Below are 72,089 nucleotides of genomic sequence, written 5' to 3'. Positions count from 1 at the left end.
GAGATAGACTTTATTTTATGTTTGCAAAAAACAGACCATCTGATAGGTCAGACCTATACAACCCTAGTTCTCACAGCTAATAGATTTTAGAATCCATAACCTGGATTTTCTGATTCCAAGAGTCTATCTCCTTCACTACACCAAGCTTCAAGCATTCAGCAATGTGTACCTGGCCACTTTCTATCTTATTTTAAATATTTCTTCCTTGCATGTCTTCATACCTTCAATGATCATTGATCATTTCCTTGTGTTTCCTTTTCTGTCTGCATCTCCATTTCTCCTCATTCTCTGCTTGTGTTATATGTGTAATGTGCATAGGTCCATGATTAAAAGTTCTTTATACAGGATCTGGAGCTCTTCAAAGTTAAAGACATCCTACAACAAGGCCATTTCATTCCAGGCCTTATTTTCCCTTTCAGTGCTTTTGCTCAAATATCAGACACAATTTGCATTTTGCTTGTGAGATAGAAACAGTTGTGTGGCTATAGCTATTATTGTGCCATTACCATTCTGAAGTGTTGATTTTGTGCTTAACATTCTCCTGTGTTCTTAACTTGATGTCCTAACTTGAATTTTTATTTTGCTCTAATCATTTTTTAAACTTGAAATCTTCCTTTTTACTTTGGCACTTTCAGTTGGAACACTACATTTGAAAAAAAAAAAACATTCACAGAAAAACTGAAGGTTAAATCAGTTTTATTCTGTAAACAGTGCCTAAATTATCATCTCCTTCCCATAAGAACCCAATTATATATTAGAGCAAAGCTGAAAAGCCAAAATATGTGTAGAAAACATAGAGCTAGGGCGACACCTTCTGGTGAAGAACAAACTGTATTTTTGTCAACAGTAGCAAAAACTAATTCAGACGATGGTCCTCCCAGATAGATTTTATTGAAACAAACCAATCTTTTGTGAAGACCTGATATGTCTCAGGCTCTGTGACAGGCACTGGGATTACTGATAGGGCAAGGTATGATCCTTACATTCAAGAATCCAATCGCCTCCTGGTGTGTGTGTGTTGGGGGCGGGGGGGGGGGGGTGGGGAGGCAGGGTGGGATCTCCCATCTACAGAGGGATTACAATCAAGTATGTCAGCACTGTAATTGTGTTGGTTCGGGGAAGATGTTACAGAAGCAACTTACTCTCATGAATCAGGGAGGGTCTTGTGGAGGAGGTGATGCTGAAGTCATGGAAGGATGAATAGGTGTTGCCAGGCAACAAGGTAGGACGAAGGGTATGCAGAGGGGACAGTGCAATACACTGGAAACTAAAGGAACAGCAGATGCACTAGGCTGAGAGCAGAAGATATTTCAGTCTACCTGGAGATCAGAGAGCATGAAGAGACATGTGGAAAGGGCCCCAATCCAAAAAGGCTCAACTAAGAAGTGTGGGTTTTATGATCTGGACTTCAGAGACCCATTGAAAGATATAAGCATGGTAGAGCTATGATCAGATTTTCCCACTGGAAAAATCGCCCTGGCTCAGTGTAGAGCAGTGGTTCCCAACATGGGGCAATTTGATTTTTAAGGGGGGGCATTTCGAGAATGAGTTATTAACAGTGAATTTTTTGCATTTCTTATGGTTCTAGGGGCCTCATATACAGTATATAAATATATACTAGAAGCCCGTTGAACAAAGATTCGCGCAATAGTCCTTCCTTCCACTGGCTGCTGGCACTGGTTTTCCTCCGGCACCCAGGACCCAGGTCTTTGGTCCAGCCGCAGCAGAGAAGCCACGCCTCTTCAGTCTCTAGTCTTCAGTGTTCAGTCTTCAGTCTTCACTTCGCACCTATGTATGCAAATTAACCGCCACCTTTGTTGGGTTAATTTGCATAGTCACTCTGATTGGCTGGTGGGTGTAGTGGAGTGACACCAATTTGCATGTTTCTCTTTTATTAGTGTAGATTGTGACGTATTTATGCATTTCGGTGCTCTATTATATGTTTTGAAACTTTATTTGCTATTTTTCATATCACTTCATATTATTATTTTTTAACAATATCTTAGTGATTTCTTCTTCAGTACTTCAACTGTCCTTTCGTTCTTTTATTTTTCTCTTTCATGGATGCCATGTTCTTTGGAAGCTTGTTTAGACCAAGTTAATGACCTTTTAGCCTTCTTCCACATGAATAGGAGTTCACTTTTTGAATAATAAGAATTATATGTCATGGGGGATGGTGGCATCAAGATTTTAGAGATGCTTAGGTGGGGCATGGCCAAAAAATGGTTAGGAGCCACTGGTGTAGAGGGAGGGAGGGAGGAAGACTAGTTAAGGTCAGGAAGGTAAAGTAAGAAGCTGCTAAAAGAGCTCTAGAGAGATGAGTCTGAATGGGGCAAGGATTGTGGGGATGGGCAGAGGGGAGTATTTCAGGAATAGCATCAGCCAATATTAGAGCATGTTTAGATATGGACTCTGAGGAAGAAGAAGGATTTTAAGGACATTTTACGCTTACATAGATTTAATGTAAAAATCAAAGGAATGCCTGGCCAGCGTGGCTCAGAGGTAGAGTGTTAACCTATGAACTAGAAGGTCACAATTCGATTCCCGGTCAGGTCACATGCACAGATTGCAGGCTCAGTTCCCAGTGTAATGTGTACAGGAAGCAGCTGATCAATGATTCTCTCTCATCATTGATGTTTCTATCTCTCTCTCTCTCCCTCTCCCTTCCTCTCTGAAATCAATAAAACTTATTTTAAAAAATAAAAGGAACATTTATTTTCCTTAAATAAAGAGAGAGAGCCTCACCTTTGAATGTAGATATCTTCTTTTTGTACATAGCCTTAGGAAAGAGTTAAAATATCTCTCAGCATATGAAAGCATAATTGCTCCACAATCGAAGCATGCATTTTTACAAATGAAATTTGGAGACTTGCAAAAAATATTGATCACACCTGAAAACATTTAATGGTTGCAATTTGGAAACAAGGGCCCAGAGACAATTTGTTTCAATAGCACTGAAGTGCTCCCATAAAAACACATCCAAAGTCCTTGGGAAATTTGGATCACCGTAATGTTTCTCAAAGGAAGATTTAAAATTTTAAATGAACTGCTATAATTAAAAATTGAGAAATTAAATATAATGTGAAAGAGGCTATGATTTCCCTTTATATAAAAATAAATCTAAGGAATACAGTGTCCATTGAGTATCACACAAAGGCATTGAGTATCACACACTTATATTTGCTCATGCAACAAATATTTACTGTGTGTTTATGTATATGAGCTACAAGAAAGATACAAATATGAAAAAGAATATAAGTCCCTTGCATTCCATGAATAGTTTAGTTTATTAAAAATATACATGTACAGCCCTAGCTGGTTTGGCTCAGTGGCTAGAGCGTCGACCTGCGGACAGAAGGGTCCCAGGTTCGATTCCGGCCAAGGGCATGTACCTTGGTTGCAGGCACATCCCCAGTAAGGAATGTGCAGGAGGCAGCTGATCGATGCTTCTCTCTCATCGATGTTTCTAACTTTCTATCCCTCTCCCTTGCTCTCTGTAAAAAATTAATAAAATATTTTAAAAATATATATATACATGTACATACACATATGCATATATGCACACACATCAATTTATATGTATGTGTACATCCATTTAAACAATAGTCTCAAGTGTGAGAAAATATTTTAGAAATAAACTACTAAATATCTCTCCTTTATTAAACATATTTGACCTGTGACAGCTAAAGAGTGATTATTTAATTCATATTTTCTATATAAAAACATAACTTTATGCTTTAAAGCATAACTTAACCATCTATATCATACTACATAAAAATCAATGTATTATCCCTTCCTTAACAGGTATACTAAAATGAAAGTTACAGAATCTGAAAAAAAAAAAAAAGATATTTGGTAACATAGTATATACAGAAGACAAGCATTTTGAAATTGTTTCACTTCATATATTGTGTAGCTTCACAAGAATAATTATTATAGACAGCATTCTTTTCAAAAACAAAATATATATTAAATAGACTAAAAGCACCACAAAAGAGAATAAAAATTCAAACATAAAATGACATAAGGTTGCCAGGTAATATGGTTACAACCATCATCTGCGAATAGGTAGCCCACAGTAATTAAACAGGCAAGCTACATTATTTTTGCCTTTAAAAAATTTGAACAGAAAATAAGTTATGTTTATTATTAAGCCTATTTTAATCATCTGCTTAATATCTACAACATATATTTCAGATGCTAATTTAAATGTCATCAGGTGGCATTTATTCATATTTTGAAAATTTATGCCAAAGTGAATTTAAAAAATGGAAGAAAAAAAAATATATCTATATATATATATTTAGTGGCCAAATTATTATGACCACCTGACGTTTGTAGGCAAATTAGCTGTACACTGCATTGTATGAGATATGGAAGCCGAAAGCCTGTTCTAACACCTTTGCTGTCTGCAGTTACCAAGATAAAACGTCTCCAATTCGTACAGGAACACAAGGATTGGACAGTCAAGCATTGGAAAAAAGTCATGTGGTCTGATGAATCATGTTTCCAGTTGCATCATGCAGATGGCAGAGTGAGAATTTGGCAGAAACAGCATGAAAGCACGCACCCCACATGCGTGAGTACAACCCTTCAAGCTGGTGGGGGCAGTGTTATGGTTTGGGGCATGTTTTCCTGGCATGATTTGGGCCCTTTAATTCCTGTGGAACAACGTCTGAATAGCACAACATTCCTAAGTATCATTGCTGATCAGGTTCATCCTATCATGTTGATGGCGTATCCCAATGGAGATGGCTTCTTCCAACAAGACAATGCTCCATGCCACGGTGCTCATATTGTGCAGGAGTGGTTTCAAGAACATGAGGGAGACTTTACCTTGCTTAGGTGGCCCCCACAATCACCAGATCTCAATCCAATTGAGCATTTGTGGGACGAAGTTAAAAGAGCCATCAGGCAGCTGGTTCCACAACCATCAAATCTCACAGAACTGGACAGTGCTATTCATCAGGCATGGTGTCAGATTCCTTGCATCACTTTTCAACATCTCATGGAGTCAATGCCAAGAAGAATCACCGCAGTATTGAAGGCAAAAGGTGGCCCAACGAACTACTGATCGGGTGGTCATAATAATCTGGCCAGTCATAATAATATATATCCCACGTTCAAAGGCTGTTAAATCACATTGTTTACTCATATCGTCTGAAAAAAATCACTTCTACTGTCGTGGTAAACAACCTGCTTCCCTATTTATAATGGTCTGGCCCTCTAGCAATTTCAGCGTGAAATTATAGCTAATTTGCCTACAAACGTCAGGTGGTCATAATAACCTGGCCACTCAGTATATATATATTTTTTATAAAACCACCTTTCTCTATATCATCTTGATCTCTTTATCAGAATGTTTGTCACATCCTTCTCTATAAAATAATGAGCCTCCATCATGGTCAGGTAAATAAACAATATTGCCAAATGTGTAAGGAGTTCTGGTCCTCTATCGTGCCTGTGAGGGAGTAATTGCCTGTAACTGGCTCTCCCACAGGCTTTGACATGTTTTCAATGCAGCCAAGTGAATTCAAAATAAGGCATAAATGAATTTCTCTCCTGGTATTAATGAATGAAATAAAACTTTTAAAAATCTATTGAAATCTTTGGATGTACATGTATGCAGCCACACAGAGAAGATGATTTTAAATTAGGTTTTGAGTCATATGGCCATATACATATCACTAATGGTTTTACAGAAATGTTTAGCCGGTTTCAATAAGATCACACAGGTATATTTCCTCAATATTTAGAGACATAGTCTATTTTATCATAAAATACACAGACTATTGAATGAATAAATGAATGAATGACTATGAATGACATCAGCTCAGTGAGTTGGACTAAATTATAATATTTCTTCTAACACAAGATTACACAACACACTATCATCTCTTACTGGTTTATTGCAATGGCCTTCTTAATGGTTTTTCCTTGTCTATTCTCTACATAGTGGCTGGAGTGGTTTTTTTAAAACTCAGTGTGGATCATGTATTTCCTCAGTTTCCTCCTGTGGCTGCCAGTGGTGAGTAATGAGCGAATAGCCAGTGATTGGATCTCAGCATCTATTGGGATCTCCTTGTAGTCTGCTTCCCTGCATTATAAACACCAGAAAGCCAAGTTCTGTGATAGAATTAATTTCTCACAAGTACAGGCACCCAGCCAGGTTTAAAGGACAGGAGTTAATGGGGCCATCTTCCTGCCATTTGGCCGTTGCTCTGGTGAGCAGCATTATGGAGACCTTGGATTTTTCTGCATGTGCTCTGATGCTAGTCATCAACTCTTTGGATGGAGAAAAGTAGATGTGGTATTGTTGGTGGTTTGCTAATCCCTGAATTGTAGCCAAGTGGTGCTCTTAACCCCTCACCTTTTTTTTAATATATTTCTTCATTAATTTCAGAGAGGAAGGGAGAGGGAGAGAGAGAGAGAAACATCAATGATGAGAGAGAATCATTGATTGGCTGCCTCCTGCACGCCTTCTACTGGGGATCAAGCCCACAACCCAGGCATATGCCCTTGGCTGGAATCGAACCTGAGGCCCTTCAGTCCGCAGGCTGATGAACCCCTCACCTTCTTGATAGGAGCAGAGATAGCAACTCCCCTTGGCAGTTCTAGCTTGTTCTAGGAGTCACTCCTGGAGGTCCCGCCTAGACCCCATCCCTCCATCCCTTCCAGTGATGTTTGAGCACTTATTCTCTGTATAAACCACTCTCTGCTTTATTTCTTGTCTCTAAACCCTAATGGATATACTTTCCATCTAACTCTGATTTAAAATCTAAATAATTCTGCTCATCTACAAGGCTCTCCGCTGCCTCTCTGAGGTCATCTTCTTTCACTCTCCCCCGCTTCCACCCCCATCGGAGCTTGATCCTCCTGAAACACACAAGTCGTGTTCCTTCCTCGGGGCTGGAAGCTCTATGTCCAGGTATCTATCTGTATAACCGACTCCCGCATTTCCTTTAGGGCTCTTGTTCATATACCACCTTTCCCAAGAGGCTTCCCTCACCACGCTGCATACAATAGCCACGCCCCCAACACTCTTGCCCCTTACTCTGCTTTATTTCTCTGTATAGCGCTTACTAACGCTCAGCACACTATACACCTACCTGTTTGTGTTGTCTTTTCCACTAAAATGAAAACACTATGAGACCAGAGACTATCACTGATGTATATCACCTGGCTCAAAATAGGTGCTTAACAAATATTTGTTAAGTGAATGATGTGTATCTGAAGTGTTTATGGAAGTTTTTAGTCAGATAGGCAAGATAGAGGTTTTCACAATTTACCAACCACTTACAATATGGCCGATACTACTCTCTACCTTACATGAGACAAAAGATCACTGACCCATCCCTGGATAAACAAACAGAGCATTGGGAGTCAGACAACGCTCTAGAGATAATTATAGTTAATTATACCTCAATAAAGCTGGGGGGAAGATAGGTGATCGTAATCCATCCATTCATTCAACATATAATTATTGAGCACATAACAGAAGAGAGCTAAAATTTCCACAGGCTTTCTATAAGCCAAGCGTTGTGCAAAGGCAGAAAAGGACTTATCTAATATACTTTTTATAGCAACCCAATAAAGTAAATATTGTCCCTGATTTACAACCAAGAAACTGAAGGCCTACGAAGGTCCAAGGTTGGCACACTAGTGAAAGATAAAGCGTAGACCCTAGTTGTGTCTGGTTCAACATTATTATTTTGCTTAAAGGAAGATGAGGAAAAGCCACCTCACCTGCTAGTGAGTCAGAACAGCCTCCCATGTAGAAGTAACAGCTAAGGCAAATCTTCAAAAGTACTGTGCCGAAGTAGGCAAACAATGGAGGACGGGACATGCTGGGCTAAATGAACAGCATGTGTGAGGAGAGCGGTGCTGTACTTTCCATAAAGAAAGAAACACTGGCCTTCTGAATTTTTGTTTTCATCAATAAGATAGGTTATGGAGGAAACTAAACTAAAAAATAAATAAATAGAAATAAATAAATAAAATAGGTTACATTTTGGCTCTCTGAATTAGTTACTAAAATACAATAAAAACACACACCTACACCATACATACACACACACCTATCCCATTATAAACAATGGCAAGATCAATTTAATATATAACTCGCTTATGCAATGCAAATAATCCGCATGAAGGAATTACATGGAAACACAAGATGGAGGAAGATCTAGGGTCCAGATTTGAACAAAAGAGATGTGATTGCCTATAAACAACATTTTCCATGTATAGCATATAGTTGAATGACTCATGTGGCTATTAAATTACATGCCAATTAAATAGAATTGCAAGCTTTAATAAAACAAGTTTAAAATAAGTGGGAATTATTACTGAAGTACATAAATTGCTTTTTTTTACTAAGTTGAATTGGCACATTAAAAATTAATAATGCTGTGCATTTTCTGTATTTAGAATATAAGTTTAAGAGCCAGGATGTTAAAAGTTTTCAAGGTAAAAATTAAGTAAGATTAAGAAGATTCAATGCTTTTTTAAATCCAAACAAAATAATAAAGAAAAATAAATATGGTAATGGATTAGTTTTTCTTTTATGGTTTTAGGAATTTCTTTTTTCCCCCTCTTAACCATCCAAAGTGAGTTTTTTAAAAAACAAGATGACAGGTATTTAGAATTAAGTTTCAAAAGCACAGAAATCCAACTTTCTCATGTTTGATACGCATGTCAAACTTCCAATATACAGTTAGTGTGCACACGTGCATATACTTCTGTGTTATTCTGTGATACCATTTAAACTTTAAATTATATATGCATAGACTATATATAATTTATATGTATATATCTATATGTATATATGTATATATGTACATATCTATATGTATATTATATGTACATATATTATATGTACATATAATATACATATATTATATGTATATGTCTATATGTATATATGTATTTATATGTATATATCTATATGTATATATGTATATATATGTATATATCTATATATAAAATACATTGTGTTTACCTGTAAATCTTGAGATAGAAAACAGGTAGGAAAACCAAACCAACCATTATAATTCTTTACTCCTCAAACACTTGAGTGTCTGCCCTCTGCCAGCATTGTGCTAGGAGCTTAAATTCTAGGACAAAAAAAAAGTTAAATCAAGAGAGGAAAATATTTACTCCTGAATACCAACTGCTTATAATACTGCTTATAAGCGTCAGCCATTCTCTCTTCTTCCCCATTATGTGATGTATAGCCATTTGCTTTCACAAATGGTTTGAGTGACATCTGGTGAATAGCTGCTCCCACATTCCACCCACCTTCCAGAGGGGAAATCCATGCTCATCTTCTAAATTCTGCGCACAGAGATATATACTTATCTTAGAATTAATGGATGATTCATTTCTCCAGATATGACTCTTCCATATCTGGAGAAAGGGGACTAAATGGGGAATAAATGGCATGGACAGGAGTACAGGCAGGAAAGTTCTGAATCTGAAGGGCAAATTAGAGGATAAAGCTGAGCAGCATCCACTACCTTCGATTGGCTAGAGCAGTGGTTCTCAACCTTTCTAATGCCACGACTCTTTAATACAGTTCCTCATGTTGTGGTGACCCCCAACCATAAAATTATTTTCGTTGCTACTGCATAACTGTAATTTTGCTACTGTTATGAATTGTAATGTAAATATCTGATATGCAGGATGAATTTTCATTGTTACAAATTGAACATAATTAAAGCATAGTGATTAATCACAAAAACAATATGTAATTATATATATGTTTTCTGATGGGCTTAGGCGACCCACAGGTTGGCGTCCCACAGGTTAAGAACCACTGGGCTAGAGCTTGGGTAGATCAAGTAAAGTGATGAAAATAAAGCTGGAAATTGGAGGTTAATTATGGGTTTGATACAGGGTTAGGTTTCACTTTGTGGAAGGATGACAGTTCAAGGTAATTGAGGGTTTTCTAGTGACTGCAGAGGCTTGGTGGGATGTGGGGGCTGGTCAAGGCTGGTGGACTGAGAAGCAACAAGGCATCCAATGAATGGGAGAACTAAATCAAGTCAAAGAGCAGGTATAATTAAAATAAGGGAAAAGGAGTTTAAACTACCTCTGTTCTGGAAGCTGACTTCTTCCCTCTCCAGTCACTTTAGAAAGATGCTGTAATGCATATTTTCCAGTCCTCACCACCTGGGGGCTGGAAGGGAGGCAGATGAGGTCACTGCAATGCAGTGGTAATAACACAAATTGTATGATTTCAGAGAGCACAGTGTCTGGGCCAGAGCATCCGGCTCCCTGAGAAATCTTCCCCCAGGCTGTCTAGACCAAGTCCACTTTCCATGGTCCTGCGGTCTAGCAGTGGAAGTGCTACTGCTTTCCTAGTGTGAACTCCGTCCCCCGTCTGCCTCCGACACTCCCCAAGCTGTACTAGGACCCACCGGATTGCAAAGTCCCCATTCATAGTGCTCTGAAATTTTAATGCTAACATGCATTATGAGTACATTTTCATGCAACAATTAAGGGGCATTCCATAAATCAGTGCATAATAAATATTATTTAATGTATGCGATAAACATTTCCTAAGTCACTTCTATGTGTGAGGCACAGAAATGGGTTTAGGAAATGGAAGATACAGTCCCTGCACGTAAGAAATTTATAGCATTCTAGTCAGGAAAACAGGCAAATAAATAGCAAATTGCAATAGTGTAAAGTATGTATATTTGTTTCTGTTTGGAGAGTATGTGTGTGTGCAGAACCATGGTCCTCCAAAAAGAATTGAATGCCATTGGCAGGAGGGCCCGTGTTCAGACTTACTCTGGGAGCAGAGAGGAAGGCTGCCTAACTCTGGCTGGTGGTGGTTAAGGAGGGTTTTCTCCAGGAGGTCATCGTATTGCCTTATCATGTCATAAGGCCTGACTCCATTGCTGTCTTACAGGCTTAGCTCCTCCTAGAGGAGCAGCAGAAGCGGGAGGAGGAGGAGGACAAGGAGCAGCAACGGTAGTAGGGTAGGAGCCAACACTAGTCCAAGGCTTTGCACAGTGTTCTTTTGACCTCCAAGGATATTTGTTAAAGTTTGCAAATTCCTAGGCCCCCTCTGATCCCAGAATGAGAGGAGGGATGCTGAGGAGTTTGCATTTTGAACAAGCACCCCAGGTGAGTTTTATGCATAATAAACCATTTGAAAACTATTGGCCTACAATGTGCTGGGTGCTAATCCCAGGGATGCTGTCCAACTTAATGCAATTATTTTTCAAGCTCCCAGTTTTACCAAAGCAACAAAGGGTAGTAATATTTTAAGATAATACACACCCAGGGACATGGTGCTTCTGGGATTAATCTCAAACATGGGCAGTTCTCTGATGCAAAGCCAAGAAAATAACAAGAGAAGATACAGTAGACCAATAATCATGACAGTTAGCCTTTACTGAGCACTTGACCAGAAAAAAAAAAAAGAAATAAAATCAATCAATCAATAAAAATAAAGGCTTAGCTGTGAATTCCCCTACTCTTGCCAAATATGCACACACACACACACACACACACACACACACCCCGCCCCTCAGTGGGAAAGGCTCTCCAACCACTTAGTTCCTCTATGGGCTGGACTGACTACAACCCATCCTGCCCTCCACTTAGTGAGTGTTACTCCTCTGCCAGCCCTGTGAGACTCTTCCAACAAACCAATCACATCCCCACCTCCATGGGAACCAGGGGGGATCCTACCCTCTTGGTACAACAGAGCCTGCCTCCTACAACCCCTTCTGACTCATTCTGCTCCCCAGTGCAACCTCCATGTGGCCTGCCTCCTGGCATTAACTGCCTTCTTCCCCAACTATAAGTGTATATGACTAATAACTGCTGCCAATCTCACTCAACCAGTGTTGGGTATTGTGTGTTAGGCCATCTCACACTATTTAGGGTGAGGGATCCCTCTTTCACTGCAGGAGTTGGTCAGAACAGTCATGTTAGTTGAGTTGTGAAGGATGAATGAGATCTAGATAGGTGGGGAAATGGAGAAAAGCAGGTTAGAACTGACTTATAAAAGAATATGATGTATTTCAGGAGGGACAAGCAGGTTGAGAAGATGTGGGTGTAGTGAAGAGTGAGGCTAAAGAGGCAAGGCATTTGTGCAAAGCTAAGGAGTTTATTATTTTTTTCCTAAAACACATTAGGGGATTTTACTAACACGTTTTACAACGACCACTCTGGTGGATTTAAAGTAGGGCAACGAAAAAGGCCGAGCAGTCCATAGCAATGCCACCCCAGAAAGCCACGCAGGAAGCAGCAAGAGCTCAGACCAAGGCACTGGAAGTGAGCCAGGTTCTGTAGGTACAAAGACAATAGAAGCCATTCAACTTAGTGGCCAGCTGGATGCAGGGCTGGGACCTGGGCAAAGGAAGCATTGAGAATGACTGCTCGACTTGGGTAACCAGGTATTCTGTCTTCAATCACTGAGATAGGAAACACATGAAGAGGAACAGGTTTGTGATTGGGAAGAATTCAATTCTGGACATACTGATTTTGAGAAGTTTGTGAAACCTCCAAGTGATTTTGAAGCAAGAAGGTTAGAATAGCTAACAAAGGCCTCAAGCTCTACCCATTCCCTTCTCCATCTTGGCTGGAACATCACAGAGACGAACTTCACTGACCACCTGTTCCCCTGCTTCCTCCTCCACAATTTCCTGTCATCAGGAGGTCCAAAATCGCAATCTGGAGAGGACACAAGGACAAGCTGTCACCCCACCAGTGTCAGAAGCAAAGGACCACTCTATCCCCTTCCTCCTCCTCCCCCGCTTGGCCACATTTAATAAAAACTTTCTACTCAGACCCCATCAAGACTTCTAGTTCTCTGAAGTCGCCTGCTCTTACTTCTCAAGTGCATACTATCACTTTAATAAATTCACTGTGCTCGCTAAATCCTTCTGTCACGCTCTTGAATCCTTTCTTGTTCTGTGACAAGAACCTGGATTGAGATGAGGCCTCCTTGACCTCTCTGGTGCCACCCTGCATCAGTTTCCAGGTGGCAGGCCATATGGTCCTTCAAACACGTTGGAGACAAAGGTTTGAGAGCACAAAGGTGATACCAATGCCTGGATTCTGACGCCAGCTACGGGGAATGAAAAGAGGAAAAAGAAAGGAAGACACACCAACTTTTAAAAGGTGATTGTGAGAAGAGATGTCTGCAAAGCAAACTGAGAGAAACCAAGGGTGTCAGAAGAATGATATTCTGAAAGGCAGGATGGGAAAGAAGTTGAGATGTTTATGATGAAGCTATAGGACTCAGGGGAAAATTCATAGAGCAAAATTCATGAGGAGGCTAGGGCAAGGCAATTCAGAAAAAGGATAGAGAAATTATGCTTAATAAGAAGGAGGTTCATCACTTCAAATGAAACAGAAGATAAAGACAAAAGGATGCAAATAAATTTGTAAGTGGGAATAGGGTTAGTATTTTCTTCATTGTGAAAAAAAAAAATTCAAGATAAATTGCCTACCATTGGGTGGAACAAACTCTGAAAAACAGTGTTCCTTATTTGGTTAACCAGCAAGCTGACAATAAAAAGGCAAGGAATTCCAGCAATTTAAGTTTTCATTTATGTGGAAATGAAGTTGGATAGACATAAAAGGGAACATAATCTGTGAAGCACTAAGAAGCTATGATGATAGGTCTATAAACAAGACCACGTGAAACCAGCTAATAAACTCAAAACTTAATCCAGATTTTAAAAAACTGCAAGACATAAAAACTCAAATTACATGAATAAACTGTGAAACAGAATTATGTAGTGTTAATTCCTAAGCAAAATAATATCTCACCAAATAATACATGGGCACAATTCCGTTCAAATGCATTTGTCACACCTACTAAAAGTGCTTTGATTAGAAGTGATGCCTACAATTGGATTTCAGATGGATGCTATAATCAAAATAAACATCCAAAACAAATTGATAAGTCCAAGTTCATCTTAGGTTTTTTTATTAATCATGAGTTAAACTGAGAGTTCATTACTAGAGATGTAAACACCAAGTTTTCCCAAGATCAGATAATTCTCATCACCTGAAGAATATTTTATCTTTTAAACACAAAATGAAATATTTTCTAAGGATAATTTATTATTTCAAAAACAAGAAAAAAATAAATTATGATCCATTTAGTGCAAATTTAATACAAATACACAACAGGTTTTCTTTTATAGAGCATTCATAAGAATAAATAAATTACCAGCACGGGTCAGAACTAATTCTGAATGTGCAAATATACAATTACTAGAGTCCCGGGGCATGAAATTTGTGCACTTGGGGGGTCCCTCAGCCTGGCCTGTGCCCTCTCACAGTCCAGAAGTCCTCAGGGGATGTCTGACTGACGGCCAGTCGGACATCCTTAGCGTTGCCACAGAGGCGGGAGAGGCTACTGCCGCTGCCCTCGCCAGCCGTGAGCCCAGCTCAGGGCTTCTGGCTGAGCAGTGCTCCTTCTGTGTTGAGCATCTGCCCCCTGGTGGTCAGTGCACATCATAGCGACTGGTTGTTGCATTGTTGGCCAAAACTGGCTGTTCAACATCCCCTGAGGGGTCCTGGATTGTGAGTGGGTCCAGGCCAGGCCAAGGGACCCACTGGGGAGAAATGCAGGAGGTTGGCCATCTGGGAAGGGACTGTGGGAGGGCTCTAGGGTGTGTCTGGCCATCTCGCTCAGTCCCGATCTCTGGACTCCAGCAGCAAGCTACCTACCAGTCAGAGCATCTTCCCCCTGGTGGTCAGTGCACAACATAGCCAGTGGTTGAGCGGGCTTTAGCATATCATTAGCATATTATGCTTTGATTGGTTGAATGGCTGACCAGACAACCAGACACTTATCATATTAGGCTTTTATTATATAGGGTAGAAGATTCAAAGTACATATATATTCTGAAATTTAATGTAATTTTCTATATTAAATTCTTTAGAGCCTAATATTTATTATTTAAGAAGGCATTTCTCAAGGGAAGGGAATAGGGAGATTGGAAGAGATTAACCAAAGAATTTATGCATAGCCCATGGACACAGATAACAGTGTAGTGAAGGCCTGGGGTGGGGGAGGGGCTGGATGGAGGGATGCAAAGGAGGGGGAAAATGGGGGACATCTGTAATACTACTAACAATTATATGTATATGTATATGCATATGTATATGAATATGTAAGTATTTATAAATATGAAAGCACTTCTCTTAAATAGTATTTAGCTGTTGATTTGTCAGAAATAACTTTTTGTTAAAATATGTGAAAATGTTGGAAAAATAAAAATGATGGGAAGAAATATTAATAATTCCACTAAGACAAATTATTTTGATGAACATCTATCAGGTATCTCTTAAAATGCCGAAGTAAAGGCAGACAATTATATACAAGAGAAATGATACATATTCTGTATCTGCTTTTTAAACTTAATATTCTTAATACTATGCCTTGAACATCTTCCCATGTTAGTAACTATACATCTGCATGGTCATTATAATAGCTACACTGCATTACACTATATGAATATATTGACTTTTTAATCACTCAGTTGATGGAAATTTAAGCTGTTTCTAATATTTTACTATGGTAAGCAATGCTGCAATAAAACCAATCTTGACACATGTCTCTGCAGACATGTCTACCTCTTCAGGATGAGTTCCTGTAGTGAGATTAATGGGTCAAAGAGGATTCAGGTTTTAAACTTAAAGACATTGCCATCTGCTCTCTAGGACAGAAATAATATTATACTCCCATAAAGATAGACCATGTGTGTCCATTTCTTGTATTACTAATGAGGTCGAACAGCTCTTTACATAAGTGCTCCTACTTGTACCTATTCTTATATGAATTCCCCACTGATGTCTATCTCTCTGATGGGGTGTTCATTATTTACTAATTAATTTTTGAAGAATTCTTTTTTAAAGATTATTAATCTTTATTTGGTATTGGAGATTTTTCTACTTTTCCTACTTTGCTCTTTCTTTCATAGTTTCGGCTTTTGAGTAACACTGTAAGAGCCTTCTTACCTCCCAAATAAGCAGGCATTTAGTTCTCTTACTGAGTAGTGACCAGGTCAGCAGGGAGGGCAGTTAAGGGTGACTGGGCTGGCAGGGGAGGGCAGCTGGGGGGGACCAGGCCTACAGGGGAGGTCAGTTAGGGGCGACCAAGCCAGGAGAGAAGGGCAGTTGGGGGAGATCGGGCCAGCAGGGGAGTGGTTAGGGGGTGATGAGGCTGGCAGGCAGAAGCAGTTAGGGGCAATCAGGCAGGCAGGCAGGCGAGTGGTTAAGAGCCAGTAGTCCTGAATTGTGAGAGGGATGTCTGACTGCCAGTTTAGGCCCAATCCCTAAACCGGCAGTTGGACATCCCCCAAGGGGTCCCAGATTAGAGAGGGTGCAGGCTGGGCTTAGGGACCCCCCCCCCCACACACACACACAAATTTCATGCACTGGGCCTCTAGTTCTTGAAATAATAGGACTCTAGTAATTAACATGGTAAAAAAATTTCTTATCTGATGGCACTTGTTTCAACTCATTTTTTCCCCTGAATTTTTCTGGCTATTTCCCCTTTTTTCCTCACAAAAAAAGTTCAGAAACTTTTTTCCTTCAGATTTCTAAAAAGTCCTATTGATATTTTGGTATGGATTACTTTGAATTTCTAGAGTATGAGGAGAAAGTAACTCTTTATTTGAACCCAAATAAGAATTATTTTTTGAAAATGCTTTTATGTCCCCATGAAAGTTTTAGAGTTTTCTTTGTAAAGGTCCCATGTTTCTTATAAATTTGGTCACTCATATTTCACTGCTTTTTATATTAGTAGCTAGAGGCCCAGTGCACAAAATTCATGCATGGATGGGGCCACTAGGCCAGGCCAGCGATCAGGGCCTATTGGGGCTGTCTCACCCAGTCCCAATTGGAGCCAGACTGGCCAGGGCCTGGGGGCCTGCTGGCTGCCAGATGGGGCCAGAGAGATGGGGGGAGGAACAGGAGAGAGACCATGGGAGGTTGGCTAGCCATGGGAGGTTGACTGTGGGAGTGCACTGACCACCAGGGGGCAGCTCCTGCATTGAGCATCAGCCCCTTGGTGATCAGTGCACGTCATAGCGATTGGTAGGCTGGTCATTCCGGTTGCTCGGTCATAATGGTCACTTAGGCTTATATAGAGAGAGATAGTAGTACTGCTATGGTGAATGTGCTCTTTTTTTCCCATTATATTTTCTAATTTATCATCTGATTTATATAAATTTTTATATATTTATTATGCAATTAGCCACCGTTCTGAATTCATTAATAGTTTTTCCATTTGTTTTCTTATATTCTCTAGGTTTTGAATAGCATAACTACAAATAATTATTCTTCTGCATGCTCCCTTCTAATATCTAATTATGTAACATTTTAAAAACTTAAGATATGCCTTATTACTAATTTTCATTAATTTTGCATAGACATAATAAATACTGTCAATGAATAAACTTAGTTATTTTGGTGATGTCCAGAAAGTTTTAATTATTACTGCTTTTATTTTTCTGGGTTTTGAGGAGGCACATTTACACTTCAAAGGTTGCATTTTCTTTTTTCATTTGCTCTATTTTTTTCTCATCTTTTTTCTCCATATTTTTGGCAAGTGATCAAATTACCCATATGACCAATGATATCTTCCATAATGTCAATTATGCTGATTCGTACATTCTATGGGAATCTGTATTTGGGTTTCCTTTTATTTTTCATGTATTCCGGATACTCCCTTTTCATTCCTCCCCTTTATCTCACGGCTCATATAAATAAAAGAACTTTTGTCTAAACACTTCGTGCAAGGCAGAGTCCTGAGTATTTCAGAGACATTATCTTGTTTACTTCTTACACTCCAGGTAGAAATTACTCCCATGTTACATGTGAGGACATTGAGACTCCAGATGAATAGGTAATTTGCCCAGGACTCCACAGCTGGTCAGTAGTAGAGCCAGGATTTAAAGCCAGGCCATCTACCTCTACAACCCATTCTCTCAGCAACTCCAACACAAGGTTGCATATTCCCTTGGCCCGCCTCCCTGTGTACAAGGGAGCTCAGTTCCTATAAAATCTATACCTGGAGTGAGGTGGCCTCATAAGCACTTTATGTCACTCCTAGTGTCTGCTGGTCTAAGGTGTGCGCATCTGCTGCTTCTCAGGAGTCAGGCAAATGTTCTTCGTACAAGTGTCGTACAGTCTCCAGCATTCACTGCAGTTCAGGGGCCCTTCCCTCTCCACCCATTTGCAAGGCTCTCTCTGTGTGACTGGACGTCCAAGGGTACAAAGTGCCCCTGCTCCTGAATCTTCAGTTACACCATAAACTGAAGCCCGTAGTCCCTAAAATGCAAAGGAAAGCTAGAAGCGGAGGGAGACATAAATCCCCAGCTAGCTCAAATATTTCTTAGCAATAAGGGGTTTGATTTTCTAGGCAGTGCAGCCCCGGGGTCCTGAGTAAGAAGCAGTGGCTGAGTGGAGGCTTTTTTCCTACCTACCTTGCAGCTAACTTAGGTCAACGTACCAAATGATTGACATAGAACTTAGTGTAAATTCCCAATGGGTTTTGGCAAAGGTTTTCCTCTTTAGTTTCTTGTTCAGTTGCAGTCTTGGTGCGTAAGGATAAATGAAGGACTGCTAATCTGTGGCCACATTTAACACACTTTCATGAGCAGCTGTATCACATAAGTGGCTTAGAATCACTCTTAAAGTGCATGGAGTGTCCCCACCGATACCTGTGTCAGTGGTCACTGACATAGACCAAAGTACTCTAGATTTCTTTCGATGATATAAAATTTCCTATACTCTTCCCTTAAATGCAGTACGTTACCACAATATGAGCTATCTCAAAAGCCCTATGGATTAGTAAAATTGTCTCCTGACAATTTTCAAATGACATTTTAGAAAATCACTACGCTGTAAAGCAGCACTACTGGAGAGAGAATGAAAGGCGGAGCGGATGTTTTCTGTAAGATGTGCTTGAGGACACAGAGAGCCAGGCCAAGGTGACCTGATAGGTTTCGCTGTTCTTGAGAATTGTCTTGAATGGAAAAAAGCTCTTTACACTGTAGATTGTGGAAACCCCTTTGCACACATAGAATGTCTTGCCTCGATAAATCTGGCCAGAGGATTTTATAAAATGCTACCTGATTGGGTTTTTATTTTTCAGGAGCATCCAAGTTATTTTGTAGGTCTAGGGCCAAAGCTACTATGGATTGAGGGAGCTAACTAATGCATCAAAGACAATAAATGTGTAATCGGAAATCCCAGCTACCCTAAGTGTCCCACATCTGTGTCCCCAGGTCACCCCTTGATGGTTAGTTTTATGTTTACAAAGTCACCAGTTGCTTTTAAGTGATAACCCTCAATAGTGCAGGTGGGTCTCATTCAATCAGTCAATAGTCTTAAGAACGAAACATGAGTTTTTCCAGAGAAAGAATTCTGCCTTAAAGCTGAAACACAGAAACCCTGCTGGCCCGTCCTATAGACTTAGACTTGTCAGCACCCATAACTGCATAAGAAAAACTTTTTTAAATCTCTTTAAAAAGGTTGCCTATATGTATAATGTGTGTATGCAATACTCCAAAAAATGTTTTGCTTGGCCCTTGCCCCTACACAACTGTAAGCTCAAGGATGTAGACTATGTCTTATATATCTTTGTATCTGCAAATTCTAGCACTGTGCCTTCTCACTCTTATGAACTCAATAAATATTTTGAACTAATGGATGAACAGAATTATCCCTTCATAAAAGTCAAATCAAGAGATAAGTGACGAAGGAGGCAAGCATGACTATAATATGATCAGAAACTAGGAATCTCAGGCAAAATGAAACTCAAAAGCAGGCAGTCCCCTGAGTTACAGCAAGTCAGGAAAGCCAATGGCCTGGAAATTTCAATGCAGGTTTTTATTTTTATTTTTTAAATATATTTTATTGATTTTTTACAGAGAGGAAGGGAGAGGGATAGAGAGTTAGAAACACTGATGAGAGAGAAACATTGATAAACTGCCTCCTGCACACCTCCTACTGGGGATGTGCCCGCAACCAAGGTACATTCCCTTGACCGGAATCGAACCCGGGACCTTTCAGTCCACAGGCCGACGCTCTATCCACTGAGCCAAACTGGTTAGGGCTAAATTCAGGTTTTTATATCAAAAGCCTACTAAACAATGTTGGCTGAGTTTGAATGTACTAGTCATGTGACCTTTAGCATGTCCTTTCACCTTCTTAAGCTCAGGGTGACTGATCTATTCATTTCTAACACATTATATGATTCTAAGGTCAAAGCAAATAGGAACAGAAATTCAGATGGTTGAGACATGACATAATCCTTATAGATTCTACATGTTATTCTCCACTTTGCATCAGGGACAGCACTAGTCCCTGAGGCTGCAGGCACCAACGGTGCAGTAAATATGTTGGCTGAAAACTGGGACTAGAATAGAACTAGAACTACAAGATTCGTACAGGTAACATGTCCAATGCTACAAAATCATGAATGTGGTAGTTAATACAGAGTTTGTCTAGTAACTGAAGTGTATCAAGGGATTGTGAAGTGTGAAGTGAGCAGTATGCTTCAGCTTATTCTATAGATGAGGGGTAATTATTCTGTAAAAGGCAGATTTAGAAAAGAGACAGAGGAAGATGGAGAAGAGTCACTTCAAGATCTGAAACTGCTGGTCATTGTGATCCTTGTAGTCCAGAGGATCCACAGGGTCGTAGGCGAGTTTCCAGGTGCTTGTGGGTCCTTGCCTTCTAAGCTGCCCACAGGGCTGTAGCCATCATAGCTTTGGCCTGACAGGGAAGGGGGAGACTGGGCCAGGAGGGTCCCAAAGAAGGGCCGAAAGGAACTGAGAGCCAGGCCCTCCAACTGGGGCACCAAAAAGATTCTCACTTTTACAGAATAATGACTCCTTCTTCTTTTTGTATGGGAAGGAATCTTTCATTTTAGGATGTATATAACATACTAGTTTCTAGAATCATGATATTGTTTTGTTTTTACTCCTCACCTAAGGATATGTTTTTGTTTTGATTTTGGAAAGAGAGGAGGAGAGGGAGGGGAAGGGGGGGGGGAGGAAGAGAAAGAGAAAGAAAGAGAGAGAGAGAGAGAGAGAGAGAGAGAGAGAGAGATTAATGGATTATCTCCCATACATGCCCAGACCAGGAATTGAACCTGCAATCTAGGTATGTGCCCTGACTAGAATTGAACCTGAAACATTTTGATGTATGGGACAATACTCCAATCAACTGAGCCACCCTGCCAGGGCAACATTGGTTTTTTAACACTTTTTAAAACATGTTATTTCACAGGGCACTAATTTATAAAGAAATAGTGAATGAACTTGAAAAATGCTAATAGCAAAACACTTCAGCCATGGCACATACAGCCAGAAGCCAATGACAGCCTTCAATTATAGAAGTTAGCAGGGCTTTCTGTTCACTTATATTAAAGCAGAATTCCATGTTCAGACTAGAAACATGACTGTCATTCAACAGAACAAATCAGGTCAAGAGGACCAACCACATAATGCTACAACAGATAAGAGGCTGTGTTCACAGGAAGAAAAAACAAGACAGAATTAGCAATCAAACCTCATTTCCTTGGACATAATGTTGATGGCAAGATTTCTAAGCAATCACTTCTTTAGTTTAGAGAAAGACTTCCAGCACAGAACACTGTTAGAACGGGGCCATTAGGAGCTATGTAAAAGTGAAGTAAGGCAAGTAAAATATACAATCACAGTTTTTAATTTCCCACAGAATCATTGCAGGCTACCGTGTTATGAAAACAAAAGCAGATCATTCTTAATGTGTCAAATTTATTTATTTATTTTTAAAAACATGACCCCCATCACACAAATATATAATTCTAAACCTAATTTGAAAGCAAGTCAGTCAAGAAGTATCTATCTGGAGACTATGCACCAAAAAAGGGCTGCTGGCCCAGGATGTACAGACCACTGGCAATCAACCATGAGCATGGTGAATGTTGTAGTATTTTGGTAAATATTAGAAATTTAACAAATATTGTTTATCTGGCCCTTCCAAGCAGCTTGTAGATCCAGATAAGATTAGCTTGGACAAGGGGTCTTGTTTAATCCCCAAAATCTGCAGAGTCCAATACAGGTCTGGGCTAATCAGAGATGAAAGAAACTTTCTAAGGAGAAGTAGGCTTGGAAATCAAGCAGTCTTATTTCCAATTAGCACATTTTAATCAAAGGTATAAAACTAATGATCAGGTAACAGGAATATCTATAATGCACCCCAATGTCAATGACCACAACATTCTACTTCCTACTATGACTGCTTGATTACAGCATAAAGAATATTGTCAGCTACAACATAAACTGTGCTCCAATGCCCAGGATCTCTAAGGACAAATCTTGTTTTTTAATATAAGAAACTCACTGAATTAAATGAATGCCAATTAAAGCAGAGATAGTGTAAGTAAAACTGGGATAAGAGACCTCTAATTACATAGGAAATACATGAAAGAATTAATTATGACACGAGAAGAATCATTTTTCCAGTAGCCCCACTGCTATGGATGATGTTTTCATGAGCCTGGACCGCCTTCTCCAATGGATACTGAGAACCTATTACAGGATTCAACCAACCAACTTCCATTCCAGCTTGAAGAGCTGCTGCAAATTGCCGAAATTCTTCCTAAAGTGAAAGAAAAAGGTTTTTGCTTTTTTTTTTTTTGTAGAGAAACATATGAGTTGATTTTCAGAAGCATTAAATATTTTCAGAATCTAAAAAAGCATAGTTCTTACAAATGTGTGGCTTTTGTCAACTTATCCAGAATTACAGAAAAAGGGTCCTCTATATTTGTTTGAGACAGTATCTGATTACAAAGTACTTGCTGTTCTGAAGTGATTACGAATAGTATCTTCTTTTTATCTCAAAAGTGTCCTGACTTGGAAAATAAATGATATTGTCACCCTTGTTATCTTCCAGTGACTAAGCCTTAATGCACACATATAGTCAAATAACTAAGTTTAACATCTGCTTAAACTTTCAGCCTGCCTGATTAGGCAAATTTAAGTTACCAAAATCACATGACTTCTTTTCCTACCTTGGTTGATGAATACAGAGCAACTCCAATTATACTAGTTTCCTTTGCCATGGTGTCCCGGGGGTTTATTTCAATAGGACCTCTGCTGCCAACAATCTGTTATGAAGAACAACATGCTACAGTTAAAGATTACTGCAACATAGTGTTAAATTATGATAAAACTACAAAGTGGTAAAAAAAAAAGAGAAACACTTACTATTACTCGTCCTCCATATGATAGAAGATTCAAATCATTACTAAGATTTACGTTAGCTAACATTTCAATAATAATATCAATTCCTTTTTCGCCAAGAGATTTCTATATAATATAAAAGAATGCAAAATAAGTTAAGAAAGCAAGTAAAAAAAAACTATAAAAGTTATAATCATCCCGTGTATTACAGAAATGTGTTTTGAATGATATAAGCTACAAGACCTCATGGTCTTAAAATTAGATTACTGCAAAACAAAAATATCTTCTTAAAATAACTGGCTGTTTTTCAACTTTGTAAATACTCTTGGAAATTGATACCAGGAGTGAATACTCCATTAATTGTAGGTTTCCTAGACATATAACAAAGGAGTGCCTTTACTCAGTTTTGTGGCAAGTTGATTTAGTGGTGATAAACTCTCACCCATCCTTTCCTTAGTTTGTAATGACCTAGTTTACATAGTAATCAGTAACTAGAAAACTTTCTTTCTCAACATGAGCAAGTACTTTGAGGGTTAGCAAAGTAATCAGTGTTTAGTAAATTGCTACTAGAGCACAAATGGAGAACTTCAGAATCTGTTTTAATTCTATTGTAGCAACGGAACATATGCAACAACTCACTAAATGCTACCTAGCTACTTTGGAGGAAGTAGTGATTAGTCCGCCAAATTTTGGAGTCCAAAGCATCTGGTTAACAAATAAACGTTCTTCTCTAGTCTAGACAGATCCAGTTTGTAATCTTAGGATACTTCACCTTCCATGAAAAATTTATACCAATAGAAATTATATTAATAACACCTAACAGATGCAAATATAGAGCTGTGGATTTACTTAAACTGTGACTGGCATTAAATTTTGATAGCTAGAAGACTTGAGAGGCAAAATTTTATTTGGCAAACATAAACAAGACAGAAATAAGAGTGAAAGTTTAAAAATTAGACATCTCTGCTTTTTAAATGAAAATATTAAAACACACATAGGCAAAAAAACATATAGGCATTTGAAAAAAGAGGCAAACAACTTTAAGAGAGTGGTTAAAAAGAACTTATAAAAATGTGTCTCTCAAGAAACAAAATTTTACTTTTATAAAACTGTAGAACAATTTTACCTTAATTTTATCAATATAATTAACCTCTCTGTGATTAAACACTTCATGGGCTCCATTTCGCAAAACGATGTTTTTTCCTTCCTCAGTACCAGCTGTGCCCAAAACCTTTAAGCCATAAGCTCGAGCAATTTGGCATGCTGCTAGTCCTACCTGAAAAACAAAATACAACCCAATAGTTATATTTATTTTTTTTAGGGGGAAGGTGCACATTTTTTATTTGTCAATTACAGCTGACATCAGTATTATTTTATTTTGGTTTCAGGTGTACAGCCTAATGGTGAGACATATATGACAATTTATGAAGTGATCCTCCAATAAGTCTAGTATGCACCTGGCACTATACATCGTTATTACAATATACTGTATTATTGACTGTATTCCCTATACTTCACATCCACAAGACTATTTTGTAAATACCAATTTGTACTTCTTAATCCCTTTAGCTTTTTTGTCCAGCTTCCCAACCCCCTCCCATCTGGCAACCATCAGTTTGTTCTCTTAACCCAGTATTTTTAGATTCTTTGCATTCTTGCAAACATTTGTTAAGTATAGATAATGAACTCAAGGTTCTTCTAAGTCCTATTCTATTATTAAGGAAGTTCAAGTATAAATGAGGAAATAAGGACAATAGGTAGCTTTTATTGAGCATTTATGAAATGCCAGGTTCCACACTAAATAATATATATGTATCACTCTGCTTCATCCTCACAAGAAGTCTATGATAGAGATTGATTATTATTCCTAGTCTATAGATAAGAAAACTGAAATTATAAAATATAAGTAACTTGCCCAGGTCACAGAGATGGAAACAAGAGCTGGACCAAATCAGACTGCAAATCTTGAGTTTTTAACCAATGCATCAAAATGTTTACTTAGTTTTGTGCAAAGGTACGGGGTTTAGAGATGATCAAAATATGTTCACAGACTTCATACTTTAATTATACATATAAAAATACTCTATAATAAATGTTAGGCCTCTACCATTTAAGTGGAAGAGACAGCTACATGGGCAAATTAATTTATTCATCTATATGATAAACACTTATTGAGCGTTTACTATGTGCGTGGCATGGTACTTGCCCCAAGAAACTTACATTCTAAAGAAGGGGGAAGATGATAAACACATAACAAATACATGAACAACATAAATTCAGAAAATAAAAAGTATGAAAAAATAAAACAGCCTACTGGGTTAGAAAGAGATAGGGAGAGGAGGCAGTTCAGTCGTTAGGAAAAGCTGCTGTCAAGAGAGGAGGCCTGAATAAGTGAGGGACAAGCCACGTGTGACGATCTGGGAAGTCACGCGGAGAATGCTGCAGGCAGAATGGTCACGGCTAACTTGGTGGAGTGGGGATGAGCATGGGGTGCTCAAAAGAAAGAGAGACAATGTGGCCTGAGGGGCACATGGGAGAGAGTAGAAGAGGCCCAAGGGGCATGGAGAGGCCGAGGCACACACGGCCTTGGGGGTGAAGGTTGGGATTATATTAAAGAACCATGCAGAGCTACCAGAGAGCTTAAATTGGGTGTGATTCGATTTAGGACTTAAAAAGAACACTCAAATTATGTAAGAGGAAAAAAGAAGGTTTCGGGGAAATAAGAGTAGGAAGACCAGTTAGCAGCTGATAGAGTGGTCAAGAGGTGAAGCTGGCTTGGACTAAAGTGGCCACACCGGAAAGAATAACAAGTTTAGATACAATTTAGAGGTAACCTGAAGGGCCTTTCTCATAGATTGTGGGATGGAGGAAGAAGAAAAATCAAGGATGTCTCCTAGGTCTTTGGCCAGATTAACTGGGTAGATTAATGGGATAAGGAAGATTAGAGAGGATCAAGTTTGTGAAAGCATCAATAAATCACTTTGAACATTCTGAATTGCTCACCTAACTGGTGACATTCAGTAATCAGCTCAATATGGGTATGGACTCAAAAGAGTTTAGAGCTGGAAATAATAAACCTGAGATTTATCAGTTTACAAATGGTATTTAAAGCCATAGGATTAGATGAAATCATTAGATCGCCACACACACACACACACAAAAAATGTGCTTAGGATAAAGAAGAAATAAACATATACAGATATAAGCAATTATTCAAATTACAATACTAGGCCATATATGTTTAATTACATGCTAAATGAATGGTACAGATAAGTGTCACAAACATTTACAGCAGCATTTCTCAAACTTGGCATTATTGACATTTTGGGCCACATAATTCTTCCCTGTGGGGCTATCCTGTGCATTGAAGGATGTTTAGCATAATGTCTGTCTGCTACCAACCAGATGCCAGAACCCTCTACCCAGATACAATAACCAAAAATGTCCCCAGACACTGCCAAATGTCCCTGAAGGAGGGGGAGGGATGATGCAACATCACCCTTTATTAATAACAACTGGCTTAGAGGAAGGCAAAATCATTATGGATTGGGCATGATAGAAAACAAGTGAAATTATTATGGAACCTAATAAAAGTTGTCACAGCATCACAAACTCTCAGGCCTGAGATAGACCTGTCAGGCATGCAGGCATGATAAGCCTGAACTCAGTTGGGTTACGACAGGAATTTGTTTAATTGAACCAAAACAAACATATGAAACTCACTGTCTGAGACAGACATTCAATTCCATGAAGTGAACTATGGGATTATTAGCATGATCTATTTTTACTCTTTGAGTTTTTAATTTTCAATTAAAAACTTCAGTTACAAAAGGCCTTTAATAAAACCACATTTTAACCTAGGATTTAATGGAACTGTTTCTCCTTAGCCTCTAACTACGTTAAAGGGCACTCAATTGCTATCTTAAAGGCACTGCTTATTCTATTCTTGTCAACAATTATACTAGCCATACTCCCCGAGTAGATTCTACAGCATTATGTGTCTACACGTTTCTTCTATTTACTTCGCTGACATTATAATAGGGCACTCCCCAACAAAATGTCTGGATAATAGCTGTGCTAGTAAGTTCCACATCAGTTTAAATACACAACATAATCCCAAAGAAATCTGAATTAAACGAGGACAGAAAGTACAAACAGAAGCAAGGAAAGCCCTGTCCTGTTTCCCTCCGACAGGGCGGGGGATCAGAAGTGCTTCACACGCCAGGTCGCCGGCCTGTCCCTGCCAGCCAAGGAGGAGCAAACTCAGCCAGCACAGAGAACAGCGTGGATTTGGCCTTAAAAAAAAATCATGGTGAAGCGACAGGGCTTTTTACAAGAGGGTAAAGGGAATAAAAGAGATTTTCTCCCCTCTTCCTATTAAAATTTCTCCCTTCTCTACAGAGTACAAGCTGTGCTCTCTGAAAGCCAACGTGATTTAAATAAATTGATGTTTGACAGAGCCTTTCATTATTTAGGGTTGAATTTAATTTAACCCCAAAATAGCCTCTTCGGTGAAGCTAGCCAATGAGAGCTCTTGACAAGATATATTTGTCATGTTTTCTCAAGCCCCATAAGGAGAATCTTGGTGTTTTTTAGCAAACAGTCTGATCTGTGAAATCCTTCAGAATTGATCTATTTGAGGTACACACAGGATGCTGGGTGTGAAACCTTGCAATTCATCTATCTAAAGTAACAGAGACACAATGGACTGAATTGTCTGCATTACCTGGCCACCTTCAAAGGTAAATTCACATTTTCAGGACGCCACTCATTATTCTGGAGACAATGTACCGTTTAATAGGTTACTCCTTTCAATCTCCTGTGCAGAATACCTAGTGCTCTGACAGGGTTAAGCAGCTTCCCAGCGTGAGTCCTCAAGACCTAGCCAGTGATGGCAAACCTCTGACACGCGAACTCATTTTTTTGGTTGATTTTTCTTTGTTAAATGGCATTTAAACATATAAAATAAATATCAAAAATATAAATCTTTGTTTTACTATGGTTGCAAATATCAAAAAATTTCTATATGTGACACGGCACCAGAGTTAAGTTAGGGTTTTTCAAAATGCTGACACGCGGAGATCAAAAGGTTCACCATCACTGCGTCCCTTTCTGTTAAAACTGCAAAATCCTGTCTCTAAAATTTCTAAACCTCTACTTGCAGGATAGAGGTTGTGTGGATTTCTTGTTCAGTTCCGACCTCAGAGCTCTAACTTTTCCTCTAAGCTCCTCAAAGACAGATTGACAGCAGGTTTCTTGAAGAGGTTTCTGACGGCACTGCGTTCGGTGACTTCACTAAAGGGCTTAGTTCATACATTCTGAGTCCCCATTTCCCGCACCACCACTAGCATTTTAAGCCACGGGTTGTGGTGTTAAGGACACAGCTGTATACTTTGCGTGGTGAATGTCATCAAAGCGCAGCAGGCAGGCCGCCGAACAGAGACAAAAGGACAAAGAGTTTAGTGTGGCTTTGCAGTGCTGTCTGGGGCAACATATGTAAAACTTTAATGAGCCTTAGGTCCTTATCTAAGGGAATAAGGAATTAGTATTCATCTTAAAGAACTGTTTACAATTCTACATAAGCATTCTTATAACATAAGCCACTTGAAGGCAAAAACAAAGCCAGTTTATCTTGGTCCACACTCAACACAGGTGAAAAACCTAATAGATATATTTTCAATGGGGTAATCTGGTGAATTTATTAACCACGAAATGCTAAACTAATGACAAGGAATCACCTTCAGAAGACAAAACTTACAGAAGCTTTACCACATAAAGGACAAAAAAGCGCCCCTGACTATATTTATAAATTTGGTTTTTAAAATGGACTTAGATGTGCAACCCAAAAACAAAAGCTCATTTAAAAATAAACGTAAAGAAAAATACTTACTCCTCCACTAGCCCCATGAACCAGAACACTCTCTCCAGCTTTCCCACGGGCGCTGCAAAAGAAAGCGCAGGTTCATCACCTCACCTTAAAGCAATTAGCCCAGGTACTTTCAATTATCTTCAAGGAACTCCTACCCTCAGTCCAGCTACCACTTACCCAAAGAGGAAACTCATTGTGAGACATTCTCCAGGATCCAGGGGATCAAACAATGACTCTTCAGAGCCACAGATAAGAGAAAACCTCAGTTCATTTATTCATGCAACACCCGTTTATGGGAGTCAGTGTGTGCCAGGCCCCGTGCTGGATGCGGGATCACCTCATGGTGCTATGCTGAGAGGCTGCAGTCCTTGGAGGCATGCTAGTGAAACTGCTGAAGCTAGAGGAACTGGAGTTTCTCCTTGACTCCCACAGAAAACATCCCAAATCAGGTCCATTATAGCTAGACACAGAGCACTGCCCAAGCAAACACAGTGGCTAGCCAGGGGTGGGCAAACTTTTTGACTCGAGGGCCACAAAGGGTTCTTAAACTGGACCGGAGGGCCGGAACAAAAGCATGGATGGAGTGTTTGTGTGAACTAATATAAATTCAAAGTAAACATCATTACATAAAAGGGTACGGTCGTTTTTTTTTTTTTAGTTTTATTCATTTCAAACGGGCTGGATCCGGTCCGCGGGCCGTAGTTTGCCCATGGCTGGGCTAGACTATTTAAGAAAACACGTTTACTTTTCCATGCCTTCAAACATCAGGTTGCACCAGCCTTTAAGCCCTCATTTCAGGAAGCAATGTTGAGTCAGCAATGATAAGACCATAATAAGTACAATAAATCTTGTCACAAAGGTTCCCATGTCACCCCTAAAATGTCCAGATCCTCTGAACTCGCTGTGTTTTATTTCTGGTTCACAACACTACTTTTCTAATATACTGGAAACAAGGAATGCACAGCAAGACAGAGAGGGGATCCTTTATTATTCAAGATGGACAAGTGCAGTATCACAGCTGTGGTTGGTCCAGATCTGGCTCTGAGAGGATCTCTTGCTTCCTAGAACAATACGGGTGGCCACAGTCATTATGTTCAGTCTGGGAGTGAGAACACGGTAACCTGGAGTCCTGCTCAAGGCTGTGTGCCCACAGCTGACAAATGGCAATTATGAGCAGTGAATGAAGCTTTCTTCAAACCTCTTGTGGGAGATGAGGGAATTGGGGGTAGTGAATTAAACTGAGGGTTTCACATGATAAACTACAATAACTATTACTAAAACACTTCAACATTTGAAAAGTTAAAATTCAAATGTAAGGGAATAGGACTACTAATGTTATACTATGGGATATGAAATACTTCCCAATGAATTTTTAAAAATTCTTAACCCCCCCAAACACAATGAGCACATTCTCCTAAATCTCTGGACCTGTGGTGGGTGGAGAAAGAGCAGGCTAAGCCTCTCCGAGATCCCCACTGCCACGATCCTTCTACCCTGGTGTGGGGTCACTGTGAGGGTATTTATGTGTCAGCTTGGCTGGGCCAGGGTGCCAGATTTAGGTCAAACATTGTTCTGAATGTTTCTTTCAAGGTGTTTTTTGGATAAGAGCAACATTTAAATCAGTAGACTGTGAGTAAAGCAGATTGCTTTCCATGAAATTGATGGGCTCATCTAATCAGTTGAAGGCATTAAAAGAGCAAAAGACTGACTTCTCCCAAAGCAAGAAGGAACTCTGACAGCAGATTGCTTTTGGGCTTAACTGAACTCTTTCCTGAGTCTCCAGCCTGCTGGTCTACCCCATACCCCATCAGATTTTTTATCTTTTTAGACTTATCAAGTCTCCACAATCATGTGAGCCAATTCCTTAAAACCTCTCTCTCTCTCTCTCTCTCTCTCTCCCTCCCTCCCTCCCTCTCCACCCTATATAATAAAAAGCTAATATGCAAATCAACCGAACCATAGAATGACCGGTCTCTATGATGCACACTGACCACCAGGCATCAGATGCTCAATGCAGGAGCTGCCCTGTGGTGGTCACCGCACTCCTACAGGGGGCGTACAGCTCAGCCAGAAGCCAGGCTCACGGCTGGCAAGTGCAGTGGTAGTGGTGGGGAGCCGCTCCTGCCTCCGCAGTAGCGCTAAGGATGTCCGTCAGTCAGACATCCCCCGAGGGCTCCCAGACTGCAAGAGGGCACAGGCCAGGCTAAGGGACCACCCCCCCTGCCCCCCCTGAGTGCAAGAATTTCATGCACTAGGCCTCTAATATATATATATATTATAGTATATATATATACTATATATATATACTCTAGTATATATATATACTAGAGGCCCGGTGCACAAAAATGTGTGCACTCGGGGGGGAGAGGGGGTCTCTCAGCCTGGCCTGTGCCCTCTCGCAGTCTGGGACCCCTCGGGAGATAACGACCTGCTGGCTTAGGCCTGCTCCTGGGTGGCAGAGGGCAGGCCCAATCCCTAGGTGCAGCTCCTGGTCGGGCTCAGAGCAGGGCCGATTGGGGAGTTGGGGCGCTGCCCCCTGTCATGCACAGAGCAGGGCGGATCGGGAGGTTGCGATGCCACCCTCAGTCATGCTCAGGGTAGGGCTGATTGGGGGGTTGGGGCACCGCCCCCTGTCACACTCAAGGCAGGGTTGATAGGGAGGTTGCGGCGCCACCCCTGTCACACGCAGAGCAGGGCCCATCAGGGGGGTTGGGCTCCATACCCTGTCACACACAGAGCAGGGCTGATCAGGGGGTTTAGGAGCTCCCCCCTGTCACGCACAGAGCAGGGCCCATCAGGGGGTTGGGGAGCTCCCCCCTGTCACACACAGAGCAGGGCCCATCAGGGGGTTGGGAAGCTCCCCCCTGTCACTCACAGAGCAGGGCCAATCAGGGGGTTGAGGAGCTCCTCCCTGTCACTCACAGAGCAGGGCCGATAGGGGAGTTGGGGCACCGCATACTGTCACACACGGAGCAGGGCCGATCAGGGGGTTGGGGTGCCGCCACTGTCACACTCAGGGCAGGGCTGATGGGGGGGGGGGGGCGCCGCACCCTGTCACACACAGAGCCGCAGGGCGATCAGAGGGTTGGGGAGCTCGCCCCTGTCATGAACAGAGCAGGGCAGATAGGGAGGTTGTGGCCCCGCCCCCTGTCACACACAGAGCCGCAGGGCGATCAGGGGGTTTGGGCGCTGCCCCTGTCACGCTGATCCCGGTGCTGGGGAGCATATTACCCTTTTACTATATAGGATAGAAGCCTGGTGCATGGGTGGGGGCCGGCTGGTTTGCCCTGAAGGGTGTCCTGGATCAGGGTGGGGGTCCCGCTTGGGTGCCGGGCCAGCCTGGGTGAGGGGATGATGGCTGTTTGCATCTGGTCACATACCCTTTAGGGTGGGGGTCCCCACTGGGGTGCCTGGCCAGCCTGGGTGAGGGGCTGAGGGCCGTTTTCAGGCTGGCAGGTGACTGAAGCTCCCAACCTGTCCTTTTTCCCTTTTTTTTTTTATTGTGGGCCAGCTTTAGCTCTGAGGCTCAGCTCCAGCTATGAGACCTCCGCTGCTGAAAGCAGGTTTCTGGCCTTTGTTTACCTTCTGTATTTGAAACAAAGTTGCGGTCCTGCTGGCTGAAGCCTGGGGTTTTGTTTAGCTTCTATATTTGTTACAATGTTGCTTAGAGTGCAGCTGAGAGGCCAGCAAGGCAGGCGGGGAAGCTTGGCTTCCTCTGTCACTGAAGCAAGCAAGCCTCCCTGTTCGCATCAGCTGCCTGGCTGCCGGCCACCATCTTGGCTGGCAGTTAATTTGCATATTGCCCTGATTAGCCAATGGGAAGGGTAGCGGTCGTATGCTAATTACCATGTTTCTCTTTTATTAGATAGGATCCTTTTTAAAAGAATAGTCTCCATTCAAGGAACAGATTTCCTCTTCCTTCCTCAACCCAATCAGCTTCTGTTTCACAACTCTACTGAAAACAATATGACTAAAGTTACCAATGACCTCTTAATTGCTAAGCCCAACTGCTGTTTTCCAAATACGCCTCACTGCTGCTTCCCTCCTTAGAAGCAAAATCAACTACTACCCCTAACACTATCAACCCTGAATTAGTACTTACTCTGTGCCAGGCTCTATACTAAGAAGTATGCATTATTTCATTTAATTCTTGTCACATGCCTATGAGAAAGGTACTATTAGTTTTTCAAATCAATAAACTGAAGCTGAACAGGAAAGTAACGTGACCAAGGTCATATAGCCAGTAGTGGGTAAAGATAGGACTCCAACCCAGGTCTTCCTTTTTTCAAAGCCCAAGAGCTTAACAAATGTTTAATGGACACCATGGCTTCTGGACTCCCTTTGTCTAAGAATAACTCCTTTTGGTTCTCTTGGGACTCTGTCTCGTACCTCCCGACTATACCCTTAAATGTTGATATTCACTAAGGCTCCATTCTCACTCCACTGTTCTTCTCACTCCCTGAGGGATTTTAAGCACTTTCATCTTGTCAGCTCTCACCCCCATGCTGATATCCCCAAGTGTACACCTCCAGCCTTCAAGCTTCCGACTCTTTCATCCAACAGCCTGCTGAACTTCTCCATTAGGATGTCTGTCTTAGTTTTAGGTCCAAAACTGAACTCAGCTTCCCTTTGAAACTTTTTCCTCTTTTTTTTTTTTTTTTTTTTTTTGGTCACAGTTCAACATTACTCAAGCTAGAAAGCTAGAAGTATTCTTAAGCTCTTCCTTTATCTCATTCTCCACATGTAGTCAACCAAATATTCCCAATTTTACCTCTAAAATTTACCTTTTCTCTTCACCTCTCCCTCCATGACCCTTGCTCTGGCCTAGAAGATACTCCAATAAGACCCTCCCATCTCCTTCTCCTTTCCTATGATCAAAACCATCCTCCATACAGCTGATAAGTGATACCAATAATACAAAAAGATGACAATATCAGTCTCCTGAATAAAACATTTCATGAACCCTCAATCCCTTACAAAACAATGTGTGAGCTTTATAATCTAGCTTTTACAATCTGAAACCTACAGATGTGGTGATGACAGCTAACATTTATTGAGAGATTACTTACTCTTTCCCAGTCTTTGCCTTAAAATCTTCTATCCAACAAAACCGCATTGCTATAGCTCTCCCCAGATACCATGTTTTCTCACACACCAACTATCCCATTGTCTAGAATGCCCTCTCCCTTCCCAGCTCCTTCACCAGGCTAATTCCCTCTGATCTTTTTCAGATACCCAGGGAATTTGATTAAAATAGAGATTCTCAGGCCTCAGCTACGGAAATTGATCAGTGGGTCTAGGGTACAGCCCTATACCGTACTTTTAAATTGCAGTTTAAAAGTTTTCATGGTTGCATAATCAGATTTTTGAACCATGGCTTTAAAAGAATCCAAGCCTTATACCTTGCCAGGAAGACCTATCTCATCACCATAGGCACATCCCTTGCGATCTCATAAATCCCTATGCACATCTCCATCATGTACTTTTGACTACAGTATATAACTGTTATTCCTCTTATGTCTACCTCCCTTACTAGACTGTGAGCATCTTGAACACAAAGACAGTGTTTGCTCTTCTTATCCCCAGTAATTAGAACAATCTCCTGAATTAGCAGTTTCCACTTCCTAAAAGCTTAATGGTAACTAAAGGGTACCCCAAAATGATAAACAGATGATAAGAAGAAAAGCAATTAATACTGCCCTCCTTTGTTGTTGCTGTGTTGCTGATGGTTGTATAGTTGGCAGTGTTAGTACCTGTGGAGCAGAGCTCGGTACGCAGTGAAATATGGAACCCCGAGGGCAGCTCCTTGCTTAAAGTCCAGTTTTTCTGGCAGTGTGTACACAGTGTCATCAGCCGCAACAGCAAACTCTGCATAGCCCCCTGAGATCGAGCCAGCAGTGAAAACTCTGTCACCTTTCTGGGGAAGCAATAAATCAATACATGCATCAGGGATTAAAAATGATATTGAAATGGGTACAATCTCTTTTTTAATGATTCCTTCAAACTTTTTTTTCAATTACAGTATAATAAAATATAATATTAGTGTACAACATAGGGATTAAACATTTATGTTACTTATGAAGTGAACATCCTGAGCTATAACCCTTTTTAATGCAACTTTATAACAAAAATAAGTATCTATATATTGGTTTCTACATCTTAGGCAGGGTCTCATAAAAATTATTTTAAAATACTGAATATTTAAAAATATTTTATTAATGGGAATCAGTGAGAAGAAAATTTTATGAGAAAGAGAAAAAAAAACAAGAAGAAAGTGAACCTCCAGAATGGTATAATGATGATAATGACAATTAACCTTTATTGAGTGTACTGTGCTAGGTACTGTATTAAGTGTCTTATGAATATTATCAAATTTGATCTTTGCAACAGCTTACGGGGTATTTTCATTATTTCCACTTTAGATTAATCCTACTATGTAGATAAGGAAATTGAGGGAAACAGTTCAGTAATTTGCTCAGACTAAAGAGTTAGTAAATGGCAGTTAATAGAACAATTTTTGCCCAAAATACTACGGAGAAGAAACAAATAAAAAGTAAGGTTTCTTCCACACACCAACTATCTGTGCTAAATCCTTTCCATAGATTTCTTCACCCCTGCATTTCCTCTTTTCATGTTGATAACAAAAAGCAGGCCACTATGCCTGGATGCTGACAGAGGATGAGCTAGGACAGGCTTCTTCACTTGCCACAGCCCCAGGAACAGCAAACTCTCAGTGAATGTCCCTGTGGCCCTTACTATTGGAGAGCAGATGCACCGGAGGTGAGATAAGGCCCTGGATAAGCATCATAGGTCTGCCCAGAATGCCTGCACACAGGGAATGAGACTGCCAGTACAAACACCTGCCCTAACTTCTCTTTTCGAAAAAAAGAAAAAGTTAATGTTCCCTGGAATAAGCAAAACATTGAAGCAGTAATTCTCAATATACTTAAATTTGTCCTTTAATTAAGAGATCTGAAAAGGTACCAGCAATATGCAGTGGGGTATAAACAAGCAAGATTCAAAGGCACCTAGGAGTCAAAGACAAGCATCGCCGTTAGCCGTGTTACCTGTAAATGGTCAAGTATGACTAGGTTAAGAGTAATCTTCCTTTTACAGCTTAAAAACGTGTTGCATTAATTTTAACATAATTCAAACATTTACTAAGAATCCACTATATAGAAAGCAGTACTTTAATTTCTGCAAAAGATCTTAGCAGCAAGAAACTCTCTTTAATCTCAAACATCTTACACTCTAGGAAGAGAGAAAAATAAAGAGCATGGAAATAATTACAAAGTAAGGTAAACATGCTGAGCCACCAAAGACAGATACAAGAAAAAGAAAGGGATTATTTCTAAGATGAGAGACTCAAGCATACCTTTATTGAGAAGTTAATATTTGAAGTAGTTCTTGAAGAACAGGAAAATAATTGAAAACTAGAATTGGGAAGAGTCATTATGGGTGAAGGAAACAAAGTAAAGGAACAGTGGCAAGAAAAATAAAGCCAGTCTTCATTCCCAACGGATAAGTAGTCTAATGTGTGCACTGCAATAGTTAGACAAAAAGAAATAAAAGCTGGAGTGTGAAACCCCTTGAACCCATGTTTATAAGTTTCAGTTTAATTCTGCCAAACAGAAGAATCAATATGAATAAAGACACAGAGATGAAAGAGCATGGGCTATGTAGGGGAGAACAAAAAATTATTACTAAGCTCAGGGAGAGAAGGAATGGGAGATAATATGAAAGAAAAGATAGGTGGGGGAGAGAGCATAAAATAACATAACAAGCGGTTTCAACAATACCCTAAAATCTACACGAAACGAATACAGTAATTAATTGTGAAACAATCAGAATAACATTTTAGAATACGTCCCTTACAGAGCAAGGACAGATTCAAAGAGGAAGGAGGGAGGGTGGTAAGGTATGTGTCTATTACAGAAATCCAGGTAAGGGCCTACGTAAGACAACCTAAACTAAACTACAGAGAGGAGGAATGGAAAGAGAGAGAAAACGGTTCTAATAAGGGAGAACTGAGTGAGGGAGAGGAAGAAATAAGCCTAAAACCTGGGAAGTCACCAAGACAGGCATCAGAGAGAGAGGAGCAGAGATGAAGTGAGAGAAGACAGGCTCAGTTGTAGACACACTGAGTAAGCAGTTCTGGAAGATGGACCAAGTGGGCGCCCTGCTCTCTCCTGCATGTCCAACGGGAAAGCCAGACACCTGGGACTAGTGAGCACTGGACAGGTTGCTAGTGTAACTGAGGAACTGAGGAACTGATTTTTTTATTTTAAGTTAAATTTGAATTTTCAGTAACCATCAGCCATTTAAATGTGGCTACCAGATTGGACACCACAGGTCCAGAGCTTAGAAGCTAGACGTATGGGGGGATCATTTTTAAAATTATATAAATGTCTAACCACTATGCTATAAAGCTGAACCGAATATAACATACTGAATGTCAACTGTAATTGAAAAATAAAAAAAAAATGTTTGTCTAATACAAAATAATATTTATTTTTTTAAAAAGGAGCCTAAATATTAGGAAAATGTTCATTACCTAAGAGACTTGACATGCCCCTTATATAAGCATAGGAAATAATTCTTTTATGCGATTAATATTTGGTTGAGCTTAAAATACTACCTCAATAAAAAATTTAGAAAATGTTTATATTAAGAAAATTCTAAGCAAAAGACACCCATGTGATATGGAAAATGTGGGTGTCCATGAGATCATCTTAAAGAAGGTATACAATAAAAACAGCAGAGGTTTAAGTATGGACAGGGAGCACTGGGCAAACCAAGATTTGAGGAGCAGCATCCAGAGAAAAAGAGGCTTGAAAAGGATGCTCTGAGAGGAAGGGCGGGGGAAGAGCAAGAGCAATGATGTCACAGAAGCTGTAGAAAAAGTTTTTTTAAGAAACAGTAAGTGACTGAGAGTGTCAAATGTCACAGAAAAGTCAAGAGAGATAATGACATAAAAGGGCCCATTAACTCCAGCAGTATAGATGCTATTAGTGACATTAGCAAGAATCATTTTAGTGGAGCGATGGGGGCAGAAGCCAGATTGCCAGGGCTGAGGCGTGGAAAGCTGTAGGAATCTGCCTGTCTCCCGTTCAGGGGCCACGTTAATCTTCTGTCTCAGTCCAATTTTGGATAAATGAGTGGCCAAAGTTGAGCAGGTCAAGGGATTATGAGGAAAGATGCTAGAACATGAATATGCGCTTTCTGCTTTAAAAGTCTTTTAGAAAATAAATAACAAAGCCCTGATCATAACATTTTCATTGACTCCATCACCTTGTTCTGAGTCAGATCTCAGAAAATGTACAGTGACCTTGCAGGTTTTCATTTTTACTTATTATTAGCATTTTCTTCACTTTGTTAAGCTAAATTTGGAGAAAGTATTTAAAAATATGTTGGTTTGTGTATTATCAAGAGTTAGGGAATAGTATAATTTTCTTGCATGTTTTTTTCCTTTACATACTTCTGTTAAATTAAAAGGTTCACCGTTTATTTCTGTGGGGATGTGAAGAAATAGAAATGACCTTGCACTTATTCCCAACAATACAAATAAGCAGGGCCTCTGGCTAAAAGATAATTTCTTTTGTTACTAGAGGAGTCCCCCAAGTGGCAAAAATGGTATAATGGGGCCTCTTAAAGCCTTAAATACAGACACATTTAAAAAGTATGTTAAAATCTTTTATGGAAAAATATTAAGCTAAAATAGAAATAACAAAAAATGTAATACCTTGAAAGCAGATACATTTTCTCCAACAGCTTCTATTACCCCAGCCACATCTGAACCAGGAGTATAAGGTAAGGGTGGTTTCCTACTATAAGTACCAGAGCGAATGTATGTGTCCACTGGGTTTACTCCGCATGCATGGACTTTGATTAGAACCTGCAAAGACAATGTACTAGTTTACACAGACTGTTCATGGCTGCTGGGGCTGTCATGATTATGGGAGCTGTAACAATGGAGGGAAAAACCTTGCCTTCCATGAGCTCACATTCCAGTTTTGCAAACCCACGTAAAAATAAAATTCTAAGACATAGTAAAATACATTTTGAGAAAATAGTGATGGAAATAATGGCAGAGACGTCTATGTGCTCATCAAATCTACTTCCTCCTCCTGGGCTCATAGGAAGAACATTGTTTCCTGCCTCACTTACAGTGATGAGGAGCCAAATGACTGAGTTCTAGCCAAGGGGATGTGAACAAAAGTGATGAGAGTCACTTCCAGGCCCGACCCATAAAGACCTTCCTGCTTCTGCCCTTTCACGTGACTCAGAAGACAGGTGTTGAAAGTGGCAGAGGAACATGATGGAGGAAGCCTGAGTCCCCAACTCACTGTTGAAGGAGAGCGACTCACCAATATTTTAGAATTTTGGAATTTAGTGAATAATAAATAATTTTCTATTGTTGACTCATTGAGATTTTGAGGTTACTGCTACTATAGAAGCTTACTTTACCTTAACTAATACAGAATTACTTCTACTGTCAGAGTAAGGGAAAGCATTTGAAAGGATGTGGTACTTGCACTGGACCTTAGAGAATGAGTAGAAATTCTTTGGGAATTGGAGAAAACTGATATTTCAAGTTAAAGGACTATGATGTGCAAAGACAGAAGGAATGAAAGGGCCTTATGGAGAAACCAGATAAAGCTTGATGATGTTACAGCACAATCTATTGAGAAGGAGAGATAAGAGATAAAGCTATAAAAATGGGTATGGCCAAATTATAAAAACTCTCAGAAGGCTTGCTAAGGAAATTAGACTTAGGAGCCATGGAAGGTATAGTAATAAAAGTACATAATTTTTATCAAAAAAGTATATTGTTAAAGTTATTGGAAATGATTGAGCTCTACATTTAAATTCTCTTAAAGCATATGTGAAAAACAAACATGCAGAAGAAAATGGTTTTCTTATTGTACACAAAATAAAAATTGGGGAAGTTTGTAAAAGAATAACTATTCAAAACTACTTATGACTCCATTCAGAAAAATCCAACTATTGCACTGCATAGATGATTATGAACTTCAAAAAACTCTTATATAGCCCTAACCAGTTTGGCTCAGTGGATAGAGCATGGGCCTGCGGACTGAAAGGTCCCAAGTTCGATTCCAGTCAAGGTCATGTACCTTGGTTGCAGGCACATCCCCAGTAGGAGGTGTGCAGGAGGCAGCTGATCGATGTTTCTCTCTCATTGATGTTTCTAACTCTCTATCTCTCTCCCTTCCTCTCTGTAAAAAATCAATAAAATATATTTAAAAAAAAAAAAAACTCTTATAACAACACTAGAGGCCTGGTGCACAAATTCATGCACAGGTGGAGTCCCTTGGCCTGGCCAGCAATGGGGTGATCCAGGCCAGGGAGAGGGACCACAGGAGGTTGGTTTGCCGCGGGAGGTTGGCTGTGGGAGCGTACTGACCACTGGGGCACAGCTCCTGAGGTGAGCATCTGCCCCCTGGTGGTCAGTGAGCGTCATAGCGACCGGTTGTTTGGTCGACCAGTTGTAACAGTCACTTAGGCTTTTATATATATAGATGTTATTCCTTTTCATATATCTGCTCCACTAATTATTAGAATTATGCCATCTTTGTCAGAGCTCATAGATGTAAACCAGGGGTGGGCAAACTTTTTGACTCGAGGGCCACAATGGGTTCTTAAACTGGACCGGAGGGCCGGAACAAAAGCATGGATGGAGTGTTTGTGTGAACTAATACAAATTCAAAGTAAACATCATTACATAAAAGGATACGGTCTTTTTTTTTTTTTTAGTTTTATTCATTTCAAACGGGCAGGATCCCGCCCGCGGGCCGTAGTTTGCCCACGGCTGATGTAAACAGTGTAAACTCTGTCCTAATTCAATGTCTTTATAATCATTGTGAGTCTGCTTCTTTTGAATATTAACTTGATGTGCTAGAGCAGTGGTTCTCAACCTTGGCTGCACATTAGAATCACCTGGGAATCTTTTTAAAGTCCTGATTTCTACCAATGAAATCGAAGAAGAAATTCAAAACATCCTGGAAACTAATGACAATGAAAACACAACAATCCAAAACCTATGGGACACAATGAAAGCAGTCCTGAGAGGGAAGTTTATAGCTCTACAGGCCTATCTCAAAAACCAAGAAAAAATGGTAGTAAATCAGCTAACTCTACAACTCAAAGAATCAGAAAGAGAGCAACAAGAAAACCCCAGAGTGAGCAGAAGGAAGGAGATAATAAAGATTAGAGCAGAAATAAATGACATAGAGACCAAAAAAACAATACAGAAAATCAATGAAACCAAGAGCTGGTTCTTTGAAAGGATAAACAAGATTGACAAACCTCTAGCCAGACTCACCAAGAAGCAAAGAGAGAGGACCCAAATAAACAAAATCAGAAACGATAGAGGCGAAATAACAACAGACCCCACAGAAATACAAATGATTGTTAAAAAATACTATGGACAGCTCTACTCCAACAAACTAGACAACCTGGAGGAAATGGACAAATTCCTAGAAAAATACAACATTCCAAAACTCAATCAGGAAGAATCTAAAAATCTCAACAGGCCAATAACTATGGAAGAAATTGAAGCAGTCATCAAAAAGCTTCCATCAAACAAAAGCCCAAGACCAGACAGCTTCACAGGGGAGTTTTACCAAACATTCAAGGAAGAACTAAAACCTATCCTCCTCAGACTACTACAAAAAATTCAAGAGGAAGGAACACTTCCAAGCTCATTCTATGAAGCCAGCATCACCCTAATACCAAAACCAGGTAAAGACAACACAATGAAAGAGAATTACAGGCCAATATCACTCATGAACATAGATGCCAAAATCCTCAACAAAATCTTAGCAAATCGGATCCAGCAGGACATCAGAAAGATCATACACCATGACCAAGTAGGATTTATCCCAGGGATGCAAGGATGGTACAATATCCGCAAATCAATAAACGTGATACATCACATAAACAAATTGAAAGAAAAAAACCACATGGTCATATCAATTGATGCAGAAAAAGCATTTGACAAAATTCAACACCCATTTTTGATAAAAACTCTCAGCAAGGTGGGAGTAGAAGGATCATACCTTAACATAATAAAAGCCATATATGACAGGCCCACAGCCAACATCATACTCAATGGACAAAAACTAACACCATTTCCCCTAAGGACAGGAACAAGACAGGGATGCCCCCTCTCACCACTCCTGTTCAACATAGTACTGGAAGTGTTAGCCATTGCAATTCGGCAAGAAGAAGAAATAAAAGGCATCCAAATTGGAAAAGAGGAAGTAAAACTGTCCATATTTGCAGACGACATGATATTATACATACAAAACCCTAGAGACTCCATCAAAAAGCTACTAGACTTAATACATGAATTTGGCAATGTAGCAGGATACAAAATTAACCCCAAGAAATCTGAGGCATTTCTATACACCAATAGTGAACTTTCAGAAAGAGAGATTATAAAAACAATCCCGTTTACCATCGCACCAAAAAAATTAAGCTACCTAGGAATAAACTTAACTAAAGAGGTAAAAAACCTCTACTCAGAAAACTACAGGACGTTGAAAAAAGATATAGAGGAAGACATAAACAGATGGAAGAACATACCGTGTTCATGGATTGGTAGAATCAACATCATTAAAATGTCCATACTACCCAAAGCAATCTATAAATTCAACGCACTTCCCATTAAAATACCAACGGCATACTTCAGAGATCTAGAACGAACTCTCCAAAAATTCATCTGGAATAATAAAAGACCCCGAATAGCTGCAGCAATCCTGAAAAAGAACAAAGTAGGTGGGATCTCAATACCAGATATCAAGTTGTATTACAAAGCCACTGTTCTCAAAACTGCCTGGTACTGGCACAAGAATAGGCATATAGATCAATGGAATAGAATAGAGAGCCCAGAAATCGGCCCGAACCAATATGCTCAATTAATATTTGACAAAGGAGGCAAGAACATACAATGGAGCCAAGATAGTCTCTTCAATAAATGGTGTTGGGAAAATTGGACAGATATATGCAAGAAAATGAAACTAGACCACCAACTTACACCATACACAAAAATAAACTCAAAATGGATAAAGGACTTAAATGTACGACAGGAAACCATAAAAATTCTAGAAGAATCCAAAGGCAACAAAATCTCAGACATATGCCGAAGCAATTTCTTCACTGATACAGCTCCTAGGGCACTTGAAACTAAAGAGAAATTGAACAAATGGGACTACATCAAAATAAAAAGCTTCTGCACAGCAAAAGAAACCATCAACAAAACAACGAGAAAACCCACTGTGTGGGAAAACATATTTGCCAATGTCATATCTGATAAGGGCCTAATCTCCAAAATCTATAGGGAACTCATACAACTTAACAAAAGGAAGATAAAGAATCCAATCAAAAAATGGGCAAAGGACCTAAATAGACACCTTTCAAAAGAGGACATTCAGAAAGCCAAGAGACATATGACAACATGCTCAAAGTCACTAATCATCCGAGAGATGCAAATCAAAACAACAATGAGGTACCATCTCACACCTGTCAGACTGGCTATCATCAACAAATCAGCAAACGACAAGTGCTGGAGAGGATGTGGAGAAAAAGGAACACTTGTGCACTGCTGGTGGGAATGCAGACTGGTGCAGCCACTATGGAAGACAGTATGGAGTTTCCTCAAAAAACTTCAAATGGAACTCCCATTTGACCCTGTGATCCCACTTCTAGGAATATATCCCAAGAAACCAGAAACACCAATCAGAAAGGATATATGCACCCCTATGTTCATAGCAGCACAATTCACCATAGCTAAGATCTGGAAACAGCCTAAGTGCCCATCAGTAGATGAATGGATTAGAAAACTGTGGTACATCTACACGATGGAATACTATGCTGCTCTAAAAAGGAAGGAACTCTTACCATTTGCAATGTCATGGATGGAACTGGAGAGCATTATGCTAAGTGAAATAAGCCAGTCAATGAAGGAAAAATACCACATGATCTCACTCATTCATGGATAATAGAGACCACTATAAACTTTTGAACAATAATAGATACAGAGGCAGAGCTGCCTCAAACAGATTGTCAAACTGCAGCGGGAAGGCCGGGGAGGGTTGGGGGGCAGGAGGTAGGGGGGTAAGAGATCAACTAAAGGACTTGTATGCATGCATATAAGCATAACCAATTGACATAAGACACTGGGGGATAGGGGAGGCTAGGGGACTGTCTAGGGTGGGGGGATAAAATGGACACATATGTAATACCCTTTGTAATACTTTAAGCAATAAAAAAAAAAAAAGAAAGAAAGAAAAAAAATAAATAAATAAAATCCTGATTTCTGGGCCTCATTCCTCAGAAATCAGGATTTTAAAAAGATTCCCAGGGGATTCTAATGTGCAGCCAAGGTTGAGAACCACTGTGCTAGAGACTCATACTCTGTAATTATTGACTTTTTTAAAGTAATTATTTCCACCTGGTGGTCTTTTGGAATTGGTACTGCAACATCCGACTGGAATTTCAGCACGTCTGGTCCACCAAATTCAAAAACTCTAATAGCTCTCATCAACTTCTGTCCAGTTGCCATGGCGATCTAGAGACTAAGAAAAAATATTAATGTATTGTCCTATTGTATCTAGGCTATCACTATGTTTTCTCCCCCCCGGAGGGTCAAATCAAACAATTTTTCATATGACAATTTAAATCACAAGATTACTACTGATTTCATTTCATGTTTAAACACCTTTCATCTTACAAATCCTTCAGCTACAAAGCAAAATGTTACTTCCTGTAGAGATTCAATGCCTTCAACAAGGGAATCAACATGCCCACAAAAACATCTGGATAGGTATAGCATAATGAATATCATAGGCGTCCTTGTGTGTAAGCTTGGGCTGCAACATCTTGGACATTTTAGAAGTTCATGCAAGTTTTATTAACATTAAATAAATAGATCTTCTCTTGTTAGATTATTATTTCAAATACATAAAGAAATACAAAAGATACAATAAACACATTCACCTGCCACCCACCTTTAACAAATCTTAACATTTTAAAAACCTAAAACATTATAGATATCACTGAAGCCTCCGGTACCCATCCCCAAACCCACTTCTGTCCCACCCTTCCACGAGGTAACGAGGTAACTATTACCACAAACCCAGTGCTCATCATTCCCAGGCATGATGTTATCTCACTACTACTTGTGAATGCATGACCAAGCAATATATGCTACTGTTTTTGCATGTTTTCAAACTTTGTTTAGATTAGATTGTACTGTACTTAATTCTGCAACTTGCTTTTTCCTCTTAGCGTTATGTGTTTGGTATTTATCAATGCTAAAACACTTTGCTTTATGAAGTTCAGTCAGTTTAACAAAGGAGGAAAAACATTAAAAACTAAAAACACTGCTTTGTATGCCATCTTTTATAAATTGCAAGGGTAATTTACAGTTAACCTTTCTGGCCTACCCCCGTTAACATTAAAATGAAAAGAAAACAAAGTTTTAAAATAGAGTGGCAGAAACTAGAACTTGAGATGAAAGAATTCAGACTTTTATTGAATGGAAGTTCAACACAGGGCTACTCAGAACAGAGTCCATGCTGATTACAAAATGTCATTCCATGTATGGAGGGAGGGCAGGGATGGAGAGGTCAATGGGAAAAAGGGGAGACCTATGTAACACATTAAAGAATAAAGAATTTAATTTTTTTTTAAAAGCAATCTGATGGTGTTCTTAATAGACAGCTCTAAGTATAATTAGTCAAAAGTTGCATCATTAAAAAACCTTTATTTAAAATGATTTCACATAGTACCCAGCACAGAGAAGAAAGTAACACTTCCATTGCTGAAAGGTTGTTTAGCAATGATATATCCTGAAGGACAACCCTCGAATAAAAGGGGGCAGAAGCAGGCAAAAGGCACAGACCTAGAGCACGGTGGGGCAGCTAAGCAGTCCCTGAGGGTGGGAAGACCTGTGCAGACTACTTACTCCACGGCCTCACTACTGTATTTCCATCTTCACTTAAGCTGGGTATTTCTTAGACAAAAATAATTATAAAAAAATAAAACAGGAAAAAAGAAAGATTGCCTAGATCAGAGTTTACCATTCTGAAAATAAGAACACTACTTCCTTTTTTCCTTTCTGCCTGATTCAGCATGGTGTTAGGGAAAGTGTGGGCTTAGAAATCTGTCAGCTCTTAGGATGAATCCCAGCTCTATTGTTCACTAGCCATGTAGCCTTGGGCAAGGCAGGCAAGTTTTTTGAGCCTCTTCATCCGAACACTTTTTACTGTGCTAGTGACATGGCAAGCACCAAGTACAGAACCTGGCCGAGGTTTACTCCTATGTATAGAAGACACCATTATTCCTTTCCCATCTATTTTCTCTTTTCTAATTTCTTATTAATGAAAACATTCTTGATTCTATAATTCTATAATCACCTTGGATTTACTATTACAATATTTACAGGATTGTGGTTGTAAAACCAAGTCCTTAGCCCCAGAGTTCAGAGTCTAGAGAATGATTTAAACTACACATTAATACCAAAGTTGGTCATTACTCATTCAACACTTTTATTTAGCATCAATCGTTAGGGAGGCACTGTGCTAAACTCAGAAAACACAAAGGGCAGAGAGAAAATGCCTCAGCCCCTCCCCAGCTCCTGCTCACTCCCACTCCCTCCCTCACATGTACACACACACTGGGTAAGATTTGTAGCTGCTTTTCCGCTTTCAGTATCTACTCACTTCTACCTATTCATTTCTTTCATGCACTCACATTTATCTTTTCACCAACAGACATCACTATTATCCTCAAAAAACTGTAGCAATAATAAAAGCAAAATTACCCTGAAATAGAATCTGTCAAAAATATCTAGCACGTTCATTTTTCCCCTCTACATTTTGACATTTTTCTAAATGGGGAGAAAAGAACGAAGTAACGAGGAGACTCATCCTTAATACTGGGTTTAGAAGATACCCCGCTTTGTCCAAAACTATCACAGTATCCTGTGGCGCCGGTAAGGAGACAGGCATGACCCTGACAGCTCTGTCTTCCGCTTTGCTTCTGGCCATCTTATTTCCCACTGAGCTTTTGCCACTATGATTGATCAGGCTCCAGTCTGTACTCCTTGCCTTTGAACACCCTCAGCTCCCCTCAGGGTCATGATCCACTTCATAATACAGGTGCTATGTCAGAAGGTATAATAAAAAGAATAAAATAACACAACGCACAATTAGAAACTGTGATAATTCTTAAGCCCCCGCAATACCTGATTTCTTCTCAGAAGCACATCTTTCACATCCATTGATGCAATTATTTTCACAATAGGAAGAGAAGCAATGGTTATTAAAACCACCACCTAATTGTATGAAAAAGTGGAAATAAAATCACCATCCATTTTATGGATGAGAACATATTCCAAGAGGTAAAGAGATTCACCAAGGTCACAGAGAGACAACGTTAGAACCCAAGTCCTATGTCCTAAATTTTGTTGGATGATTTTATTCTCTTACTATACAATCCTTTTCATCTCACCCTTTGAAATGTTGGCAAAGAGGACCTTAATTTCTTAGGAATGTACTTTTATTATGATGATAGTGAGACAGACTGTTAGAAATATGAAATTTGGCCCAGCTGATGTGGTTTAGTGGTTGAGTGTCAACCTTTGAACCAGGAGGTCATGATTTGATTCCCAGTCAGGATACATGCCCAGGTTGCAGGCTCAATCTTGAGTGTGAGTGTGCAGGAGGCACCCAATCAATGATTCTCTCTCTCCTGCTCCCTACCTCTCTGAAATTAATAAAAATATATTTTAAAAAATAAAAATATATTTTTAAAAAGAAATATGAAATTCAACTAACCTGCAGGTAGCATTGCATATTTTATGACCAAAGCATCTGCTTACAATTTGAATGATCTCAAACGCCCATAAGTTAGAGGATCTACTGGAGATATACAGGACATTACTCTAAAAGGGGAACTAATAATTTCCTTATCTGTAAAATGGGGCCAATACTCCTTAGCATAGAATCCTTGTGAGGAGTAAGAGCAGCGGCCCATGGTGCGCGTGCCGCAGCACACCTAGCATGCAATAAGCTCTGTCATTCAGAGTAAATCACTTGCAGTCAGCAGGTCTGTCACATTGCTTGTGTTTGTTTTTTTAAATTAAAGTGTACTTCAAATGACTTTTTCTATTGATCAAATACAAACTTTTAAATTTTTCACCAGAGTAACTTGGTTTCCATTTTTATTGTTTAATCTGTGAAAGGTTGCTAACCATACTTTGCAAATCTAGGAAATTCAGAATTTAAAATTCTTCCCCAAACAGTGATCTTCTCCATGCAACACTTGAATCCATTAGGTTTAAATGAAAAGTAAAGGATAAAGAAAATGTTAGAAATCTATTTTAACATGGTCAATTTACAAAGCCAGAGCAAAGACACAGAAGTAACATTAAATAAAAATTTTAGGCAAGAAATAAAAAAAACAAAACAAAACCTTGGGAAGTTAATCAATCATTATATAACTAGAGGCCTGGTGCACAAGATTCATTAACTGGGGGTGGGGTCAGGGGGGAGGGTGTCCCTCAGCCCGGCCTGCGCCCTCTCACAGTCTGGGACCCCTTGGGGGATGTCCACCTGCCAGCTTAGGCCCAATCCCCCCGGGGTTGAGTGTCAACCAGGGATTGGGCCTAAACCAGCAGTCAGACATCCCTCTTGCAGTGGGGGACCCCCTTGCTCCTTATGGCCAGCCTGCAGTGGAGGTGGGAGAGGCTTCTGCCACTGCTGCTTCTGGCTGAACAGCACTCCCCAGAGCTCACTGGCCACCAGGGGGCAGCACCTGCATTGAGCGTCTGCCCCCTGGTGGTTAGTGCATGTCATACTCACCAGTCATTTGGCTGTTGGATCCATTTGCACATTAGGTTATTATATATAGGATATAGGATAGGATGTCAGGGTACATGCCCAGTTTACTGCTTCATCCCCATTGAGGGGTGTGCAAGAGGGAGCCAATCAACTATTTTCTCTGATCATTGATGTTTCTCTTTCTCCCTCCCTTCTTCTCTAAAATCAGTACAAATAAATAAAAATAAAATTTAAAAAAAGAATGACTCATGTAAGCACATTATTTATTATTCCTAACCCCAAAGAAATTTTAAAAAGTTACAAGTGGCCAAGGATAAGTCTCTTCCTGGCTGTGACCTGGGCGGGTGGGTGCTGGCCAGGACCTCCTCCCCACCCACCTCCCACAGGAGAGGGGGTTGGAGGAGTTAGTGACCTACAATTCTAACCTCCTCCCCCCATCCCCACCCACAGGCTCTCCCGTGGGAACTGAACTGGGCAGGCCACCTGCCCTGCAACCTCGGGGAGCTGAGCTCCGTGGGGTTTGCTGCTGCTGACCAGGCCTTCCCACAGCCACCCACTAGCTGCGGACAGACAGTCCAAACTTCAGCCTCTCAGTGGTTCAATCATTAACACCCTCTATGGTCACGGTGGTGGCAAGGCTCCTGGCGGGACCGGGTAAACATCCAACCATGTGTTAACAGGGTGTTTTGTACTTTTTTTTTTTCCTTTGAAGATTATTCTAGGTGGGGGAGATCGGAGGAAAAAGGTAAAAAACAAAAACAAACAAACAAACAAAAAAAGAACAAAAACACAAACCACACATTCCTCTCCAAAAGTAAGATGGCAAACCTGATGGACAAGCAGGAGGAAGGCCCGGCAGACAGAGCTCGGGGCCCTGCAGTTGCAGGAACCAGAGACAAACCAGCTCCCAACCTCGGGGGGCTGTTTAAAACCACTTACCGGTTCCGGAGCGGGAACCCACACCCGCCAAAGCTCCCAGACCCCACCGAAGAGGGGGCGGGCCTGGCCGGCTCCCACGATCCCGGCTCCGCCCCGCGCGCCCACCTCGCCCCGCCCCCAGGAGACGGCCTCCCGAGAGCGCGACGCCGGGAAGTTTGGCCCTTCCCGGCACCCGTCGCGCCAATATGGCTGCCCCCAGGGCAGGCGAGGGCCGCCGGCACAGTGCAGACCCCAAATCCCTCCCCGCATGGAGCGCCGCGCGGAGTTCAGCAGGTGGAAGGCGCAGTGTCTGAGCAAGGCGGACCTCAGCCGGAAGGGCAGCGTGGACGAGGATGTGGCCGAGCTCGTGCAGCTCCTGAATGGGCGAGAACAGTTTTTTACCACCAGCTCCTGCGCGGGGCGCATCCTCCTCCTGGATGCGGTGAGCCTGCTCGGTGCCCTCCCGGCGGCGCCTGCCCGCTAGTGGGAACGCCAGGAGCCCTGTGCCCACCCCGGGCGACACCCCGGTGCAGCCTGCTTGTGTGTGTCCTAGTGGGTGGTCTCGGTTTCTTTATCGATGAAATTTAGAGGATGGATTAGACCAGGGCCTTAAAAACGTGAGTGTGTCTGTGAGTCACCTGGAGATCTTTGGAAAGTCCGGAAGCTGATCCTGTAGGTGTAGCGCGGGGCCTGCTAGTCCGCCATTCTCACAAACCCCAGACTGACAGCCCGGGAGTGACCTGCAGGTGCAAGGGCTGAGGATGTGATTTTCCCAAATCGAAGGGAACGTAGACTCCAGCCTGGCCCAGCTGGCTGCTGCACCGCGGCCTCCGGGCCTGGGGGGGCGTGGCCGGGTTAAGGTGATCGCTGCTCTCAGAGGAAGCACAGTGTCTAGTCTGTCTGTCTGTCTGTCTGTCTGTCTGTCTGTCTGTCTGGTGTGAGATGCGAAGCCCCGAGTCTGTGGCGTGATGCCGCGTAGATTCCAGCACAGTGTCTAGTCTGTCTGTCTGTCTGTCTGTCTGGTGTGAGATGCGAAGCCCTGAGGCTGTGGCGTGATGCCGCGTAGATTCCAGCCCGGTTCTGAGAATTCCTGGCCGTGTGACTTGAGCACAGTTATCTAAGCTCACGCCCTCCCTGGGTCATGAAGTGAGGACAATAAAGAGCAGCGATCTTCAGCGACAGGCACCCTGGCATGCCACACTAATTTGTAAAACATGCACGACCTGGCTAGTCAGGGGTCCTGACCTCTTTTCCCCGAGGTTGTTAAATACAAAAATGACAACAGCCAGCACAACAGTAGCCGTCGGTGTGTGTGAATGAATCAAAACTACACCTGGTTGTTGCTTTTTCAGATTAGCAAAACATATAATTTGTGTGTGTGTGTGTGCTGCAGAATTTTAGTAATTAGTTTATGTGTGCCATGAGATGAAAAAGGTTGAAAATCGCTGGTGTAGAGAAAATGGGGTCGTTAATTTAAAAATCACCACTTGGGATTATTAATTTAAGAAAGCCTACAATATGTTATGTATTCACTGTACTTGCTATTTTTGTAAATGTATGATTACATTAGATTATGTTATTTTTTATTTTAGAATATAAATGGCTTTGAGGTTCAGAAACAAAACTGTTGCTGGCTCCTTGTTACACACAAGCCTTGTGTAAAAGATGATGTGGTAAGTTTTTATATGTAAATTTAAAGAAATCACACTATTTAATTCACAGTCACTTTAAATACAGGTGAAAAATAGAAAATTTAAGGTGATTTTTGTGCATAATTATAATGCCTGGATATTATTCATAAAGCCTAAAGAGAATTCATTATGATGGTTTTTCTGAGTTGTGGGAGATAAAAGTAAAAAAATGTATGCAAGCATTACTACAGCCGCTCGACACAACACATCCTCTTGGACAAACAGAGAGTTCATGGACATCGGACATATATTGGATCCAAAGATTGAATTTTATTTCAGCTATTCTATAACTCAGTAACCTGGTACAAATCATGGAAGGGAAAGGGAGAAAGGGAGCCAGGAATAAGTCATTAGCATTATCTATGTACTAGAGGCCCGGTGCATGGATTCGTGCACCGTTGGGGGGCACTTGGTCTGGCCTGCACTCTCTCATAATCCGGGACCCCTTGGGGGATGTCGGATAGCCAGTTTCAGCCCAATCCCCACAAGCCCAATCCAGACAGGAGGGAGCCCAATCCTGTGCATTGAGCATCTGTCCCCTGTGAAAGAGGGAGGATGCTGCCCAGGAATATTAGGCAAACAGGAATAACAACTGCTTTATATAAATTCTAACTCAGACATAACAGTCCAACTTCTGTCTAACAACTATTTAAACAGACTTTCTACTATAGTCTTTACATCCCTGTTCCTTAATGGAAAAATCTGTTATGGAATTAAATACAGTAATAGTTTACTTTTGTAAAACGTGGTTGGAAAGAATGACACAGGAGGTATATGGGAGAATTAAAAATCAGTCTTTTAAAAGAATAAGCAGATTAGTAAGTTTTTGGAGAAAGGACCAAGAAAGCCGAGTGAAAAGTTATTTCGGGAACAGGATGCTGGAGGAATCTAAAAGTCCTGGGGTTCAAAAGAAGAGGATCATATATTTGTGTCTGATACTAACATTTTTTAATTTAGATTGCAGCTCTGAAAAAAGCGAATGGTGATGCCACTTTGAAATTCGAACCCCTTATTCTTCATGTGCAGTGTCGAGAGTTGCAGGATGCACAGATTCTGGTAAAACTTTGTAATTATGCTTGAATTTATTAGTATGTGGGTAGACTTAATCTTAAGCCGTACAACTTCTGCCAAAATTTAATGCAGTAGTTTAATCAAGTAGTTTTTAATTAATTGTAGGTTTGGGGTTATATATGTTTCTGCAGTTTGTAGAGTTTAACAGTTTGTCTGATTAGTCAGGTTATCTGAATCTAACAAATTTATTTTTTTACAGCATTCGGTGGCAATAGATTCTGGTTTCAGGAACTCTGGCATAACAGTGGGAAAGAGAGGAAAGACGATGTTGGTAAGATACCTTTTGGCAAAAAGTAATTCTTTGAGCAGGAAGTGATCCAGGTTATTGAAATATAGACTTGTACTTAGACTCCTGCCTTTAGTATCTCCTGACTCAGATCTTCTTGCCATTCCCTGTGTCAGAAACCTTCAGTGACTTATTTATTCCTACAGGGCAAAGTCCCAGAGATATTAGATGTACATTTGCGGTCTTATTTCATAGTACTGTATACTCTCCCACTTTTAACCTGATTCTCTGCGCCCTCCTCATCTTAAATAGCCCCAATTTAATAAGCACCATGATACCATGGAAAGAATCACAGACAGGGGATCTAAAGTCCTCTGCACAAATACTGGCTGGCCCCCGGCTATGCTAAATGAACTTGGGTAAGCTCCCTCAGGGCCTGAATTTTCTCAGCCATTCCAGGGGTCCAGCAAACTACTGCCATAGGGCCAAGTCCCGCCCACAGCGGTGTCGGATCCCACTGCACCAACTGGATGAATCACTGTCTAAGATTGCTTTTGTGTTACAGTGGTAAAATTGAGTAGTTATGCCAGATACTATATGGTCCACAAAGTTGAAGATGTTTACTATCTGTCCTTTCTCAGAAAAAGTTCGCTGATCCCTGGACTGGGTAATCGTTAAGGCGCCTTCTAAGCTCCACATCCTCTCTTAGTCTTTTCCTGGCCAAGCTAGCCCCTGGTGAATTTGCCTTATTCTGATCTGCTGTAGTATTTACTGATTGCATTTATTGTTTGGCAGGACATGTATTATTTGCTCTTGAACTGGTTTCAGATTGTCCTCCATCTAGCTCCCTATCCTTTCCTATTTTCTATCCTGCTCATATCAATATTTCTTTCTCCCTTTCTCTTCCTCTCTTCCTAATACCAATAAAAAATACATATATTTTAAATTTAGGGAAAAAAGAAGACCCCTATAAAGCATGACTAACTAGAAAAGCAATGCCCATAGTACTGGTTTGTGTCCCCATCTCATTCCCTGCTGCATCTGGTGACCTAGCAAGAACAGAGCCATTCTTCTACCTTCCTCTCCTTTGTCTTCCATATTCAATTAGTTACAAGTCCTATCACATCTGCCTCTTATATCTCACACCTGAGTTCACCTCTCCAAGCCCTCTGTCATTGCCCCTACTTAAGCCCTCAGTGCCCCTCACCTGTCTTTACAGTGGGCTCCTGACCGGTCTTCCTGCTGTCCATCTTCTTCAGTCCCTCCACCCGGTACTCTCAGAATCCTCTTGAAAAAGTGAGGGTCTCCAAATATTTTCCCTGATATTCAAGGCCTTACCCAAACTACTTTCCATCTACCTTGTTGATGCTCTTCTGCTAGCATACTTATATTCCAGCTAAATAAAAAATATATCGTGCTCTGTCATGTCTCCATAACTATAAATAAGTTGTTCCTCCCCCATTTTACATGTGGTAAAATTGAACTTATCCTTTAAAATCCCAACTCAAATGCCACCTTCCCACGAAACTGAGGCCTGTCTCATTTAGTTGTATCTCTTCTACATTTCTTTAATGGTTTCTGCATGTGCACACGCAAGTGCATGTGGGCGGACATGTTTGTGTTTCCTCTGTCATAGCACCTATGTTGTGTTACAATTTTTCGTTCACGTGTTTATGTCTTATTCCAAAGTGTAAGCTCTTAAAGGAACCATGTTATATTCATCTTGTATCTTCACATCTTACATAGGGCCTACATTGCAGATACTCAGTAAAGTTTCATTGAATTTATTTTTATTCCTCATGATAGTTTTGGTTGTTGTTCTTAATCTATATCCAGTGTTTGGATTTGCTTGTAACGTGCTGACTATTTCATCAACAGGATTACTAAGGTTGGCCCTAAAGCATCAAGAAAGCAGCCACTTTGTGAGATAGAACGGGCATGGCTTATTCTTATTACTGCACTCCACTCAGGCAGCACTAAGAGGCTCTTTCAAATCCAGTCCATTTTGATTTTCCCTTGAAGCTTCTGTTGAGATTTCATTTATTTCTTTTCTTTAAATAGTCTATTAAAGCTTTCTAAGCTTTAGTGAAATTGAAACTGTTAAAAGTTATTGGCTTCTTTGATAGTATCTGCTTCTCTGAAAAATAATGTGTAGAATGACTTTCTTTAGAAATGACTTTACATGAAGGGAAAATCTATTTAATCTCCTGTGATCCAACTGTGTTTAGCTAACTTATATCAAAGCACAAACCTAAATGCTATAATGGAGCTAAACTATGTTTAAACACAACCCTAACTTGGACTTTTCTTTAGTTATCTTCAGTATCTCTAGCACATGAATCATCATGTCTGAATTGCTTGTTCCTTGAAGGCTGTCCGGAGCACACATGGCTTAGAAGTTCCATTAAGCCATAAGGGAAAACTGATGGTGACAGAGGAATATATCGATTTCCTGTTAGAGATAGCAAATCAAAAAATGGAGGAAAACAAGAAGAGAATTGAAAGGTACATTAATTAGATATTTTCATGTTATTTTTCTATGCCTAGATCATCTTTGAAAATATTAATATATACTTCAGTTTAGACTCCTAACTGCTTTTCTATTTATAGCCTTATCATCTACACTAATAAAAGAGAAAAATGGTAATTGGCGTACGGCGATACCGTTTTCATTGGCTAATCAGGGCTATATGCAAATTAACTGCCAACTAAGATTGGCAGTTAACTGCCAACAAGATGGCAGCTAATTTGCATATGTAGGCACAATGCAGGAAGGCGAAAGGGAAAGCAGGAAGAAGCCCCCTGCCACTGACAGTGATCGGAAACCCAGTGGGGAGCTAAGAGCTGGGGGGCAGGGCAAAGGCGGCCCTGGGACCGCCTTTGCCCTGCCCCCCAGCCATGATCGGAGAATCAGGCACCTTTGCCGCCCTGGCCAGTGATAGCAGGAAGTAGGGGTGGAGCCAGCGATGGGAGCTGGGCAGTCCCAGGAGCTAGGAGTCCCTTGCCTGGGCCTAAAGCAGAGCCCACGATCGCGGCGCCCCCCGCTGCCACTGCGGGTCCCCGCTGCCCTGGCCGGACGCCTAGGCCAGAGGCGTTAGGCCTGGGCAGGGGCGGAGCCTGCAACCGCGGGGAGCTGGGGGTCCCCTGCCCAGGCCTGACACCTCTGCCGGAGGCCTCAGACCTGGTCAAGGGGCCGATCCGGTGATTGGTGATCGGAGGGTGATGAGGGTCAACTCCTCTGGCCGAGGCATCAGGCCTGGGTGGGGGGCGGAGCCGGGGATTGGGGGGATATGATGGTCCCCTTGCCCAGGCCTGAAGCCTGGGTCAGAGGCGTCAGGCTTGGGTGGGGGGTGGAGCAAGCGATCAGAGGGAGATGGGGGTCCCCTGCCCAGGCATGATTCCTAGGCTAGAGGCCTCAGGCCTGGGCAGGGGCCAGAGCCAGTGATCGGGGCGAGATGGGGGTCCTCTGTCCAAGCCTGACACCTCTGACGGAGGCGTCAGGCCTGGGCAAGGGGCCGATCAGGCGATCGGAGGGTGATGGGGGTCAACGCCTGAGGGCTCCCAGTATGTGAGAGGGGGCAGGCTGGGCTGAGGGACACTCCCCCGCCCCTCCACACCCAGTGCACGAATTTCGTGCACCGGGCCCCTAGTGAATAATAAAAAGATGATTAAAGTAATAGATGAAAGTAGACCAGACTGTAATGGGTACTAAATGGGAGCATAAGCTACATGGAGGAGAATGGGACGACTGACTGCCAGCAATGGGTATAAAGGAGCTAAACATAATCACTCAGGTAGGAAAGCCCAGTAGCCATGGGGACCATAACTGATCAAGTTAAAAGCAACCATGGGAGAGATGCACACTGCCCCTTGGTGTGATCCCCTGGAGATGACCTAACCCAGAATCTCCTTTTTAAGAGAATATAGACTGGTTAATTTTTAGCGTGATAAATATTTTACACCTCTGGTGAGTTTACTACCCATCTCTTATCATGGATTAGATCTAGCATTGCCAGAATTGTCCTAGTAGTAAAGATTATGGCTATTAGTTCACATCTTTATACTTCTCCTGTTCTTAAATTTCACTTAGGATGAATAAAATTTTTACAGTGCTTTCTTTTTTAAACTTTTTTCTAAGAATAGTTTTTTATATACAGAAGTGACTATTACGTTGCCTTTCTTATATAAGGACTAGAGGCCCAGTGCATGAAATTTGTGTACGTGGGGGGCGTCCATCAGCCCGTCCTGTGCCCTCTCGCAGTCCGGGAGCACTCAGGGGATGTCTGACTGACAGCTTAGGCCTGCTTCTGGTTGGGCAGTGCTCCCCCTATGAGTGCGCACTGACCACCAGAGGGCAGCTCCGGCATTGAGCGCCTGCCCCCTGGTGGTCAGTGCGTGTCATAGCGACCAGTTGTTCCACAGTTCAGTCAATTTGCATATTAGCCTTTTATTATCTATACATACAAAACCCTACTATGCAAATAGACAAAACAGCAGAACAACCAAACAACCAGTCACTATGACATGTGCTGATCACCAGGAGGCACGTGGACCATGGCAGGCATTGGCAGTAGGCGGCAGAGAGTGGAACATGGCAGGCGTTAGCCACAGCGGGATGGTGGAGCAGGTGAGTGGGGGCACCCGACCAAGGCAGGGCGCCGGTCGCTGTCATCGGGCAAGCCTCTGCTGGTTACTGAAAATTATTTGCTCCCACACACCACAGTCCCACCTGGCACCTGCACCTGCTGCCAACATTGGCCCCACTCACACCTACGGCCAGTGCCTGACGCCGGCCCCAATCACTTGGCACCATCAGTGGGTGCGAGCAGCAGCTGCCTGCCCTAATAGTCCCTTAGGGCTTTTCCACCTCCCCCTGCCCCTGAGGGGCAATCGAGGCAGCAGCCACTGCTCACACCTGCTGCTGGCACCAACCCCAATCACTCCACGCCATCAGCGGGTGCGAATGGGGCCGGCATCGTCAGCGGGTGGTAGCGGGGCTGCTGGCAGACGGGACTGGGGGCTGTGGCAGGAGGGGCCAGTCGGGGGTGTAAGGATGGGCTGAGACCTGCCCCTGTGCCCACCTCAACCTCACGGTCCACAGTTCCTTTCAAGGTGTACAAATTTGTGCACTGAGCCCCTAGTATAGGATAATACCACTGACCTACCATCAACAAGATGTGCATCTCTGAGTTATTCAGGTGGTACTGGCCAACTTGATATCATTTATAATTTCCTTTTCCCCTTCTCCCCACCTCCCTTGGCCACCTCTTAATCAGTCAATCTCTACCCAAGTAACTCTTGAATCATTATCTCTCCGCATCTGCCACTTCCTTCATTCAAGACCATTGCAATATTCACTTGTCTCATTGTAAAATGCTTCTAGTGTGTTTCTCTGCTAAGTGATTCTCCATATCACCGTCAGAATCCTATCTGTAAAATACAAAGCAATCCTATTGCTTAACTTGCCTGCTTAAATTTTTTTTTTTAATACCTAGAATTTTCTTTGCAGCAGCTAAGGCTGGAAGTGCTGATGGCGGCAGTCTCATGGTGGAAAGGGGTAGATCTTTTCCCTGGAGCTAGAACTGAGTTCAGATCCAGATTCTACCACAACTTACTCAACTCCCTTGGCTTTGTTTTTCTTATATCTAACTAGGGGGAAATACTTATCTTAAAGAACAATTTTAGTATATATTCAATAGCATCCCTGTAATGATTAGTTCTGGCCCTGTTGTGTCATGGATTCTCCGGATCCAATAGCCCTTCTTATTCAATGACACGTGAAGAGAGTAAACCAATAATCACTTCAGTATCACCATCCAGGCTTTCTCAACCAGGGCTCCTTATTTGAACAACAGGATTCACAAAATTATTCAAGTGACTATTTCTCAGTTCTCCCAACAATGGTACTTGTCCCATTCTCAATACATTGGAGAGAAATTAATTATTATATACAGTGGGTGTCTCAAGGCATTAGCTTAATTTTCTAAGAGAACTGTGGCTGAGAAAAGGCTAGAGGTTACCTGGCCACAAAATGCTTTGAACAAACATTCTAAATAAAGTAATAATTTCAAGTAAGCAACTGAAGAGTACCCAGTCATCCCACCAGACTGTAGTGTTTGAACTCTGTGTAGGTACTTATTGGCACCATTCCAAACACTTACCACATCCATTCTATGGTATTCTGGTGAGGTTGTTGCTAAAGCATAGGAGGTAGCAAATCAGTTTTTCTGTTTCCTTACTTGAATTTCAACAAGATTATAAATATAGCCCAAGATCAAGTAACTATATTAGTACACCTGGTGAAGTTAATTGAACCATGTTCACCAGCTATAAAATCAAATTATGCTTTAAATCCACTGACTCAAAGATATGTTTTGAGATTACAGTGTGCATGCTGCTATCAAGAGAGCCATGCTCATCACGTAAAATCAGTGAAAAATTAAAGAAGGGTAAAAAGTGTCTTAAGATACTGATTAGAAGATTACAAGTGAATTCAGAAAGGCTGTACAAATTAGGGAGCTCCTTTGGGAACAGCTGTACTTTCAACCAAATGCAGAGAAAAAGTTACTCTTCTGATGTTGAAAAGAGAAAAAAATAATAAATACCGAAGGTGATGAGTTCTGCAATCAGACATCGAGTACTAAAATTGGTTTGTCATAGGACCAAAGTTTCACAATTAAAATAACTATAATAAGAGAATTTTTAAAAGTCAAGATCCAAATGAGTAATATTTCATCAACAAGAAATTTTCTGCCAATGTGAAAAATCAAAGCCAAAGGCTAAAATATTTTTAATAGATAAAAGGTCTTGTTTGTGAAAACTAATTTCCAAGCCCCTTTTATTGGGAAAAGTAAGATAATTTTGTACATAATGATTTCTAGGTAAAAAATGTAAAGTTTGAAGATCTACTTACCAATTACCAGAGGAAGGCTGTCTTTGATTCAGTTTATAAGGGACAGGACTGACTTGGGTCAGATGAAACCACCATTTGGCTATAAGCACAGTGAAAATAGCCATGTTCTTTTTACCAGCTATGTAATAAGAAAAGTAAATGTTCAATAAAGTATAGAATAAAAGGGCTGAATATATTAGCATATAATATGGTTGATAAAAATGAAGTAAATTGGAGAGAAGTAAATAAGTCTATTTCAGTGGTTGGGTGTTCTTTATTATTATTTATTTTTAACTTTTTGTGGTTAAATATACATAACAAAATTTACCATATTAACCGTTTTAGTGTATGGTTCAGTGCCATTAAGTACGTTCAAATTGTTATGTAACCACCTATCACCACTACCCATCTCCAGAACCTTTACATCATCCCAAATTGAATCTCAATACCCATCCTGTATAATAAAAGCCTAATATGCTAAGTGTCCAACCATTCGTTTGACCAGTTGCTGTGATGCACACTGACCACCAGGGGTTAGATGCTCCGACCAGTAGGTTAGCTTGCTGCTGGGATCCAGTGGATAGGGTCTGGGCGAGATGGGCCAGACACGCTCTGGAGCCCTCCTGCATTCCCTTCCTGGCTCCGATTGTGCACCGCTCAGGTCCCTCAGCCTGACCTGCGCCCGCTCACAATTCAGGACCCCTTCGGGGATGTCGGAGAGCTGGTGTCAGCTGACACCCGATCCCAGCAGGCCAGGCCGAGGGACCCCACCAGTGCACGAATCCATGCACCAGGCCTCTAGTTAAACAATAATTCCCCATTCTCCAAGCTCCCAGCGCCTATTAATCACTATTCTATTTTTACTCTCTCTGAATTTTAAATACTTCATATAGGTGGAATTAAAAATTTTTTCCTTTTGTGTCTGCCTTATTTCACTTAGCAAAATGTCTTCAAGGTTCATCCATGTTGTAGCATATGTCGTCAGAATTGCATTTCTTTTTAAGGCTGAATAATACTCCATTGTATTTATATACCATATTTTATATATCGATTAATCTGTCAATGGACATTCAGATTTTTCTTTGTTCACTATTGTGAATAATATGGCTATGAACATGGGTGTATAAATATTTGTTTGAGTCCCTGCTCTTGAATCTTTTGGTGAATACCCAGAAGTGGAATTGCTGGATCATATGGTAATTTTACATTTAATTTTTTTTAAGAACCGCCATACTGTTTCCCACAGGAACTGTACCATTTTACATTCCCATCAGCAATGAGCAAGGGTTCCCTTTTCTCAACATCCTTACAACATATGTTGTCTTTTTGTATGTGTGTGTTGTTTTTGTGTGTGTGTATGTGTTTAATAATGACCATTCTGACAGGTGAGTTGATACCTCATTTTGGTTTTGATTTGTATTTTTCTGGTGACTAGTGATATTGAGCTTTTTTTCATACACCAGTTGATAACTGCATCCCTTCCTTCTTAGCTTCCTTCTGGATTTTTCTTACTCTTCGACCTATTGTTAAAATATTGTTGTACTCTAGGATTCTCTTCCTTGGCCCATAGCTTCAGCTACTTCCCCGTATACTGATGGGTCTTCCAAATCTTCTCCAAGTCATAGGCCCATATACCCAATAATTTTTTGAAGATATGTAACTAAAATATCCTGTCAGTCTTTCCGTAATTCCTTTCTTAGCCTGGTCTCAACCCCAAAGCAATTTCTTTGGTTCAGATTCATATTATCATTTACCAGTATCATTACAGTTTATGCCTCAGTGGAAAACAGAAATATGAATCATATTGACTTGCAATTATTTAATTACATATATACCTTATTTTTCCACTACATGGTCACACTGCAGATAGGACTGACTTCTCCCTCACAACCAACTGCACATGCATGCACGCACAAACACACACACACATGCGTGCATGCGCACTCACAAAATATCTCTCTATATCTTATCCTAAAACCTTACATAGTGCCTGGCTCATGGTAGAAACTCAATAAGTATTTATAGAATTAATCATAAACAATAAAGGAATTTAAAAGTTAACACATACAGAGTTCCCCAAAAGCAAGGACAGTTTCATAAGAATAGTGGTTAATAAATGTTTGCTAAACTTAGTTAAGTGACTTTTTCCATCCGTGTGCTCTTTTAAGGCTTCAAAGCCTTCGGATGATCATTCTGGAACACATGAAAGGTGGCTGAGACATGAGGTGAGCAGACTCTGGCTACATGGTCCATGTAAAAGAAACGGGACCCTGAGTAACAGGCTGAATGGGTGTGATACTGCAGAATATCAACCAAAACAGATTAGAAATGGCAGAAGAGAAGGAAGAGTCAGGATAGCAAATGTCATAGTCTCCCCATAGTTGCTAGTCTTTTTTTTTTTTTTTTTATTTCAGAGAGGAAGGGGTAGGGAAAGAGAGATAGAAACATCAATGACGAAAGACAATCATTGATTGGCTGCCTCCTGCACACCCCACACTGGGGATCAAGCCCACAACCCAGGCATGTGCCCTTGACTGGAATCAAACCTGGTACCCTTCATTCTGCAGGACAACGCTCTGTCCACCTGGCCAAAACAGCTAGGGAGGGAGGGCACTAGTCTTATTTTTAAAAGTGGAACTAAAGCAGGTAAATAAACAACTTGTACATTTCCCTGTATACTTAAGATCAAAAAGGTAAATAATGTAAAGTGAAAAAATATATATTTTCTATTCTGATAATTTTTCCCTCGATATCCTTTCCCCTCCAATTGTCCTCCCATAATTCCACTCCCATCACCCAATCAGCTTTGCATTCGCCCTTGCAACTGGGACCAGGCATTGGGTTTTTACCAAAGAGCTTTTCATGATCTCACTTGGAGCAAAGTGCCCCCAGTGTGCTACCACTTTAATTTATCTTTCTCATGGTGTGTTGAACGTGTCCTTACAGCTCTGCAGCTCCCGTTAGACCCTGCCCTCCTTACCTCTGTTTCCAGCACCTGAGACAGGCCATTGCATACATGTTTTTAAATAAAAATGCTAGAGCTTAAGTTAAAATCTAAATGCATAATATGTGAAAATAGCCTTCTTTGTTACTTATGAATAATGGAAGCCTAAAGGGTATGAAATTGTGCCTAGATTTTATTAAATTTTCCTTCCTATTTCAGAAGTCAAAGAAATACCAGCTTTTTATTGCAAGTGGTCCTGAAATTGATCTGAAAGACAAGGGTTCATTCTCACAGCGCTGGCCTGAGAAGTCCTCTAATGAAGAGAACTGAGTACAGGCTGCCCTGCGGATGACAATCTTGACAGCAGAGGCAGAAAAACTGAGGACAATTTGATTTTCTTTTCAGGAAAGAAAAGAAACAGTTGCCTGAGTATACATTTCTTTTTACACTCCAAGCTCTTTTTGTTGCCTGTGAGAGCTGAGGAAATTACACTTTGAGAAGTGAACTTTAGAATGCTGTGTAGAGGATCATAGAATGAGTGGAGAGCATGCAATTGAAAAACAAATTTCTGACTTAGTGTGTAAGATAGTTTCCCAAAAGACTTTTTGAAAGTTCCCTTAAAAAAGGAAAAGGAGAAAGTATTTGAAGTTTTTATTCTTGGCTTTTAGCACAAAAGTGTCTTTGTTCCATTTACCAGTTGTTTTGTGGTACCTGAAGGATGTAGCTTTGAATTCTTAGGTTCTTTAGTGGAAGATTAAAGTAAGGCACTTGTTCCTCTTTAGTTCCTTTTTTTATGTGTGATAGACAAGATATTTTACACAAGCCGTTAATTCTTTGTGGTCATAAAAGAGCAATTTAATCTTATCTATAATTTTATAGGAATAGAATATAGTCAAGAAAAAAACCAACAACAAAAATATGGTTGCCTGAGTCGAACGTACAGGGTTGGGTGGAGAATGATAGAAGATGAAGTTGCATATCATGGATAGCCTCTTATGATCAGCAAGGATGATTCTCACCATTTTGTGGCATGCTTGCATTTGTGTTTTAGATTAAATAAGTCATTCTGTTGGGTCATTATATTAAGCTATTCTAAATAGGCAGATTGGAAGATGAGATGAAAACCAGTCATTGAAGTCACCCAGGATGATGGTCAGACCTAGAGAGATCAAACCAAGTGTAGAAGTTTTCATAAACATAAGGGACTGAACAGAATTTTGGAAGATGACATAAGGGGCAGATGCAGGAGTTAAGTCTGGCAAAGTTTTGGTGAGCCATGAATTCTGACCTTGTCTCAACTCTGTGGTGGTGGTGTCAGCAGTCTCCACTTGAGAGGAATGCAGGGCAAACGGTGTCTTCGTGGGAGAGCCAAGTTCCAGTTCAGTAAAGATGTACAGGATGCATTTAACGAAGAGGTTACTATGGAACAGAGTCTACAGAATTGTATGTCAGTTAATATTTTTCAAAGCCTTTTGCTTGTAACTCTTACTGTACAGTTTTTCCTTTTATTATACCTCTACCATTGAGATTGATTTACTCATTGAAGTAATATCTATGAACACCTATTATGCCAGGCTTAGTGCTAGATATCAAAGTGTAGAGTGTTGAGTATGTTAAGTTCTTGAAATATGGACACGATGTGTAGCAATCATGTTAGGTATAATTAGAATTGTGTGGAGTATTTGGGAATAGGTGAATATCTTAGTTTTTTTAGGGAAATTTCAGAGCCTCTGCAAGTAGAACTAAGCCTGTTCATTGAATTAAATAAAGAAGAAAATTGGTCCAAATAGCAATCTATTCTGTAGATGTCAAAAACTTCCTGTCATAGTCTCCCATTAAAATAGGACACACAAGCATGACAAGACCCCTGTGATGGATCTCTCATTTGCGATGAGAGAACAGGGAGGTCTCAGCCTCCCAGGCTTTCTGATTTGGGACCTAGGCTAATAAGTTACCTTTTCTGAAAGGTATTTATTCACTTATTTGGCATATTTTTGCTGAATGTGTCAGCATTGTACTCTATGCTAAGAATATAACAGCAAACAAGGTAGATGGGGAGTCTTGGTCTCATGGAGTTTATCATCTATAAAAATAGTCATTATAGAGAACTTATTCTGTGCCAGGCATTGTGCTAGGTACTTACATGTATCCCCTATAACAGGGGTCCTCAAACTTTTTAAACAGGGGGCCAGTTCACTGTCCCTCAGACCGTTGGAGGGCCGGACTATAGTTTAAAAAAAAAACTATGAACAAATTCCTATGCACACTGCACATACCTTATTTTGAAGTAAAAAAAAAACAAAAAAAAAAACGGGAACAAATACAATATTTGTATTTGCAGGTGGTCCGTGGGCCGTAGTTTGAGGACCCCTGCTCTATAACCTCTGACAACCCTTCTAGATACAGGATAATGTCCAATTTTATAAATGAAAAAATCGGGACCAGGGAGGTTGGAATTAGCCAGCCTCAGCATTCCCAGGGCAAGCTGGTGTGAAGCACATGCAGCACTCCTGCCACCTCGATGCCTCCCACATATGCTGAAGGCCACTGTCAGGCAGCATCTTGTCAGGTGTCAATGTGGGAGCAGAAAAGAAACGAAGCCCAATTTTCAGGGAGAAAACAGTACATCGGATGACAAAATTAACACTAAAACTCCCGTAGAAAAATGAGTAAAGGAAAAGAACAGTTCACATTAAAAAAATAATAATTCAAATAGCTAATGCAAAACATTCAATTTCACTTGCCAACAAATAAATGAGGATTGAAATAATGAGCCATAGCCAGTTTGGCTCAGTGGATAGAGTGTAAGCCTGCAGACTGGGTTCAATTCCGGTCAAGGGCACATGCCTGGATTGAGGGCTCGATCCCCAGTGTCGGGTGTGCAGGAGGCAGCCGATCAATGATTCTCTCTCATCATTGATGCTTCTATTTCTCTCCCTCTCTCTTTTCCTCTCTGAAATCAATAAAAGTATATTTTAAAAAAAGAAATAATGAGATACTGTTATCACCTATTCAAGTAAAGCATGTATTTTTATGGTAATATTCAGTATATGAGTGAAGTGGTCTCTCAGGTATTAATATTAGAAGCATACTAAGTATCCATTCTGGAAAACAGTATTTTTCAAGAACCTTAAAATGTTTATACCTTTAACCATGTAGTTACATTTCTAGGCGTCTGTCCTCAGGGAAGAGCTAAAAATTCAGATCACATTGTTTTCAAAAATGTCACATTGTTGTTTGTATTAGGGAAAATTTGAAAATAAATTACAACCAATGTAGATGACATAATGTTATACTATCATTAAAAAGCGTTATTTTGTAGCTCATTTGATTGTTATAGAAAATGTTTTCAAGAAAGTTTAAAAAACAGTATAAAACTATATGTAATACCACAATTGTGTAAAAGACGGTAGGTATATGTGTACATGTATAAATACATTAATTCAGAATACATTAATAAACTAGAAAGAATAAAAATATTAAGAATCACTATTTGTATTTATAACTACACATTATTTCCAAATTCTCTAAAATGAGTTTCTATTACATGTATGATTTTTTTTATAAAGAAAAAAATTGTTTTTGCCTTCTTTGTTTGACAGGTATATGTGGAATAGAACATGAGGTAGAATAGAAATTGTCAAGAAGTGATTCCAGCCCTACCTCATTTGCTCAGTGGATAGAGAGAGCATTGGCCTTCAGACTTACAGGTCCCAGGTTCAATTCCAGTCAAGGGCATATGGTTGCGGGCTTGATCCCCAGTATGGGGCATGCAGGAGGCAACCAGTCAGTGTTTCTCTCTCATCATTGATGTTTCTACCTCTCTACCTCTCCCTTCCTCTCTGAAATCAATAAAAATATATTGTGATTCCAACTCAATTTTCAAGACTGTTCTTAGTAGAAAACATATTCTGTTCTACAATTAAACAATAATAAAAGCAAAAATCATGTTATTTCTTTGACTTGTTTTAAATTAAGGTTAATATGAGATCAAATTTGTATAATTTAAGTTCTAGATGTATTTTAGTCATCCAGTTTCAAAACACTGATGTAACAGTAGTACTTATGTCTTTATAGGTTTTACAACTGCCTACAACATGCTTTGGAAAGAGAAAGTATTACTGACTTATATCACAAAGAGAAAATCATCAAGAAAAGTAATTCATATTCTCATAAGAAAAAAAGAAACCGAGAAAAAGCAGATGGCAAATGTGTTACTGAAGACAATGATAAAGAACTTGAAAATGATGATGATCCTGAAGTCAATGTAACTATCTTCCCTGAAGATTACTGAGATTTGGTTCTACAGTGTCTTTGGTGGAATAATGTTTCTAATAATTATTACAAAGCTGCTCTTTATAAGAGGATTTTAGTTTATTGAGTATATCAGACATTCAGAAAAGCAAAATTTAATTTTTCTCTATATTTTAGAGACACCCATCTTATAAACAGAGATGCCTTTTTAAAATAGCTATGTATAGTATTTGTTCATTAAGTACCATCTTTTAAATCACAGAAATTCATTACAAAAATAAAATTATGGTTGTTAATACATCTCCTCTTTTAAGTTTTAATTTCTACTTCTGCAAAACAACTATCATACCCTTTCAAGAGAACCTGAACATTAGGAATATTTGAATAAAAATTATAGCAATGTTTAACTTATTTTTAACATTTATTGCACCTCAGAATCATCTGTAGATTATGAAAAAATACAGAAAGGAACTGAGAATCTCCAGGGACACTTAGCATGTGTATTTTTTTAAAAGCTCTCAAGTGCTTTAATTGTCAACTACAGGCTAAGAACCCCGTGAGCATTCCCAGCTTTCTGTTCAAGCCATCTCATCCATTCCATCAGCCTTCACTTCTGAAGCACTCCCAGCTCTCCTGCCTGCCCAGACTCTTGTGCCCGGCTAACTGCTGAGCCACTTCAGTAGAGCTGTTACTTGATGGAAGTTTTTGTTCCTTTCCTGGTTCTTTGGCTAGAGAAAGCAGGCCTTTATTGACTTTTCCTTCTTTTTTCTGAGCCCATTGGCATTTCTGGTTGCTGGCTTTTCCAGTGCTGGGGGTAGGCAAGGCAAAAGGAAAACCCAGTGAACTCACTCTGTTGCTCTTCAGGTCCTGTGAACTCCAGCTGGTCCTCCCTCTCCAGCTTTTAGAGTCATCTTCTTTACAAAATGTTGAGTTTTTAGTGACACTTAGTGGAAAGAACAGGAAAAAGTATATATACACCATCTTCCCAGAATCAGAAGTCTATGTTAAATTACTGCTAGTATCACGTCAGGTTATGGTTGAGGACACTGGAACCCAGCCACATAGCCAGAGATTCCTTTATTCAATGCTGCTCCCATCTCCCAGCTGGCATGCTTGGCTGCTCTGGCTTTAGGCTGCTGGAGCCTCCACCCTAAAACAGAAGTTAGTGCCTAGAAGTCTGTTTGCTATACCCCTGCCCTGACACCCACCACCGCACAGCCAATAATGACAAAGGCTACACATGGTGACTTCGTTGCCTAGAAAGGGGATGAACTTGGACGTGCAATTGCCATCTGAGCTCCGAGTGGCATCAGGCTGAGGCTGGGACTTTACCCGAATCCTATCACATGTTTTCTACTCCCTGATCCACTTCTGGGAGCTCCTGATTAATCCATCATTTGCAGTGGTGTCTTCTGGAAGAACATGACATAACACAGGTGTTGACATTATGTTGGATGTATTTTAAAAAGTGATGGCATATACTTATTTGAAAGAGTTGCTGTTTTAATATGCTAGAATTTATATTTTTGGTATTTAAACAACGCTGTAAACATGATGCAAATTTATGATGTTAAGCACATGATTTTAAAAATTCTTTTGGGGCAGTAACTATTGAGGATCACTTTTATAATACATCCTATGTAATAAAAGCCTAATATGCTAAGTGTCCAGTGGCCCGGTTGGCTGTTCAATCAAAGTGTAATATGCTAATGGCATGCTAAGGCCGCTCAACCGCTTCCTATGACCTGCACTTAACACCAGGGGGCTGACAGTCGACTGGTTGACCAGTTGCTATGACATGCACTGACCACCAAGGGGCAGACGCTCCGACCGGTAGGTTAGCTTGCTGCTAGGGTCCAGCCAATCAGGACCGAGTGAGATGGGCCAGACGTGCCCTGGAGCCCCCTCCTTGGCTGGCCAACCTCCCACATCCCTCCCCGGCCTTAATTATGCACCGGTGGGGTCCCTCGGCCTGGCCAGTGCCCTCTCGCAATCTGAGACCCCTCAGGGGATGTCGGAGAGCCAGTTTCAGCCCGATCCTGCAGGCCAGGCCAAAGGACAACACTGGTGCATGAATTTGTGCACCGGGCCTCTAGTCCTATATAATAAAAGCCTAGGTGGCATCGCGTGATGTCGTCACAAGATGGCCACCACCACATCATCACAGAGATGGCCGCCACAAGATGGTTACCCCCACATTGTCACAAGATGATCACCACAAGATGGTTGCCACAGATGGTCATCACAAGATGTCTGCCACAAGATGTCTTCCACAAGATGGCCGCAGGGGAGGGCAGTTGGAGGTGACCAGGCTGGCAGGGGAGCAGTTAGGTTAGGAGCCAGTGGTCCCAGATTGTGAGGGGCTTGTCCCTGCAGGATCAGGCCTAAACCAGTAGTCAGACTTCCCCTGAGGGGTCCCAGATTGGACAGGGTGCAGGCCGGGCTGAGGGACAGCCCCTCCTCCCAGGGTGCAAATTTTGTGCACCGGGCCTCCAGTACTATTATAGGAACCTAGTTGTGGGAATAATGGATTCTAGGTGAAGGAGTACTAGAAGTCCAATCAAGGAGATACCATATCGTATAGGTCATAAAGAACAAGAGACAGGTTCACTTGACAGAGAAGAAAGAAAGAAAGAAAGAAAGAAAGAAAGAAAGAAAGAAAGAAAGAAAGAAAGAAAGAAAGAAAGAAAGAAGGAAGGAAGGAAGGAAGGAAGGAAGGAAGGAAGGAAGGAAGGAAGGAAGAAAGAAAGAAAGAAAGAAAGAAAGAAAGAAAGAAAGAAAGAAAGAAAGAAAGAAAGAAAAGAAAGAAAGAAAGAAAGAAGAAAGAAAAAGAAAGAAAGAAAGAAATTAAAAAAACCTCTTGCAGGCAGAGGAATGCGTAACATAATCAATGCACCTAACAGCATGATGTATATTCAGTAGTGTAAAGATTCCAGGAAAACTGAAATACAGTATGTGGTATGAAATCAGTGAAGCTGCTTGAAGCCCAATGGTGAAGCCTTGTGGTGTAGGGAGGAGGTAGACTTGTGTTTCCTAAACAGGGCTGTGCATCAGAATTACCCAGGGTAGGACAGAGCATGGGGGACTGTGTTCTAATCTAAGCCACCTACTTCCAGGTTGTACCCTGCATCTCTCAAACCAGAATCTTCAATCTGGAGTCCAGAAATTTTCATTCACTCATTCATTCATTCATTCATTTATTGATTGATTTAATATTTTTATTGATTTCACAGAGGAAGTGAGAAGGAGAGAGAGTTAGAAACATCAATGATGAGAGAGAATCTTTGATCGGCTGCCTCCTGAACACCCCCAACTGGGGATTGAGTCCACAACCCAGGCATATGCCCTGAGCAGGAATCAAACCATGACCGCCTGGTTCATAGGTCAATGCTCAACCATTGAGCCACGCCGGCCAGGTGAGAAATCTTTATTTTTTAAACAACTCATCTAAGTGATTTGGATAAAATTAGACCAGCACTCTTAGAATTCACTGGTAACAGACTTAATCCTAAAGATACTGAAAAAATCTTTAATTAAAGATTTTTTAATTACAAAAAAGGTAACATGACTAGATGTTGCAATGTATCTGTGAAGGCTAAGCAGGAGCTTCCAAAATATTAATTAGTTAAGTGGCTGTCCTTATCCTTAGGTCTAAGGCAGCTGCCAGGAGGAATGGCAGCCTATACAGCTGTGTAAGTTGAACTCTGCACAACTCCAGGAAGGGACATTCCCCATTGATGACAATATGAATGACACCCCATGAACCTGTGCAGTGCACATTCCTATATACTAACATATACAGCCGTTCTGCCAGAAGGGAATTGGGCCAGGAAAGAAATCTTAGTCTTTATATTCTTAGAATGTCTGGAACATTTCTTCTAATTTCATGAATAGAATATGGAAAAACCTGCAATATAGGTAGATGGAAAAAGAAGAGAATTTAAAAATAAGTCCTACATACATGGGGACTATAGAAAAAGTGTTGGGGTGGGCTTGGGGAAGGGCGTTCTGTGGTAGAATGACTATGCATTCTGCTATTTAGAAATATGTCTAAAGGGCTCATAATTCAGTGACTTTCCTTCACTCATTTAAACTGATCCCTGAGGGACCTATGTATCCCAAAGGTCTATAACCTGAGTATATGCCTGAGAATCTGGAAGCGGGGAGCTGCCTCCTAATGCCTTTATCTAGGGTAACCTCTTAGGTTAGTAGAGAAGGGAGACCATGTGCTGGTCATCAAACCACCAAGGAGATATTGAATCCCATTCATTCTTTAGCATCCCTAAATATATTTTATTTATATGTTCAATCCACATACCTTATCAAAAATAATAACCACAAGTGGTCAATTTAGTAAAAACTTAATATATATAAGATCTTATTGAGAAATACCTTCTGGTTTATTTTCATTGTTATTGATCTACCCCAAATAAAAGAATTTTTTTTCTTCCCCTAGGATGGAGGCAAGCATTTTTATTCCTAAGGCCTTGTTTCTCCATTCCTCTATATCATCTATGAATTAACTACAGTTAAATCTTGAACAATGCAGGAGTTAGGGGTACCAACCCCTGCACAGTCAAAATTTGAATATAATTATTGACTCTTTAAAAACTTAAATAATAATAGCCTACAGTTGACTGGAAACTTACCAACAATATAAATAATAGATGAACACATATTTTGTATGTTATATATATATATCATATATTATATATTATATCTTACTAGAGGCCCGGTGCACGAAATTCGTGCTCTTGGGCGGGGGGTCGGGGGGGAAGTCCCTCAGCCCGGCCTGTGCCCTCTCGCAGTCAGAGAGCCCTCAGAGGATGTCCAACTGAAGGCTTAGGCCCACTCCTCATGTGATAGTGACCAGTCGTTCCAACATCAGGCCAAAAACAGCTCTCCGACATCCCCCAAGGGGTCCCAAATTGCAAGAAGGCACAGGCCAGGCCAAGGGACCCACTGGTGCACAATCAGGGCTGGGGAGGAATGTGGGAGGTTGGCCAGCTGGGGAGGGACTGCAAGAGGGCTCCAGGGCATGTCCAGCCCATCTCATTCAGTCCCGATCGGCCAGATCCCAGCAGCAAGCTAACCTACCGGTCAGAGTGTCTGCCCCCTGGTGATCAGTGCACATCAT

General features: G+C 40.7%; 2 protein-coding genes across 6 annotated transcripts; one reads left to right on the top strand and one right to left on the bottom strand.

Annotated features, from left to right (window-relative positions):
* Positions 1-21,005: 21,005 nt before the first annotated feature.
* CRYZ (crystallin zeta) lies at positions 21,006-49,998 on the bottom strand. Of its 3 annotated transcripts, none has more exons than XM_081088390.1 (9): positions 49,896-49,998; positions 44,564-44,687; positions 38,831-38,983; positions 34,842-35,005; positions 29,110-29,161; positions 24,346-24,495; positions 23,244-23,345; positions 23,048-23,143; positions 21,006-22,635 (listed from the first exon to the last, which is right to left on the bottom strand). In XM_081088390.1, the coding sequence occupies exons 2-9, from the start codon at positions 44,672-44,674 to the stop codon at positions 22,471-22,473; spliced, it is 993 nt and encodes a 330-aa protein (XP_080944516.1). In that variant the 5' UTR covers positions 44,675-44,687; positions 49,896-49,998; the 3' UTR covers positions 21,006-22,470. The 3 variants fall into 3 exon arrangements, with proteins under 3 accessions (XP_080944516.1, XP_080944518.1, XP_080944517.1); XM_081088392.1 differs by having other exon boundaries at positions 49,785-49,899; XM_081088391.1 differs by lacking the exon at positions 49,896-49,998 and having other exon boundaries at positions 44,564-45,073.
* A 70-nt stretch (positions 49,999-50,068) lies between these two features.
* TYW3 (tRNA-yW synthesizing protein 3 homolog) lies at positions 50,069-67,357 on the top strand. 3 transcript variants are annotated; one of them, XR_013995627.1, is made up of 7 exons: positions 50,072-50,316; positions 51,467-51,547; positions 52,523-52,621; positions 52,836-52,907; positions 55,234-55,367; positions 62,918-64,141; positions 66,776-66,891. XR_013995627.1 is itself a non-coding variant. In XM_081085230.1 (7 exons), exons 1-6 carry the CDS (start codon positions 50,143-50,145, stop codon positions 61,969-61,971), a joined length of 609 nt encoding a protein of 202 aa, XP_080941356.1. In that variant the 5' UTR covers positions 50,072-50,142; the 3' UTR covers positions 61,972-61,979; positions 66,776-67,251. The 3 variants fall into 3 exon arrangements, 2 of the variants coding, with proteins under 2 accessions (XP_080941355.1, XP_080941356.1); XM_081085230.1 differs by lacking the exon at positions 62,918-64,141 and adding an exon at positions 61,923-61,979 and having other exon boundaries at positions 66,776-67,251; XM_081085229.1 differs by lacking the exon at positions 62,918-64,141 and having other exon boundaries at positions 50,069-50,316; positions 66,776-67,357.
* The last annotated feature ends 4,732 nt before the right edge of the window (positions 67,358-72,089 follow it).

Source organism: Myotis nattereri, assembly GCF_964212035.1.
Source record: "Myotis nattereri genome assembly, chromosome: 3".
Classification (NCBI taxonomy): domain Eukaryota; kingdom Metazoa; phylum Chordata; class Mammalia; order Chiroptera; family Vespertilionidae; genus Myotis; species Myotis nattereri.
Note: the sequence above shows the minus strand (reverse complement) of the source record. Positions and strands in the feature narration are given on the sequence as shown.

What these genes read in the sequence shown, in the direction of transcription:
- CRYZ (XM_081088390.1), bottom strand. Translation starts at nt 44,674, where the DNA reads ATGGCAACTGGACAGAAGTTGATGAGAGCTATTAGAGTTTTTGAATTT. An exon ending in CAATTCCAAAAGACCACCAG is followed by an intron (nt 38,984 to 44,563) that starts GTGGAAATAATT and finishes TTGTCTTTGCAG; the next exon opens with GTTCTAATCAAAGTCCATGC. An exon ending in CATATGGAGGACGAGTAATA is followed by an intron (nt 23,144 to 23,243) that starts GTAAGTGTTTCT and finishes TCTTCATAACAG; the next exon opens with ATTGTTGGCAGCAGAGGTCC.
- TYW3 (XM_081085229.1), top strand. Translation starts at nt 50,143, where the DNA reads ATGGAGCGCCGCGCGGAGTTCAGCAGGTGGAAGGCGCAGTGTCTGAGC. An exon ending in GCATCCTCCTCCTGGATGCG is followed by an intron (nt 50,317 to 51,466) that starts GTGAGCCTGCTC and finishes TTTTTATTTTAG; the next exon opens with AATATAAATGGCTTTGAGGT. An exon ending in AACAAGAAGAGAATTGAAAG is followed by an intron (nt 55,368 to 66,775) that starts GTACATTAATTA and finishes ATGTCTTTATAG; the next exon opens with GTTTTACAACTGCCTACAAC.